General features: G+C 37.5%; 1 long non-coding RNA gene and 1 pseudogene across 1 annotated transcript; one reads left to right on the forward strand and one right to left on the reverse strand.

Annotated features, from left to right (window-relative positions):
• Positions 1 to 34,359: 34,359 nt before the first annotated feature.
• On the reverse strand, positions 34,360 to 41,944 carry LOC118976713 (male-enhanced antigen 1-like; annotated as a pseudogene).
• A 7,922-nt stretch (positions 41,945 to 49,866) lies between these two features.
• LOC118976893 (uncharacterized) lies at positions 49,867 to 56,905 on the forward strand. Its single transcript, XR_005064368.1, has 4 exons — positions 49,867 to 50,017; positions 55,342 to 55,396; positions 56,194 to 56,361; positions 56,868 to 56,905. It is a non-coding gene; the product is annotated as an uncharacterized LOC118976893 (long non-coding RNA).
• Positions 56,906 to 72,089: the final 15,184 nt, after the last annotated feature.

The following is a 72,089-nucleotide window of genomic DNA, read 5'->3' on the forward strand; positions in this document are numbered from 1 at the left end:
TACGTGTTTTAGTGGGAAACAAAGAAGTTTTAGTAAAGACCTCAGCCAGATATTATTTTTAAACAGAAGACATGCTAGGGTTTAAATATTAAATTTGAATTAGAAAAAAATAGATTTAACCCTGGCTGGTGTAGCTCAGTAGATTGAGCTCTGGCCTGTGAATCAAAGGGTTGCCAGTTCGATTCCCAGCCAGGGCACATGCCTGGGTTGCAGGCCAGTTCCCATCAGGGGACACACGAGAGGCAACCATACGTTGATGTTTCTCTCCCTCTCTCCTTCCCTTCTCCTCTAAAGATAAATAAAATCTTTAAAAAAAGATTTAACTGATACTAATCATAATACTAACAGTGTAATTCCTTAGAGAGAACAGGAAAAACAGGAAAGACATTAGTTATATTAGTTATAAAATTAAGAGAATGGGAATAAATAGGAAAGAATGTAATATCAAGACAAAAAAGACGTCAAATTCAAGAGCTAATATATTAATTAAAACAACAAATGTGAATGGGTTACATTTTACTATTAGAAGAAGACATATTGGCTCAAGACAAAGTTCAAATGTATGGTATTTTCAAGAGATGGTATACTACAGATGAGAAAGAAACTAAAATGAGATGATGACCACAGTATTTAAGGAAAGCATATAAATCAATAAAACAATGTTAATATTAAAAAGTATGTACAAGGAAAAAGCATAAATGAGACATACTCTCAATTCATGATATTCAAATATAAGCCAAAAAACTGGTTGATTTTTATAAATAACAAATTAAATATCATCATCTATAGAGTATTAAATCTTAAAAAATGTCTAAAAGAAGAAACTCAGAAAGGAAAGGTAACTAGGCAATTTTAAATATAAAAAACATTGTTAACCAATAACAAAAAAATATTTAATTTTGCTGCCAATAAAATGCAGTCAGCTTAATTATGGGACCTCGTAATGCTTATCAAACAGTCTCTCCCAAGCTGACAGATGGTAGTATAAATTTCATAACTTTTCTGAAAAGCAATTTTGTGGCATACATCAACATCACAAATCATTTGACCATGATATTCTTAGAAAGACGTATTTAAATTTGATAAGCATATGATTATCAAAAAGTCCATAAAGTTGAAAATGATCCAAATGTCTAACAATATAGGACTTTAAAAGAACAATCTGACAGTAACCAGAGGGGAGGTGGGAAGGGATAATGGGGGGAAGGGTTTTTAGGAACAACTATAAAGGACACATGGGCAAAACCAAGGGAGGGGGTGGAAGCAAGGAAGGGAGGTGGGGATGGCTGGGGTGAAGGGGCAGTGGTGGGGGCTAAGTGCAGACAACTGTATTTGAAATAAAATATTTTTTTAAATACCTAATACTAATAATAATGTCTAGTATGTATTTCATATGTACCATATTCCAGGCATTGTTTTATTCATGATACATACATAAAACCTCCTAATTAGAAGAACAACTCTATGAAGTAGGTGTGTTTTTATTCTTCATTTTCATATGTGGAAACTGAGGCAGTGAAAGGTTAATGAAGCTGTTCTAGTTTATATGCCAAAACGCGTAAAGTGGCCATTGAAGCTTAGGCAGTTTGGCTTTGAAGCTCAAGTTCACAACCTGTGTCCCATACAGTCTCTCAAATGAGAACAAGATTGTTATAGGGGAATTTGCACCCACAAAACATGATCCTTGCATGAGATTTTTTTAATAATATGAAAACATGTCTATGTTATTTGTAAGTCAAATAAAATTTTACTTTGCAATATCTATGAATACATAAATAAAATCAAGATAGGAATGATTTATACAAAAGGTCTTGCCAGAGAGGAAAGAAAATACTATTCATAGTGTTTTTATACACCATGAACTTTCCTACATTTCTAACCTAAACTTACTTTAATAAAAATAAACAATAATTATGGCAGTAAAAGATCAGTCTTTTGTAACATAAACTTCTATTATGTTTTACTTTTATCATATAATAATACTGATATTGAGCAGCCAAATAAACAGTACCAGAGTCTCCTAAAACAGTGCCTATAATATATACAGTGATTTGCTCTTATTGACAGTATTCTTCATCCATAAGTTTTATTTGTTTTGTTTTGTGAATTAAACACAAAACATTAATATTTTGTATTAAAACATGAAGTTCTTCATGTTGAAGCAATTCACAAAATTATAGGAGCAGGTACATTTAGTTGAATTTGTCCTAGTATATCCCCAAAGTAAAGCAGTCCAGAGTTCATATTAGTCAGCGATTCTAATCACAATGAGAGTAACCTCCCCGGGCTAGAGACTGCATCCATGGTGCTCCCTGGTGCCGAAGGAAGTGATGGAAATCAGGCAGCAGGATCAAATAATAATGCAATGTGGTGCTCTACTACCATTACAGAGGTGCTAATGTTGTAAATGTGCATATGATTGAAACAGAAGGATGCAAAATGGGCTTTTTAGGCAACATAATATTGTGAGGGGAGAACAGTCATTTAATTTAATGTTATTCTGATTTAAGAGAAAATAGTTCTGCCAATTCATTTCATTATATGTCAAGATTACTTTGTTTTTTATATCAATTTAATTATTTTATTTATTTTTGTATTTAATTATTGTTCAAGTACAGTTTTCTGTCTTTTATTCCCATCCCATCCCACCCCATCCCCCCAGTGCTCCCCACCTCCCTCCCATTTCTACCACTGTTAGTTTTTGTNATAATATTGTGAGGGGAGAACAGTCATTTAATTTAATGTTATTCTGATTTAAGAGAAAATAGTTCTGCCAATTCATTTCATTATATGTCAAGATTACTTTGTTTTTTATATCAATTTAATTATTTTATTTATTTTTTAATTTAATTATTGTTCAAGTACAGTTTTCTGTCTTTTATTCCCATCCCATCCCACCCCATCCCCCCAGTGCTCCCCACCTCCCTCCCATTTCTACCACTGTTAGTTTTTGTCCATGTGTCCTTTATACTTGTTCTTGTGAATTCTTCCCCATTTCCCCTGAAATTCCCTCCCCTCCCCCCTCTGGTCCCTGTCAGCCCATTCTCCATTTCAGTGTCTTTGGTTATATGTTGCTTGATTGTTTAGGTTCCTGTCAAAGGTGAGATCATATGGTATTGTAAAAAAATTTATGTCAGACTGGTGGCAACAAGTCAAGGTCTAAATTTAAATAACAAGCTAGCTAGAGCTGAATTGAAAGGGACAGAAGGTAGAATGAGGGAGTGGACACTGAAGTAATACATATATGTGTTTATATCTATATACACATATACATATATATATATTCATTTTTACAAGGAAAGAGAAACTTCAAAAATCTTGCTGAATTTATATATAACAAAGAAAAAATTCCAAGCCCCTTAGACATACCACAAGATTCATCTGCCTAAGGAAATAACACATCACAGTGTTTCTCCATCAGTGCACTTTCTCACATTTCACAGGTCAAGACATTCTTTAAACAGTCAGGTCATCAGTCTCTTTTCTTTTTCTCATCTCCCTTCCCCGCCACCTTTCCTCTGTGTCCTCAACTCCTCTCTGCTCCATTTTTCTCCTCCCATTTTTTTGTTTGTTTGTTTGTTTGTTTTAATTCAGTATTAAAGGAAGAAGAATGAAACCAGTGCTAATTATCCTCAAACTTCTAACATTTTCCTCGGCATTCACAGGATACACTGGTTTTGTACAACAAAAACAGGAACCTAATTTTTATTGACCTTCAAAACCAATACCAAAAAAATCAAACAAATAAGTGGCAGCAGAAATAAGCACTACAATAGAAAAGGAGAGGAAAACAAACCGGGGTGGCTATGTAAATAAATATTTAGAATTTGGGATGTGTCCATGAGACATAGGTAGATTTCAAAAGACACGTTTTTTGGAGGAATGTGTTATGACTACTTGAGGTGAGTGGGGGAAGAATAGGAGTATATTCGTCCTCTCTACAGATGAAATGCATTTATTACTTGGCACTCTGCCCACATTTGTACTATACTCTAGTTCTTAACCCAGAAAGAATTCATTGCCAGGGGTATTTTTCAACATGCAAGGTGGATTATGTCAGCCTCTGCTAAAAACCCGAGATGCGTCCTCCATTTTCTTCTGCTGGGGTTTAGATCTGTGATCATACCATCTAAAACAACGTATAACCCACTCTCAACTGCACAACCCGCAGCCCTTTTCTGGCTTCCTTCTCTGTACCAATCCCTCTTGCTAGAACATATTCTCAACAAAAAAATATTTATATCTGACAGTTTTCAAAGTAGAAAGACCCAAAATTTTCTACCCATATTCTTAGCACGCAGCACAGTGTCGAGCTAAACAATGAATTGATGTGGGACAGAACTAAAGATTGAAGGACACATGCATGCATTTGTTGACAATGCAGAAGTGAAGCAGGTGAACTTGTACAAAATCTAAATTTCATGTCGAAATTGCTCAGAAGTGAATACATTATTTTCCCTAAATTTCTAGAAAAGCAAGGTAAAAAAAAAAACAAAACATCATCAAATCCACCTCTTTCTGCAAAGCTTTACAACCTATTATTGCTAATCTGGCTATGAATGAATCACCCATTTCAGCAAGATATTTCACAACCTAAAAGGACCTCAGAGGGAGCATGCAAACAGCCCGGAACCCATCGCTCATCTAGCCATAGATTATCAGTTTGGATGACGGCTGAAGTTAATCACGTAAAGTTATCTGAAGCTTTTGGGGTCTTAGTTGTGTCTGTTTTTATTTTCAGAAAAATGTGCCTTCTCTTTGCCGTCTGACAGCATTATGTGTATAATAATAACTCCCTACCTACCTCTTCTACTGGCTCCAATATTAGGCATGTCCGTGTGGTCAGCCTTCAGATCTCCTGATGATGACATTGCCAGCACCCATCTTCAGACCACATATTATCAGGGTCTGTAATTTATACTTGTCAGAATAAAACAGAATAAACCCTTTTGGTTTACGTGCATTTACTTATTGGCTCTGAAGTGTATAAGTCTGAGTTCCTATCAGTCCTTTGTTGTCCTCGCTGACTTGTATTCTACTCTTTTTAAAAAATTATCCTTATGTTTATCCTCTCCTGTATGTGACCATTCTAATGTGTTTAGTGTGCTTGATTTTATTTTCATATGCTCTGGTAAATGCATATTATATAATTGGTGGGGTTTTCCTATATACTCTTTCAGTTCTTTTTGCTCCATGCAGCACTATGCTTTTCCTAATTAGAGGACATTCGGCCCTAACCAAAATGTCCATTATGGAGATATCAGTCCACATCAAAAGGAGCTTAAAATTTGATCCTGTTCAAAAGATCCATGCTTAGAAAGTGTCCCCAGGTTCAAATAACCAACCCAGAATGCTTATTTGTACATTTGGTTTACAGGATTAATACATTAAAAAACACTGTCATGTTTATTTGTTCCAAAATTGTGTTGAAGCTGTGCCAACAGTGGAGACCTACTAAAAAATATGTCTCTGGAATAACACATTCAAAATCAGCATGTTCCAAAGTAGCATACACTATTTGATAACATGATTCTAGTGAGTTCATTATTTTAACTAGTGATGAACTACAATCGCAGATTTTAAAATAATACTTAGTAAACGATCCCAACTGAATTATAAAATCCCGAACTTCTCTCTCTTTGACTCAACCACAATGAGTGAAGTTGAGATGCCAGTGATTACTCTGAGAAGGGAGTTACTATTACTAGTAAAAGTAGCATGCAACACATTATAAAGGGCTTCTTATGTCCTTGACCCTGATTTACTTAAATACTATTAACATCCATATATATATATTAGTATTAATAAGGACATAGATATTGTTATAGCATAGTAAAATGTATGCCCAATTTTAAGAACTTTATTTTTAGTCCTTTACATGTAAGAATTTTTAGATAGTTTATGTTTAAAATGTAAATAGCAGACTTTGTTTGATATTCAACATAGGTATTTATTATTTATGTAAATAATGCTTTAGGAAAAATTTACCTATAAGTCCTAGAATATATAATAGCAAGAAGTGTCAGAACTAAAAATTAAACATCATTTGTTTAAAACCCACGTCACAACTTCTCACAACACATAATGCATTTTGCCAGTAGCTTTTTTAGATGGATATAGTATCTCACTTGTTTTAAAGTCTTTCTTCCCTAAGTATACTCTGATGCATCGATTCACATTTTAAACTAATGGCAATAATTTTGCCCTAAATTCATTAAGAAAACACCTGTGTCAGAACGCTGGCTGGCATTCACTTTTTAAAAATAATCTACATGATAACTATGGAAAAAATGGTGCCTCTCATGACACAGATATAGGTCTCGTATTATGAAGTTAAATTCACCGTCCTTTCAGAGGCACAGCTTTATTTATACCCTGAACATTCAAAAGCATTTTGAAATCTGCGGATGGACTTGGGCGTTTATTTGACTCAGCATCAAACAAACAACCAGTCGAACACCACTAGGCATTCTGGGCCGCCAGTCTTTGCCTCTAAGGTGAAGTCTCGGTCAATAAAAGGCTCGTATTGGAAACTGTGAGTGACATGTAACTAAGGGGTGCAAAGTGTATGGCTGTGTTTTTGACACCATTCCTCCCACACAACTGTCAGCAAGTCTAAATTAACACTGGAAGTTTAGAGGCTTCAATGATAGATGAAGAAATTCTAGCCAAATCACAGAACTAAGGAAGGAATGAGCTCTGCAGTTTGTTCAGATGCTTATGTATTTGTGTTATCTTATTTGATTTTCTTTAACCATATTCCTATGTCGCTATAGACAGAGTTACGAAATTCATATTCTTCTCTCATATTTAATACCCTACACATTCCCCTAAGCAAAAGTTTCAAGTTGTTGGTGTCATAAAACATACATCCTTAGTGCTAAATCAGCATTTTTTGCAAATGAAAAGCAAAATACAACCAAGAAAAATGTACAGATTTTTAAAATACTATTAGAAAATATAATATTCACATTTTTCTATGACTCATTATAGATGTAACCTATAGGACTTCATTTCTTTTCACACCCTCTGTCCCCTTACTTTTCCTCTGGGATTCAGAAATCGAAGATGTGAGGAAATAATTACCAAGTTAATGTTAAGACTCAGCAAGAAACACTTATAAAAAATGAAAATCTAGTCTTACTTATATCATCTGGGGGACACAGTACCATACACATTCTACTGGTATTGAAGAACATATTTTTACTGAACCCTTTTTTTCCCTGAATGAAAAATGCTCTGACTCCCAGTTTGCTTTAGATAAGAAGTCAACAAGCTTTTTTAAGAAAGGGACAAATGGTAAATATTTTAGATTTGGGGGGGCCGTATTGTGAGTGCTGCAGCTATTCAATTTGGCCATTCATATGCAAAAGAAGCCACAGATGATATAAATAAATCAGTGTAGCTATATTTTGATAAAACTTCACAAAATGACACTAGAACTTGAATTTTGTATAATTTTAAGGTGTCACAAAATATTCTTTTTTGTTTTTTTAACAATAAAAATGTAAAAAAACATTTTTAGTTCATTGGGTTATACAAAAACAGGTAGATGACTGGATTTCGTCCATGAGCGACAGTTTGCTGTCCTCTATTTTAGGTGGTTATTTATACAAAGTGTACAATTATAAAGTGTCCATATTCACCAATTTTTATTCACTGATTGGTTAAGCACTGGATTGACCATTGCAAATAATAATAATGATAATAATATTCTATAATTTTCTTAATATTAAAAACTGTGAAATTCATATAACAGGTGAAATCACTACTCTCTGCCTTGATATCTATAGCTATAATAGGGGAAAATGATGCCTGAAACCTTTCTGTGCTTTTGTGAAGTCTTAAAAAATAAGAAAGGCAAAAACAACCTTCAGTTCCAGTCCTTTCAAAAGTCGCCTTTCAGTTGTCAGTAACTGTCAGTAACAATGTGCTTGGTCTGCTCCAAAGAGGCTTGTATTATATCAGTGATGAATGTTCTATTATAAAATAGTTTCTATTCATGATGAAGCATTTTCTGCTCCTCAAGGATGAAATAAACCAAGTGAAATTTGCACACATATTTGTGTGGTAACTGGCATTCTTGTAGTTGCTATAGCTTGCCTATTTATTTTTTACCCTCCAAAGATTCTCAGAGATTAGAGATAAAGATTCATACATTGTCTTTTTATATTTCACTTTCATTGAAATGTGTTTTAAAATAAGTATTTTTACCTACCTAGACCACAGCAAGCTGCTGTAGAGCAACTCTTATCAAAAACTTATCTAACATCCAAACATTGTAAAAAGAATTATAAAAGAGTCTTACAGGGATTCAGAGATTAAACACATTTTCAATGATCCATTATCTTCCACTGGAAGAGTATGACTGTAAGAGGAAACCTATTCAGTTCTAGGGGTAAGCAAGAGGGTGTTCAGCCAAACCACACTTACTCTAGTCAGTTATCACACATTATGAAGTATCAAAAGCCCAGAGGTTGGAGAAGTTTACCTCAGTAACTTTGAGTCAAATTTCTTAAAATCTCTCTGATTCATGTTCCATTTTCGGATCCTCAGCCCAAATTATGAATTGGAATACTAGACTGTTGGTTAATGGAACATTTTCTTTTCTGGGCATATTTGAAATTTTCATTTGTCAAAAACCTAAATCATTATTACTCACTTTATACGGAAAATAGCTAGTACGTCTAAAAAGAAATTTGTTAGATCTAGTAGGATTGGGAATTGCAGATCTTCAACTATAATGTTTAAATCTGGTATTTTTCCAGCATGATAAAAAATATTTGAATTATAAATGAGATGAAAGTGTAGTCGATGGGGTTGTGTTATTGATGTTTTCATTGAAAGGGGCTTTTGTCAAGTGTTTGGATTTTTTTTAATAGCGATCTTGTCTTCATAATGAACACTGATACATAGGAAAAACATAGTAATTAAGAGGTTTTAATCTAACGTATTCCAGTACATTGTTGAATTTGTTAAACAATTCATTTTAATGCTTAAGAAGAATTACATTCTTAGGCTGAAGGAGGGGTAGAAACAGGTCAGACTTTCCTACATAACTTTCTCATAAATTGAATTAAAAATTACAAGCCATAGATAAACTTAGCAATGATACCAGTCATTATTTCACCCTCATAGGAAATGAATATGATAGCAAGCACAAGACCCATATCATAAGGAGGCTCTTCCCTAAAATATAAAGCAGCCACAGAGACTGTCAAAGATCTAAATTCCGGTACAGTCACATGTAGTGCAGTACTGTGATGTATTGTGAGTACACGTTAAGGTAATTAAGTTTACTGGGAAAGTTAATGGTCACTGGAAAGGATTAGTTAGTTATTTGCCACATTCATTTTTCCTTTTTACTGGGCATGCATCTAGACTCATATTGCAGGCCTTATTCTATTTAGATATGACCACGTGACTGAACTCTGGCCAAGGGAATGTGAAAGGGTTTTACACGCACCACCCTAGCCTGGCCTTTCCTAACCACTCATGTAATATCCCCTCCTCTCTCTTTCCTCTACTCTCTCTTATTCCCTTCTGCCAACTGATATTGATGTCCCGGTTGACCTTCTAGCCACGTGTTAAACACAGCAGAGTCCTTGTTTTCAGATTTTGTATGACTGTGTGGAGCAAGGGGTTATCTTTCCCCACCCCCACCCCAATTGTACTTACAGTATGAGAAAAATGTACTTACATATAAGTCCATATAGGGGGGCTGTCCAGAAAAAGTCCAGCAATTGTTAATATAACAAGAACGGTTTATGTGACATCAATGTAACCTGACAGCCAAGGAGAGTGGACTGGGATGTGCATGTATAAACAATGACAACTTCGCTGTACTCGTCACTGGGAGCAGTAGATACTGTTGAGTGAGCATGTGTACTGTGTGGCTGTCACATTCAAAATGACTGAGCCAGTAGAGCAACGAATCTGCACCAAATTTTGCATTAAGCTTGAATATTCCCTCTGCAGAAACTATTCGGATGATTCAGAATGCCACAGCTATGGGCGACTGGTGACTGACAGCTTCAACATGACAGCATGCCTGATCATACATGATATTTTTGGCAAAACATCAAATCACCCAGGTGACTCAGTCCCCCCCTATAGCACAGAACTGATGCCTTGCAACTTCTGGCTTTTCCTCAAACTGAAATCACCTTTGAAAGGGAAGAGATTTCAGACCATCAGTGAGATTCAGGAAAATACACTGGGCAGCTGATGGCAGTTGGAGAACTGTGTGAGGTTCCAAAGTGCCTACTTTGAAGGGGACTGAGGTGATGGAGGTATCATTGGCCTATGCACACTGTTTCTCCTATCTTCTTCAATAAATGTCTCCATTTTTCATGTTACATGGCTGGGTACCTTCTAGACAGACTATATATACACACATATAGAGAGTCAAAACCTCAGTATTAGGAGTTATTGTTATAACAGCTAGTCACACTATCTTCACTAATACACTTAGACTCTGAGATTCAAGTACTGAGCTACCCAATACTGATTGTGTCGAGAGGATCAAAAACCTCCCAGAACTACAGTTTCTTCAACTACAAAAGAAAAATAGTAATACCTTCTCACAGGATGGTTATAGAAATTAAATAAAATACATGTGACAGTAACAAAATGCAGTAAACTATGCTCAATTGATATTAATTTTCTTTCATTAAAAAACAAATTAAATTAGAATTTTTGTGGCCTAGAATAAATTATTTCCATCTTTTTTTCTTAATTCTGTTTATGCTCATTTATAACAGTCATTTTAGCATTATTAATCTATATTGCAATATCATCAACAAGATAAATTGTTTTAAATCTATTTTTTACCTACAATTTTCAGAAACAATGAAAGTTCTTTGGCTAAAGAAAGTTGTATAATTACAGTTTAACTAGTAATCAATATAAATAAAATATTTCCTTCTCCATTTCAATAATACATCAATCATTCTTATCAAATATTAGCAGTTTTTGCTCATTGACAGAAATGTTGTATTTGAATACATTTTTTTCAGACTCTCCTTGATATTAGACTTACAAAAAGGAACTCAGAATTTTGATACAGAAATCTCAGTCTCTACAGCCAATATTGTAAATTAGATGGGGAAATGGCTTTTAAATGAAGAAATTGATGGATAACCAATTCTATCCATCAATTTATATAGCTCATAGATACATAAAATATGAGTGTTTTGGGGGGTGGGAGAAGAGAACAAGAACAATCCAAGGTCAGGGACTGCAAAAAGTGAGAGGAAAGATGAGATTTACCTTGTATGCCAGAATGTAAGAGAAACAATTTTCCACAATATTTTCCTCAGAGAAGTGTGAATTGCCTTATAAACTAGTCTTACAAAGTCTCTCATAAAAAAGAATAAAGTCATTGAGGATATACTCACTCTCTCAATTTTGAGCAACAAAGAACTGTTGGAAATATCACATTAGCAATTTAACACAGCTTAGTAAATACTATGAATATGAACTCACAGTCATTAATTTGGAATGAAACTGCCGATCGGTAGGGTCCTGGCAGAAAATAAATGACTCCATCAAAAATGGGTAATTTCATGGCAGTTTAATGAAGAGACTATTAAAATTTAGGAAGGGTTTAGGAAAATCACAACGACTTACGTATAAGTAGATAATAAATGTTCGTTCCTTTCTATAAGTGAAATGATGACCCTTACGTCATCAGTTTCAGTTTTGCCCACCTGACATTTACCTAGAATGATCTCCTTATTTTCTTTTGCTCAGTACTATTTTATTAGTCAAAGCTTTAAGTGGCAACTAGTAAAGGAACCACGCAGAGTGCCCACCTCATTGTCCTGTGAAAATGTGGTAACAGAAACCCCTTGGGGGATCCGAGAAGATTCGCTCTGACAGTGTCAGAAGGACACACACCCACGCTGCACAGTGAGAGATAAACGGGTGTTTTCCAGGAAATACAAAGCCCAAGGGAAGAGTGGCCCAAGGAATAAAGGCATAAAATAACATGTCACAAGCAGAATAAAAACTTTTCTCATATGTTTAGATATCATTTATATTTTGTTTTCTTGGAACTACAAGTATATCTTTTTCCCATTTTTATATATTTTATTGATTATGATATTACAGTTGTCCCATTTCCACCCCTTCATTCCCCTCCACCCTGCACACCCCCTCCCTCCACAATTCTCCCCTTTAGTTTATGTCCACGTGTCACAAGTTCTTTAGCTTCTACATTTCCCATACTATTCTTAACCTCCCCCTATTTTCTACCTACCATCTATGCTATACTTATTCTCTGTACCTTTTCCCCCTCTCTCCTCCTCCCACTCCCCTGTTGCTAACTTTCCATATGATCTCCTTGTCTGTGGTTCTGTTCCTGTTCCAGTCGTTTTCTTAGTTTGCTTTTGCTTTAGATGTGGTTGTTAATAACTGTGAGTTTGCTGTCTTTTTATTGTTTATGTTTTTTATCTTCCTTTTCTTAGATAAGTCCCTTTAACATTTCATATAATAATTGGGTTCTTGGCCTTGGTTTTCGTGGTTTATAAAGTGCTTTAATATATTTAGAATATTAGCTGTCTCTTAAATGCTGCAAATACCTTTTTTTGTTTTATAAATGAAAGCTCTCTGCAAAGTTACTAAAAAATACCACACACAGACTTTTCCTTTATAATTTCTAGGTTCTGTGTTTTGCATAAGAAGGAATTTCCCCGCTTCCATATAATTACTAACAAAATTTCCCAAGTATTTGTTTAGCTCTGCAGACAGCTGTAATTAAACTCACAATAAGCCTGTAAGGTTTTCATTAACATTCCAATTTTGCAGTCAAGAACCTGAGAGTGAGGGCTGTGGAGAAGCAGGCTCTGGGGTCACAGAGCTATTAAGTTATTGAGCTCAATGTGAAACCAAACTGACTCAGCGCCCTGGGAATTCAACTTGAGCCCTAATGAAAACCCAAAATGATTCCTGTAGGTGATTCCTGTCTTTCCCTTTTGAGAAGAGGGTGGCAGTCCTCCACCGGCAAGGGTTGCTTTAACGGGAAAACATCACTCGTTTGAGAAAGGAAGCTAGAAAAGTGCAACCAAATAACCAAAGGAGGCCATTAGCCTGTTACTTTAATAGGAAATTGGTTTTTGTTGATTTTAAAAAAGAGCCTAGGAATAACTAATGCATTAATTATGTCAACCAATACGTGTTGAACACTTGAGCAGCAAGCTATTTTCACTCTTAAGTAGTAAAGCAGACAGGCAAGTCCTTTGATCTCAAGAAGCTCACATTGGGATAATTCCTTATCACTACTCTATGCTGCTTTTTCTTTTATTTCCTCAGCTTTGTATTTAAAGGAGGCAACATGTCCCTTTCTTATGCGGTGTGTGTGTGTGTGTGTGTGTGTGTGTTTGTATTGGAGTTTCCGAAATAAAACCAAAGGAAGGGTTTTGTAATGATCATTTTCTAATAACCTGAAATTCTCTGCTGTGGATGCTGTGATGTGTGGCCCAGATTCTCTGCCAAATCGAGTTGTTTATTCCCTTAGCTCCAGATGCTGTGGACGAAGGACTTTCACCTGAGTCCTCTTCAGGTTTGATCCACCGCCGAGCCCGCCACCACACCGCCTCACCCAAAGGGTCCTGAGCTCACGGCTTCCCCATCCAGCAGTATGAGGCTCTGGTACCCGGGCCTCTCACTCACTGGGACAACTTTTGAAGTGCCGTGCCAGCTCCATGACTCGCCGTGGGGTTCGTCTGAGCCCCCTTTTTCAACAGCTTCGCACTTCACCTTCCTCCTGCCCAATCTTGCCTTCCTTGGCCTAGGCCTCTCCCCCAATAAACCTGCCGCACACAACTCTTAGGTGGATGTTTTCCCCTGGACCTGACCTGTGACACTTTTACTGCCCATTGTACAGGAGAAATGATCCTATTTTCTTCAATTTCCTTTATCTTCTGTTTTCAGTCTTTGCCTGAACAGCCCCGATCTGCCATTTTTAATGTCTGTTTTTGAAAACAAAGTCATACGTATGGACTTTTGGAAATTTTACTGGCAAGAGGAAAGTCACTTTTTCTTCACAAACATCATTCCATTTCACTTGTTTCACTGATTCTTTTCTAACAAAATGTAACTCAAACTGTTCACAACTCTTAAATCTCACAAAGTAAATGATAAGCATTGTGATACTAGGCTTTCCTGTACAATTTCAGTTGTAAATGTCAAGAATATTGTCCGGAGCCTAAACATGGCAGTTAAAGGTGAGGAAAATAAAAAACAACAAACTGAAATATTAAGTCACCCAAAAAGATGTTTAAGCAAATAGACCTTAAGTTTTTTATCTGAAAATTTTTTTCTAAAGGTCAATGATTGAACATCAGGTCTAACCTAACTAACTAAACTTACTACCTTCAAACTACATGATACTTTTAATATCTATCTTTATAATTATAATAATACTGTTTTAAAAGCAAACAATTAAAGCACATACTATGGGTTCTAGAGGATGTTCCATAATTAGTTTATTAGGCTCTTTTTTCCTAAACTACCAGGGAGATTGTTTCCAAGACCAAGTTTGTCAGCCTACAGTCTGAATGACTCCTGCCTTTATTGATCTGAACAATACTGAGTCCATCAATATGTCAGATCATCTTTCAAGCACTATGAAACAGTGGTCAATGAGGTCAGCAAAGTTCCTTCATATAAATGGTGGTCTAGATAAGACAATATAAATTCTATGTATTATGGGAGGCACTGTAAAAAATCTTGAGGTTCTCTGTTCTAAAATGTTGAACAGCTGAACAAATGTTTTGCCAACTGGCAATTGTAAGGCACTCTATAGCTCTTTAAATTAGAGATGGTAAAGCCCTGTGTACATTTAATAAGAACCTACTATGGGTCAGACCAAGTTTTCAGCTCCTCTTCTATCATATATTATTATCATTATTAAGCCTTTTTTTCAAACAGAGAGAATGTCTTTATCCTCTCTACTTATTTTCTATGTTTTTTATATATATATTTTATTGATTATACCATTAGAGTTGTTCTATTCCCCCCCTTCATTCCCCTCCACCCACACACTCCCTCCCCCACCATTCTCCCCCCTTAGTTTATAACCACGTGTCTAAAGTTCTTTAGATTCTATATTTCCCCCACTATTCTTGCCCTCCCCCTATCTATTTTCTATCTACTGTCTATGCTATTTTCTGTGCCTTCTCCCCTCTTCTCCCCCTCCCACTCCCCTGCTTCTAACCCTCCATGTGTTCTTCATTTCTATGGTTCCACTCCTGATCTAGCTGTCCTCTTGGTTTGCTTTTGTTTTAGGTGTGGTTGTTAATAACTGTGTGTTTGCTGTCCTTTCACTGTTCATATTTTTCATCTTCTTTTTCTTATATAAGTCCCTTTAGCATTTCACATAATAAGGGCTTGGTGATGATGAACTCCTTGAACTTGACCTTATCTGAGAAGCACTTTATCTGTCCTTCCATTCTAAATGAAAGTTTTGCTGGATAAAGCAATCTTGGCTGTAGGTCTTTGGATTTCATGACTTGGAATACTTCTTTCCAGCCCCTTCTTGCCTGTAAGGTCTCTTTTGAGAAATCCGCTGACAGTCTGATGGGTACTCCTTTGTAGGTGACTGTCCCCTTATCCCTTGCTGCTTCTAGGATTCTCTCCTTCATTTTGGTCTTGGCTAATGTAATTATGATGTGCCTTGGTGTGTTCCTTCTTGGGTCCAACTTCTTTGGCACTCTCTGAGCTTCCTGGATTTCCTGGAAGTCTATTTCCTTTGCCAGACTGGGGAAGTTCTCCTTTATTATTTGTTCAAATACGTTTTCCACTCGTGGCTGTTTCTTTCCCCCTTCTGGTACCCCTATAATCCGGATGTTGGAACGTTTAAAGATGTCCTGGAGGTTCCTAAGCCTCTCCTCATTTTTTTGAATTCTCATTTCTTCATTCCTTTCTGGTGGGATGTTTTGTTCTTCCTTCTGGTCCATTCCATTGATTTGAGTCCCAGTTTCCTTTCCATCACTATTGGTTTCCTGTGCATCTCCCTTCATTTCAATTAGTTTAGCCTTCATATGTTCCTCTAATTTGTGACTATGTTCCTCTAATTTGTGACTATAATCTACCAGTTCTGTGAGCATCCTGATAAATAGTGTCTTGAATTGTGCTTCTGAGAGGCTGGCAATTTCTCGGTCGCTTAGAGTTATTGGCTCTGGGACTTTGAGTTCTTCTTGCACCATCTTTTGAGCTGTTCGTGCCTGTTCCATAGCAGGATCAGAGCCCTAAAGTGTTCACTAGAACAGGGCAACTAAGTCGCTGGGCTGTGACATTGTATGTGGGGGCGGGGTCAAAGAGGGACAATGGCTTCCTGTCTGGCCGTCAGCCCTCCACCACTGGATTCGCCCCCTGGGGCCTGCGTGGTCTGTCTCACTGTGTGCGAATGTGTGCGAATGTGCGAATCTGCCCCACACCCCGACTGGTTCCGGGCTGCCTGCACGCCTAGGTCGGGGGATCTGTCCTGCCCGACCCAGGTCCAGTGCCGGCTCCGCCTCTCTTACCGTCCAGTTGAACGGTTCGTAGTTGTCGGACTTCCGTATAATTCTGTTTTCTGGTCTTTGGGTGTGTCCTAGTTCTCCAAACCTTTGTTGTGTTCAAACTTAGTTGTGGGAGAAGGCACAGTGTTTCCACCTATGCCTCCATCTTAGCGGAAGTCCTTTTCTATGTTTTTGTGATTATAAAAAACCACCAAGATATTTCTTCTAATCCAATTGTTTCAGTCACATTCTTTCTAAAAGAAGGGAGCTAGAAAATGTATATGGTCATTTATTCGACAAATATTTACTAAGCACCTGCGTTGGGTCAAACACTGTTCTAGATACAGGAACCAAGGTAATCAAATTGTCTGCCTTCATGGAGGTGTAGTCTACTCTGAAATGAAGAAAATCATTTCCCAGTGCTATTGCCAGGAAGAAATATCTCAGGAAGGTGTGCATGAGAAGGGTGTGAGATTGGATGGAGGGTATCGTGGAGTGGGGTTAAAGGTGAACGTTGTTTCATATTGGGGATCAGGAAAAGCTTCCTAAAGGCCTAAACAATGAAATGAGGGGAGGAGAAACTACTGCTTAGCTTTATCTTGTAAATAATCACCAACATGAAACACACGTGCATACTCACTCCTGTATATTTTACGGCAAACACGGCCCTTTTCGTGTGCCTTAGAAGACTTGGGTGTTCTCCTGTTGATGCATATGTACCTAGACTTAAATTTGACTGTGTGTGTGTATCTGTAACATTCAACCCTCCATATCAAATGCCTGCAATTGTAGGGATATTCTTTTTCAACTTCTTGAGCAGCACTGGGCACAAGAGTGCCTGAAATGGAAAGCAGCCCCAGAAGAAAAATGAACTCCTCCCCTCAAAAAAGAAAACATAGATCTGTAGAATTTGCCCAACCTACCAGGTTTTAGGAAAGATTGAGGTTCAGAGCCACAAATACAACAACATATTCCAATGGAGCACTCACTGTATTTCAAGGAAAAGTTTTGGGGACACTTCTGGCCCCCTCTCACACTTTAGGTCATGAATAACTACCTCCATTCAACTAATTAAATGAACATGCATCTATTGGATATAATGGGGCAATGTCTTTATCCATTTTCATTATCTATCCGAAGACCAACTAATTTTTCAGTATTTCAGGAAGGGCTTCATGAATAAATAGCAGACTTGAGAAAGCCAGAATTGCCCAGCTGTAACCCTTATTAAATTCCCTGACCTTTTTACCTTTCTAATTCTGTCTTCCTTTCCACCCACACCTCCCCCCATCGAAAACATCCAAAACACATTCTCCTGCCTAGAACTCTGCTTGCTGTTTCCAGGTCTCTTTCATTGTTTTTCAAGGAAAGGTCTGCGACTGTCTTAGTTTTTGTGGAACTTCCCCTTTTCAAAACCTCGATTGTACTATGAGTCACTATCTCACTACACATCGCATTAGAATTTATCAATGGGTTCTCTTTACTAATTTTCATTTTTGAATAGTAAAATATTTCCTTCCAAGAGTAGTCTATGTTCCAATACAGATCTCAATAAACATCTGTTACTTCAGGAACTGTTTGATCAACAGAACTAGTTTAAACTACATTATAGAAATCAGTGCAGTACTTCAGGCTTCCTATGATCCTACTCTCCCCACCTCTCTTATTATTATCTAAAAATAATGCATTGGCCAAACCTGGTCTATCCCCGGCATCAGCCATTTTCACACTTTGTCAAAAGTTCAGGGTGTGTAAACATTCACTCAGATATTAGAGAAGCAATGATGCAAATATGGGAGTTCTAGGGGCAAAAAGGAAGAGATTTTTGGAGAAAGAGACATATTTATTTCCCTTCAATTCAACAGATATCCTTGCTCTCAGGAGGAGTCCAGAATAACACTTTGTTGCAATTCTTTGTACTTTCTTCTTTTGATGGAGGATGGTCCTGGCAAAGCAGTTAACTCTATGTCATCAATATATTAAGGTAATGTAATAAACAATACAAGAAACCAACAACATAAAAGCAATCAAAGAAACAAGTTGTCTCTGCCCACAACTGGGATAAGGGACTGTCTTACTGAGTTCAGTTATTCCAGTGGTTTTGTTATTCTGTTTATTCTTCTCAGTCATCAGCTTCTGAGAAGAGCTTTTGATATCTTCCTTCCTTGCTTGATGTTCTGATGCCTGCTGCAATGTGGATTGTTTTTTTTTCTTTTGCTTTTTTTTTAAGTTTGACTCCACACAAAGTGAACATACCAGCGAGAAAATACAGTGAGTAATTAATCAACGGAAAGGATATTCATTAGGTAAACCTGCAAGGGGCTGAGGATAAGCAGAGAAAGAGCCTTTGAAGGATTCCAGAGTCTGATTCTGGTTGGTTTCCAATTTGTCCTTCTGCCCAATGAACTCCTTATGCTTCTTAAATAATGGGAGGGTAAAGGAATAAAAATATCTTCACAAGTAACAGTCTAAAAGCAGAACAATAAGAAATGTCATCATCCTCCATGGCAATATTCTGGGTGGGAAACTTTATCTAATAAAAAAAAACACTTTGGTGGATTAATGTACTGGGGTTTAAGAGAAAAAAATTCTGATCATTGCAAAATCAGTGAAGATGAAAAATGTGAGCAGGTAATTGAATAGGAAACATTTATATGGCATGGAAGCTGTGCTGGCAAAAAAATTATTATTAAAGTAACCTTTTATTTAATATATCACTACATATAAGATGTACTTTGTAAAAGCTCAGCTTGGAAGAACTTCCTTTTGAATTGTGTGGTTTTGGCAACTCTTTTTATGAAAGAATTTTATAACTGACACTGAGCATAGTTTAGGGTACATAAATTAAAATGAACTCCAGGGACCATATACGCAAGCATTTTGTAATATAAAGACTTTTCAATTAATTAAAGATATGGTCCTTATATACCTTCCTTATGAAAGGTCTTACCTTATTAATTTTTATATCTTATGTCAAACTAGGAATCTTTTATTCCTTAAAATGCAGAAAAAAATACCAATTGTTTTAAAATCTCAACTCACACCGGCAAGCAGTAGTATCATCGTCGCCACTCTGTTCCAGCATCTTCTGCTCCACCCGCCTCCCCGTCATTTGTTTTGGAAGCTGATTGCATCCCCATGCCCCCTACTTAGCTGCCGGTGGTTACTGTATTTATATTTACTGCTGATTTTTAAAATCTGTGTGAGAAATTTGAGGGTATGTAAATTCTTCACTGCTGTCTCAATTTGTCACCTTACTCAGATCTTGGTTATTTTTTTTAGTTATTCTCACTTCAGAATGAAGAGAAACTCTATTGACACTGTTCTGAAACACCATTCAGTTTCTTGTTAACCGCCATTATCATACAGAGATCTCAGACCCGTAACAATACCTGGAAAGACTGACCACGTGATTTTTCTCTTTACTGAATTTCATCCTGTAGTTACTATTTTTTAAAGATTTGATTTATTTTATTTTTAGAGAGAGGGGAAGGGAGGGAGAGAAAGAGGAAGAGAAGCATCAGTGTGTGGTTGTCTCTGGAGTGCCCCTGACTGGGGACCTGGCCTGCAACACAAGTATATGCCCTGACTGGGAATCAAACCAGTGACCCTTTGGTTTGCAGGCTGGCACTCAATCCACTGAGCCACATAAGCCTGTAGTTAATTGTTTTTTTCAAGGTGAGAGGTATTTCTTTTCCATACAGAAAAGAAATATTAGGTCTGCTTTTCAAAACAAATGAGTTTTAAGAAATAAGTAAAAATTAGTGCAAGTTCATTGAACTTAACAATAGAGTACCATAAAGATAACAGTATAAATGGAACTTGAAAGGAAGAAGCATGACAATGACACCAAAATAAACTCATTTGAAAAGCATTGTCTTCCTTTATAGCACTTAAAACAAGAGACTCAGACACAGAGGAAATAGAGAAAATGACTCAACTGGACAGGACTCTAAATCAGAAAGATCATAGAGGAGGTCGCAACAGTCAGGTTCAAACCAGAAACATAATTGAAGAGATGCTGAACCCAAGGGAACTGAACTTCTGTAGCTAATCCCTCCAGCTCAAGGTCAGGATGAGAGAGTGGAGCTCTGAGTCTGCTGATGAGGTCAAGAGAGGCTGGGGATGTGGCCCAGAGGACTCTATCCCCTGTAATTAAACAATGAACTCAAAAAGATGAAGTCCAAAGGTTAAAACCAAGTATGTGACAGGAAGTAGAATAACCTACCAAATAAAATAAGCCAAATCACAGAGGAAAATGTCACTCTTTTATTTTTTTCAAGTCAGGGCAATGGCTATTTTTTTTTAATGTTGCAATTCTTTCTGTCTTTTCTTGCAAGTTATCATGTGATGCTGCCTCACTGTATTATGGAAAAGTACCAGTTTTCAGAACTATTTTGAAGTATCAATTTAGAACTAGTAGGTACAGGTCAAGAATTGCCTAAATTTAACATCATAAATTATGTAACTGTGAAGTGTTTCTGGAAGAGAATGAGATTAATATTAATAACTGTCTGCATAGAATTCCTTTAATTTCATTAGGCACTCATGGACGTTAACTTAGATTTCTCTGCAACACTTCTCAAGATAATCATTCCAAGTCTATGAAGAGATGATACAGATATCTTTATTTTGTGAAATATTTAGTATTCTTTGTTAATGATGTTATAGTATCTAGTAAGTGGCCCTTAGTTGTTAAGACGTATCCAAACACATTATAGCTACCTTACTCCATAATCATTAATTGATTCTTATTAATACTGTAGAAATTTTAAAAATATTTAGAACTTTCTTCATTAAAATCTAGTTACCTATGTAGACTATAATATGTGACTAGTAAACTAAAGATAAAATGTATATAGTCTGGCATATATTTCTGCCTATCTTATTATATCCTTCCTGAAATATAGCTGGGAAGTGCCAAGTGTCATTTCTTTGTAGATGTGTGACTTCGTGTCAGAGTCCATGGAGAAAAACATTTTTAAGACTGACCACCTAGATCATTCGAAATGTTCTCCTTGGCATGGATTTCTGCTGTGGACGTTGAAAGTAAACAGAGAGGCTCTTAACTATATTGGACCCATTCTTTGTCACCCTTAGTCTTTACACATGCATTAGTAACGTGCATGAGTTCATATCATTAAAATATGGAGTCCATTTGCAGAGTTTGTCAGCTGATTCATTCAATATTTACATGATTATATGATATAAATACTATATTATCATTACTTTCTAAGGTCACTAATGAGTAATATTTTACTCATCCTTATACCTTCTATTTACAGTACAGGTTTTGGCATATGGTAGTACTCTAAATAAATACAGTATATAATCAATAAAAAGTACTCTGTATTTTAAACTAAAGGTAGCTAAACTGAAATGCAGAGACTCCGTTTGAGTAACTCATTCAAGAACACGCTGCCGCGCTGGACCCCAGCAGAAAGCCGGATCCTTATTTTCAACCACCTACCACCAGTGGTTCGGTTTGGGCTTCGGCATCTCATGAGCCCATACTCAAATCCTGACATGACCATTTCCACCCTATAGAACATTTTGGCCTATTTAATTGTATTTTTAAATTCTCGATTTTATAGCTATAAAATGGAGATGAAAGCAGTACCAAATGTATCTAATAACTGTGTCGATGAAATGAGGTGATACATGTCATGCACTTATTCCAATGCCAGTATAAGCTAAAAAAAATCCCCTTAAGAATTAGCTATTTTTATTCCACTATATTGGGCTGTCTTCTCATACAAGAGACTGCATTTGAGTTTCGGGAAAGAAAACCAAGTGAGAAAAGTTTGAAATATATTATAAGAAGCTGAAGACAAAAATAATGTTAAGTGACAAGCATGTTAACACTGAAATAAGTATAATACATTCTTATAAAGGTTAGGAGGAAAAGAAAAAGGAAATGCAAAGATAGGAACAGTATCAGTGAGTGGCACTCTGTATATTATAGCATGAGAATATTGAGTCAAAGCCAGAGAGGAGCTTAGAAATGAAGGTGAAATACTTAATGACATTGAACAAATTTTCACTTTTCTGAAACTAACATTTTTAGTTCCCCCTGGAATCAGGGATAAGATTTTCTGATAAAGTTTAACGATTCAGATATCAAACTCTAGAATCAAACGGCCTGGAGGTGAATCCTGTCCCTACCACTCACTAGCTGTATGACCTTGCGTAAGTTACTTAATTGCTCTGTGTATGAATTTCCCATCTGTAAAATGGGGATAATGATAATAATAATACCTGCTCAACATGTTTGCTACGAAGCTACAGTACATTTACATTCATAAAGTGGACATTGTTGCCACGACTTAGTACAGAAAGCAACAATGAACATTTATCAAATAAATAAGAGCATTTGTTCAATTTCCTTTAAACAACGAAAAAGCCCCAGATCAAGGCTTTCTGATAATTACCACAAAAATGTGCAACTCACGGCTTTAGTGGAAGTTAGTGGGTCATAGTCAACTGGGGCGAGGACTTTGGAACAGTTTTGAGAAAGAATGTAAATTAAACTCCATGAGGACAGGCATTAATACTGTCATGTGTATAGTTTTAGACTAGATGTTTGGCCTATTTTGCTAGCACATAACAGTTGCTCAAGAATGATGTATTGGATGAATGATTAACGCAAGAGTTTGCTTAATTCTATGTCAAATTACCTATAGATATAAAGAGTTTCAAGATCCTTCTCTCCCTTTAATAACATTTCTTCTTAGCTCATTCTTCTACCAGAGATTAGATGATAACAGAATTTATCTTCATGAGACACATGACTGATAGCAATCGAAGTTTTGCATCCCTAGTTGTGTCTACATGCTAGCTAGATATAATCCCTCTAACCAAAATATTTTTTTGAATAAACAGTTGTTCCATGAGAAATATATACTTATCAGTGAAAATTTCTTCAATTTCTCTCAGAAAATCATAAGGAAAAAATTTAGGCAAAAATGTTAGCCATATTCTAATATTAATGGCTAAATGTATAGATCACGCAGTTTGCATCAGGCACTATTCCATGTGTGGTTTCTTCATTCTCTTATCTTCCAAAAACTGCACACTGAAGACAAAAAGCAGGGGGTTATGTCATTTGGCCAAGACCAGGGAGCCAGTACTACGTGACAACAGAGAGATACAAATTCCCAGAGCTCCAGAGCTGCAAGTGACATGATAGGGCAGCCCCAAGTGCTTGCCTAGTAAAACATAATATTGGAAAGGCTATTCTTAATATCAAGATGAACTATTGAGCCCTGGCTGGTGTAGCTCAGTGGATTGAGCGCGGGCCTGCGAACCACACGATCACGGTCCGATTCCCAGTCAGGGCACATGCCTGGGTTGCAGGCCAGTTCCCAGCGGGGGACACACAAGAGGCAACCATACATTGATATTTCTCTCCTTCTCTCCTTCCCCTCCCCTCTAAAGATAAATAAATAAAATCCTTAAAAAAAAGGTGAACTATTGAAACATTCTAAGAGTGAATCAACCCAAACTTTAAGAAGAATCTGATGTAAACATTAGGAAAGCTAAACTCATATAATTGGCACTAAACGTATAATATAATTATTATTCCTACCCCTTGAATTAAATCTCTTATTTCTGGATGGTATGTGCATTTCTAAGAAGCATGATAATAGGTACACTGCAGTGTTAGGGTGCCTTTCCCACTAGACTTTCATTACACAGCAACCTGAACATAGGTGTGCTGGACCTTTGAAGCTGGTCTCATAGGTTCCTGCTCCTACTGCTGGGCCTTAGGCCATGGCAAACCTTCAGTAGTTTGATGCCTCCAGGGAAGACGTCAAATGACAATAACTGTCACTACTACTGTAACCTATTTTCATTTTTTAAAAGCAAAGCTGTGAAAATGTTCAGTCTTGGTTATAACAGTAACCTATGATAATATTTTTAAAACCTAAAATTAGCCCTGGCTGGTGTAGCTCAGTGGATTGAGTGGGGGTCTGCGAACCAAAAGATCATGGTTCGATTCCCAGTCAGGGCACGTGCCTGGGTTGCAGGCCAGTTTTCCCAGCAAGGGGATGCACAAGAGGCAACCATACATTGATATTTCTCTCCCTCTCTCCTTCCCTTCCCCTCTAAAGATAAATAAAATAAAATCTTAAAAAAAAAAACCCTGAAATTACAGGATAGCCATGACTTTGCCTTGTTTTCAGTGCACGTATACAATGTGGCATTATATTAAAAATAAGAAGTGTGAAGATTCAGGAAGTAACATGCATACAGTTAAAAGGCCCGAATTAGAGACTCATGATTTCCTTCTCTGAGGATATTTGTTGAACAAAAGTTTCACAGTTGTGAACGCTGTTTGCCTTTTCATGTGCTGACCCTCTTAAACCATGGAGCACACAATTATACATCATATCACAAAGGACAAATAATGTCCTTAGCAATGGCACAACATAAAACAGGTAGAAAATTGTTTAATTCATTTTTATAAGTAACTATCTCTTTAGCTTCTGAAGTGTGTGGTACTATATAACAATGATAATCTCTGTTATTTATGGCTTATCTTCTGCAGAGAATAAAGATTGGACTACAGATATGCATCAATATCTGTTTTATATCATTAAAAAGTGTTATGAGTATTATGAGTCATCGTAGAGGGAGCTGGTATTGATTGCTGAGATACCCCTCCATCACCACATCCTGATTTGGCAGAATAATGACAGAAAAATGTCACTGTGATCCAGAGGACAGTATGGGCGACAATGACATTATAGGCTCCTTAACGGGAAGATGACTTGATTAAAAAGGTTTTGTAAGTAGAATTGCAGTAAAAACATCAGAGAGCTTTCCTACCATCTCACATGACAAGCACCTGCTCTTTCAAGTAACCACCTAGCAGGTTGACAAAGGTCTATAAGTGTTAACTTCTTGCACCCTGAATTAAGTGGCTCTGTGCTATAAGATAATGAAATGGCAAAAATGCAGGGGTTACAGGTATTGTGTTTTGCCTTTCAGTGGTCAAATGTCTGTCCTATTTTGTGATGTCTAGAATCCTGTTAAACCACGAACATTAATAGCCCCCATGACAAGTGGATCATTTAAAATGTTAAGCATCAGTGACGAGCCAACTGTCTGATGACTGGAACATGGGAACAAGCTCATAGGGGGAAAAAAGCATTCTCTGTCGCAGGCCAGTAGTCATCCAGTGGGTACATAAATCACTTGATTTCAGCAATGTTAGCTCCTTCACATGTTCACTAGGCTGCCTCGAGGAAGAAAAACACAAAAAGCAGCAATCAGACTACTGTTCAAAGTGTTTGTCACCTAATTCAAGATACAAAGACAGGTGAAATAGCTTTAATAACTATTGTTGCAAGGGGAAATCCTAGAGTTTTATGAAGTTCCTCTACCACCTACTCATAAAAAGGAACCTGAGAGGGTACCATCTTCTCTATTGCCCTCTCTGCCATTTGTAAAGAATTGAGCTCCAGTTCTTTGAGATCAATGGTTCCCCAATCTCAGCACCTGCATAAAAATGCATGTGTCAGAACCCACCCCAAACCTCCTGAGCTAAAGACTCCAGGGTGGACTGGGCAATCTGCTCTTTAACAGCCCTCCAGGTGAGTCTGAAACATACTAAAATTCAGGAACCATGGTTCAAGAGTTGATCTCCTGGTAGAGAGCAACATCCAGTCCATTGCCCATTCATTGGTAAGCTCTAATATAAAAGTACACCAGAAAAGTGATTCTTGGAGACATAGTTCCTTGCTTGAGACAGGAATACCTGTGAGTTAAGATCACAACACAGAAGCCAGCCTCTCCTGCAAAAAGAAATATATGGTGGTTGGCAAAAGTAGGTTTACAATTGTGATGATGTAAAACACGGGGTTTATTTTTGTATTATTATTTATTTGTATTATGGCTGTAAACCTGCTTTTGCCCGCCCCTGCATGCACCAATGGGGTGGATGACTGCTTTAGTAACTAACAAACAATCCAGCTGCTCTTGTAAGAGACCCATCAACAGTGTTGGCTCAATACTCAGGAATCCTCTTTCTAGTAATCATCAGGAGTGTTCCATCTCAGGGTTTTAGACACTCAAGTTACTTATATCTTGTGGATATGACCTTGCCCTGAAAGAAACATGGACATTTGCACTTGTATCGGTTGGCAAGAACTTAGATGGGCACTCCTAGTTGAAAAAAAGGCGGGGTGGGGGAGTGCTGGGAATTGTAGTCCCTGAATGATCCATCAGTGGATTTTGAAAATAAAGGTAGGGCTAATGGGTTTAGGCAGATAAAAGGCAGTCCCATCTAAGGTTTTTAGAAACCAAATGACTTATACTAGTATACTATTAGATTCCATGTAAATTATTAAAATTAGGGACTTCGTTGAATAATGTTTAATATACCCCTATGAGGAAACCAAATGCAGATATTAAACAGTGCTTATAAATACTTTTTATGATATAATACATATCAATATGTTAGACAAAAGATGTTGAGTGAGTATACATTCATAAATATAGAATAATCCAAACTATCTAAAACTATGCAGAAAGGAACAAGGGAATGAATTCCATTGTTTGCTCCTCAAAATACATTTTTGAGCTCCTAAGCACCAAAAAGTGTGGTTATGTTTGAAGACATAATAATTAACAAGAAAAAACTCTGGATGCACAGGAATAGGATGTTGGTTGACAACAGTGAGGGAGAAACAAAAGCCTTTGAAACAAAAGCCCAGATAGACAGGTTAAAGGTGATTCTTTATTTCTTTTCTAATCTTTTGTATTTTTCACATTTTCTGTCATAAGCATGTCTTACTTTTATAGTCAATAACATAGTAAATGATTTTTCCCTTACAAAAGAAACATGCAAATAGAGTTTCATAAAATTTAACTACTGTACTAAAGAATGAGGGAGAGAAAAATAAAGATTATAGGAGAGAAACTTTTAAACTAAAATTACTTCTAAGATGTGGGCTTGAGCCAATATAGGCTTACCAAAGGCTTTTTCACCTTATATATCTACAATCTTAAGTAATCATAACTGAGCATGTTGTCAGGCCTCTCAAAATTCATTCTGAAAATCAAATAAAGATGTGCTCATGTGCCTATCTATTGTATCTATTCAAAGAGAGACAAATAAGTGAATTCTTCAAAAGGAATCTTTAAGCATAAGTGGGTTTAACATAGCAAAGCCCTCACTTAGAAGTCAAATTATTTTATTTTTGTTTGCTGGCTAACTGGTTGTTTTCCTCACTGTTGTTGCTAATTTGTGTGAACCTTGAAAATTTTGAGCTTAAATATTTCTATCTAAAAAGAAAATGAATAAAAGAGAAATTCTCAGACTTGTGAATGCTCTAAAATTAATCAAGATGGTGTATAAAGATTTAAGTCTGTTACCCAGGAAATAATTGAATAACCTATTTTTTAATAATTTTATAACAATTGATTTAATATTTAAATTTATAAAATGAATAGTTAGAACCAATTCCACATTTTATTAACTTAAATCCATGTTATATCAGTTTGTTCTCCCATGTAATAGGCTTAAAGAATTTCTCACACTAATTTTTAAATAAAGCCAAAATATTACTAAGGAATATAATTCTACTACTCAAATAAGATACCAAAAACTGCATCTAAATTATAAAGCCACATAGTCAAGTCAAAAAATAATAATAATTGGAAAGGAAATTATCTGAATATCTTAAGTAGTAGCAGGCACATTAGTGTTTTTGCTGAGAAACCTTTGATGTAGGTTGACTCAGCTCGTCTGTGCATTTTCTCACCTGGAATTCCATTTAATGCACTCAGAGAGATGCTGTTGGAGGCATCTGCAGTGAGCATTCAGGAAGACACACAATTATCTCACTGAGCACTGATGCTGGGTATTAACCAAAATCTAATTTGAAGCTCCGAATAAAAAAATCTACATGTGGTCGCTTCATTTGGCTTGAGCTTCTAACAGAATGGTAGCCGAGTACCAGGAGTGACAGGGTATATGAAGTGAGTTCAGGTGAGGGGAGCAGAAACGACCAGAGTAGACAGAGCTGCGAAAAATATTTTCAACTTTCAATATCCTGTTGATTAAAAGGTCACAGACACCACCAGATTTCAAGAAGGCAGTGAAATAGACTCCACCTGTTTAAAGCACGTGATTGCAGCTGCCTTTAGGAAATAGAATCTGCCACCATCTACAAGGGACTAGTCTCACAGGAAGCACCTTCTCAGTTTTGGTGGGACTGAACATAGCTACGTGTTTATTTTCTCCTTCAGATTACAGTTTCCTGGAGCTCAGTTCATCATTTTCCTAATATCTGGAACAGCTAGTACAGGGATGAGAATATATGCATGTTCATTTCTGGTACTGAGCTGAAGAACGATACCACACCATCAACTGGAATGATGAAGGTGATTAATAATTTTGCAGGAAGCTAACAAATCATCTGACCTTATGAGCATAATGACCTAAAGAGATGACTAGAATCAAAATTGTAATGTCTCTCATCGGTAAAATGTTATTAAACTGGGGTTGAGTCTGCTATTTCTTAACAAAGAAACGTTGGTTGTCCTTTGGGAAATTACGAAAGTTCATATAATATAAGAAATAGAATATCTTTAAGGCAACGTTAAGTAAATACTGCTCAGATACTCAATTAATTTAGGAAATAAATCGATGGGTTCATATTCTGAACCACCTTAAATTTGTTGTTGCCGGATGATAGATGTTGGATGTTAGTAAGGGTAGGTTAAGGTCACTGGTATTAGCAAGATGTGTACCATTGGCCATCTACTAAACAGAATTATTTGAATAAAATCCTGATTGAAGGGTGAGCAAGGTAAGAGGTATAAGAGTGAAAACAATAATTCATTCAAATCTTTTTTAATAATTACCTATGAAGGGGAGTAGAGAAATCAGGGAATGAATGAAGAGGGAAGTAGGGTAAAGAAGACTTTTTATTTTTGACTTGGTGATATTAGGTGTATTTCTATAATACTGGGATTAATCCAGAGAATAAATTGATGGTGAAAGTTAGAAAGAAGATAACTTCTGGGCCTAAGTTCCTGAGAAACATGGAAGAAATTCTACCCAGTAAACAAGAAGGGGACATGTCTTGAGATCATGCAGGGATATTTAATTAATTATAGTGATAATTAAGTATGTGGACTGATGGGTAGCTCAGAAGATGGGCATTCTCATTTGACTGTATCTACCTTCTCAATGAAGCCAGGCCATTAAGCGGGTTGAAGACAAAGAGTAATACTTTTCCTCAAGAGTAGGGAAACACAAATTCAAGAAAACAGCATAAAATTTGTATGGTGACAGTCAGTTAATGATCAAGGTACTTTTCTCTTTTTTTTCCTCTTCTTCCTGATCACAGAACTACACTCTACTTTTCAGACTGTTTTTTAAAAGATGTTAGCTATAAACTGAGCTCTATTTAAAGGCACATGAGCACAAAGAACATGTGCTATTTTCAAACAAGACATCTAAGAAACAGAAAGTTTCTTCCCCTAGATCACCAGTAGAAGACAGTTATCCCTTGACCTGACCAGAAGATTCACCTTGGTCAGTTGTGTCAAAGAGAAAGAAGTAAATGTCTGCTGAGTCATTGTACATTTGGGGTCTATTTGTCCTACAACCTATTCTACTCCAACACGTTGGATTGGCTGTCATTGTTGAGGGCAGCTTTGGTATTTGTGATCATAACTTTAAAGTGAGTTCACCCTGGTTGCAGGGTAGTATGATTTTTCCAAGAATCTTAAAGCAGAGAATAATTAGACAATAAAGAATTCCAATGGTTGAAAAACTGTTAGATTGGGAGTACTGGAGAAAGTAGACAGGATTAATAAACTATAATAGTCATGGACTGAGGTTTTATCAATTGCAAGGTCTAGAGTAAGATCATAGGATTCAGTAGCTAGACAGGGTGCAGGTAAATATTGTCAGGACCCAAGAGATCATAGAACTGAAATCTCTTCACTTGGATAAAAGAAAGAACAAATGGAAATACTGCAAAGATGAGTGGAGGCACTCGGCCTTTCTTATACCCAATTGGATTTGAAGTGTGATCAGACACAAACATTTATCTTCATTCTCCTTGTCAGTCTCCCATCCCATAGCCATTTCCATCACAGGACATTTTCAATTTGGTAATTCAGAAGGAAATATCATGGATTCACTCTTCAAAGCTGCTCAATTTGCATTTTTCTTCCATTGTTCTTAATGATTTTGCTGAAAAGATCTAAACTGTCAGATCCTAACAGAAATACACAACAATGTAGTCAGAGAATTCTGTTTTTCTTCCCCTGAAAAATAAAACCTTTATTTCACATTTGCATTTTCCCCAGTCTGTTTGCTGTAAAAACCTGAAGCTAAATAAACACAAAGCCAGCCTGTTGCTTCTTCCTGAGAGCACTGTCTCCAATCATTGCTAGAGCACCTGTTTCACACTTTGACAAGTGCACGCACTTTCTTTTTTCTCTTCACATTTCTCGGGTAAAAATAATGAATAAATTACAGAGGGATGACATATGTGTTGATAATCAAGATGAAACTCAAATGAAGTGGAAGAGGCTGTATTTCTTTGCAGAGTTGTAAATTGCTTTTTTTTCCCTTTGTATTGACATGCCTTAGAAACCAAAAATACCGCCACATGGGAAAATTAGCAGAATTGCTCAAACAGAAATTATTTGTCACTGATAAGATATATATCACTGATAATAAGATATATAAACAGATTTCCTTTTTGATATCATGTAACATATTTGCTCACAATCTGGATACCCCAGGAAAGAGATCTAGATCCTTGTAATTCTAAGAAGCTTGAATGGTAGTGTATCTAATAGAGTAGTCCTCCCTTATCTGTGGTTTTACTTTCTTCAGTTACAGTTACTCACGGTCAACTCTGGTCTGAAAATACTTAATAAAAATTCCTCAAATAAACAACCCATAAGTTTTACATTAGGTGTCATTCTGAATAGTGTGATAAAATCTCACTCTGCCCTACTTCATTCTGCCAGAGACATGAGTCACCCCCCTGTCCAGAGTGTCCACACCATATATGCTACCCATTAATCGCTTATCAGCCATCTAGATGATCAGAATGACTCTCAAAGCATCACAGTGCTCGCTTTCTAATTAACTATTATTTTACTTAATAATGCATGTCTATGCCCTGCCTGGTGTAGCTCAGTGGATTGAGCGCAGGCCTGCGAACCACGCGATCGCAGTTCGATTCCCAGTCAGGGCACATGCCTGGGTTGCAGGCCAGTTCTCAGCAGGGGACTCATGAGAGGCAACCATACATTGATATTTCTCTCCTTCTCTCCTTCCCTTCCTCTCTAAAGATAAATAAATAAAATCTTTTAAAAAATAATAATAATGCATGTCTATATTACTTTTATAATTACCCTATTTTATTAGTCATTGTTATCAGTGTCTTACTGTACCTAATTTAGGAATTAAACTTTATCATATCATGAGTATGTATCTATAGAAAAAACATACCTATGCAGAGAGTTTAGTACTATCCTCAATTTCAGGCATGTCCTGAAGATCACAGAAGCTATCCCCCCCTAATAAGCGAGGACTACTGTACATCACAGTTGTGTTTGAAAGTAATCACTAAATCTCAATTGGAGTTTGCAAATGTCTAGTTGAAGAGAGAAAACTTTATTTAATTCCAAGGATATAAACACCCAAGAGAAAAAGGTCCACATTGGGTATCAGGAAACTTCAGTTTCATCCCCAAAATACCCCTTCAACTTCCCAATGAAAATGTCCATTTTCCATATTGTAGGCTCTGCAATCACTATATTCAGGAATCCCATCGGTATAAAACAGAAGTTTGAATTGACTAGCAGAGGTAACTGATGCTAGCCCAGTGACTAAGACTTGCAGAAGAATTTCATTTGTTTTCATTGTGTTCGAAAAAATGGAAACTGACTGGTTTTATACAATGCCTAGCACTTCTGATTTTCTAACGCCTGGATACTGTCATCTATTTGGAGTTTAGAGGTGTTCAGTTTGTAGAGACCTGGAATACATGAACACTTTGTGCCCTTAGAGTTCAAAATTCCATGTCTATTGTTTCCATTTGTTTTCAGATTGCAAATATCCTGATCATTTTCACTTTTCCACCACCACCACACTTCTAAATATGAAAACAGAGAAAGATGTTCAGAACCTACCAAGTCTACCTGATTCATTCTAGAAAGTTCAAATTTGCTGGGAATTTATTTCCTAATTATGAAAAAAATAAAACAATACATATGGCAAATCCCAGAAGGGACAATTCTATTTACATATTAAAGCATAACAAACCTATGGCGTGTGTGCTTTGTATGGGCTCATTATGTATAGTAACCTTTGCCAATTGTCCTACAAATCTTTACAGATCCACTAAGGAAAAATAAACCCTTGCCATGTACCTGCAATTTCACATCAATGTGCATGAACATTTTCTTTATCAATACAGTTGCATGAGACAGCCAAGCTAACTATAAAGAGTTAGAGTTTCAATTTGCATATGCAAATATGTGTTAAAGGTTAGAGTTGCCTGGCATGGAAAAAATATGTCCCTGTAGACTTGAATTTGAGAAGGAAGTTTCTAAAGTAGCAAATGGGTGGAGGGTGGGGCACATAAATGCAGACAACTGTACTTGAACAATAAAATAATTTAAAAAATAAAGTAGCAAGTAGGAGCAATGATAGTAATGAAGAAATTTCTCTTTTCATAGAAAATCGACATATCTGGTATGTGGAAAATTGCTACTTCATAAATACATTATGCAGTCTGCACCATATTGGCTGTTTTACTATAACTATTAAGATGCAATTAAGTGAAGATTTGACATGAAGAAATGAATACAATCATTGATCCAAAATACAAATTGAATCTTATTTTTGAATCTATATGAAAATTTAGTTTTACTTTTTAATGTAAAGTTATCTTTCTTTGTAAATAAAATATGAAAATACTAGATTAACTCAAATGTGAAAATGTTTTATATATTTTGCATTAGATTGCTTAAAAGTTCCAAATTTAATTCTTTCAAAAGTAAATTTGTCTTGGTATAATGTTTTCTCCTTAAGCGAATTTCTGTTTCTTCATTTAATATTTAAGAATGTATCATTTTATTATTAGATGTAAGCTTCATCAATACATTATCAAATGTAGTATTCATACTAAAATAAAACTATAATAAATATTCTGAGTTATTTTAGAGAAGTATTTAATCTGGTTATTGTCTATGTAGCATTGCTTATGGAATCTTAAAATACATATTTCAAAGTATCGGGACTATACGACAATTTATGCCACTAATGCCATTTATGGCATGTCACGTTTCTGGAAGCACACTCTGAGTTTATTGCTCAAGAAGTATATTAGGAAGTGGTATGGAGATCATTACTGAGGAAGGAAGGGGAGGAAGCAGGGTAGGGGAGAGAGAGAAAACCCAATGGCCTCCCCCACCCCAATGGGAAGATCAGGGCTGAAATGTTTCTTCACAGCCATCCTACATTGATTCAAACTGGCCAGCTCTTTTTAGCTCCGCCTTTAGCATACATGAAATATAGGCTTCAGGAAGAGGAGGATGGCCTCGCAAGTCTCTGGAGGCTATCCCAAATGAGGTGAAAGTTGAACACTTTTTGCTGACCACACTCCCAGCACCCGGGGCAACAAGAGCCTGATCAGTGGCTCTCCATGGTTTGTTTTGGTTTTGGTTTTGGTTGGTTTTATTTGTTTGGGGATGTGTACACAGGATGCTTTATTCTCCAGAGTGATACATGCTCTGGTGGGTTGGGCTTGGGCCAACATCCCCAGATGCACAGAACTAAATAAAGTGGATCTCTGAGAAGAAGTCTGATTTGATGAGGGAAGGGAGATGGGGAGGATAGAGATGGGCATTACAACCAGGGATGTGTTAAGTCCTATGCTGGTTCCAGTCTGGAATGCTGGCAGGTAAGGCAGCTCTCAAGATGGTCACTTCCAGGCAGGGGATACCTGCCAGACTTGGAGAGCCTTCTGTACCACATCTTTCCACCTGGAATCTGACATCTGCCAAGCCCAGGCAGGAGCCCCTGGCTCAAGCAGACTTATACCAGTCTTTGTCCTTTTCATCAGTTGTACATATTCTGGGCTCATGAGAACAGAGCTGTGGTTGCTCAGTGCTGCAGCCCCCCCCTAGTCTTCATCATCTCTCTGAAATGGTGGGTATGGCAGTGAAGCCCCAGGGCCTGGACCCAATCCTGGATATCGACAACTACATTTTCTCCATCCCCCGCTGGTGTCAGTTCGGGATTTTGGTTCATCAGGGGCTGGTAGGAGTAGCCAACCAGGCCCACCCTGGTTTTCTTTCGTTCTTCTTCAGGCTCTTTGGTGCTCCAATCCCCAGTACCTTCTGTAGGGCCCTGGTGCAGCCCTAGTTCCTCAGTCTGACTGGGGAAGGTACACTCAGAGCCCATGGTGTCTCCCCCTAGAATTGTGGTCATCCAGGCAGGGGCTTCACTCCCCTCTCCATGTCTACTGCGGTCCACCTCTTGTGCTAATCTACCTGTCTACCAGACTCAAGACACCGTCATAGCAGTCACAGTAATTGATGAAGACATGGATGATAAATGATACAAGATGTTGACTGACAGAATTTGAGTCACATGTCCCTTGAGTACGTCACACATGCACAAGGGGTATGACGAATAAGTTCCTACTCTAGGTACACCAACAATCTAGTAGTTTATACAGGTATGGAGAGACAAAATAATAGTGTGAAAATTAATTGAAAACATGCACTGTTTAGTGGAAAGAATGCCTAATGTTCAGAGGTTGGAAGGCTGGACTTGCTTGCTTAGCGGAGTGTATGGAGAGTTTGCTTTATAGGGTAGGTTTTATGTTATTAGTGTCTGCAAGGAACAGAAAAATTTACCTTGGACCTCTTTATTGCAAGTGAGAAGCAAAAGCTAACAAGACTGGAAGACGGAAAAAGTTTAGAAGAACAGGTTAAAAGCATTAACCTCAGAAATAAAACCCTGCTTAATGAGCTCAAGGAGGCTGCTGAGGTTTTTGTTTTTTCACTGTTACATCTCTAACAATGAAAGGGATTCCTAGAACCTCACACACAGATCAGGAACTGTTTGTACAATAAAGAGCTCTTTGTGGGTAAGGACTCCCCTAACAATAGTCCTGCAAGGTCCTAACACCCACCTTATAGAATTACTATGTGGGTTAACTGCTGTAACAGCGAGAGCTGAAACTGCAAAGGTTTCAAAAATTTGGGGTTTTTTCCTTCTATATAGGAGAAAAAGTTGGCAATCCAGAGCTGGCGGTGTGGTGCCATCCTCCTCAACATGAGGATTTCATCTCTGGGTTCAAGGCACTGAGCCTGCTCTAGCCGTTTCCCTGTAAGTGAAGGAAGAGAGTGCAGAGCGAGCACTTCCTCCCTGAAGTGTCTGCACCAGACGTCGCTTGCACCACTCCAGCCACACTCACTGGCCAGGACTTAGCTCCTGTCTTCCCCTATCTAGAAGGAAGGCTGGGGAATGTGTTTTCTAGCTGGGTGATCATGCCCTCAGCTCACACTATGTGGGTATGACACTGTTAACTAGAACTGTGAAGGGTGGATACTGAGAGAAAATATCAAACTTTGGTGTCATACATTAGATAGTTACTTCTTTTTATTTTATTCCAAGCTGTCATTTTTTTTTTGCACTCGCCATACCAGTATCTCCTTCTTAATCGCTTCACTGAATTTTTCTCTACATTAAAGGTTGGAATTTTCCAGAATCAGGTCCTTGGCCCTCCTTTATCTTGCATATCAATATATAATTTAGCTATGCTGAAAAAGTGTGGAATAATTCCCACAATGTCACACACCATCTTATTTACAAGTCTCAGATGCACAGTGTCTCTGTATGTATTCTCTATACTCAGGACCTGTTCTCTTTTCCTGCCGCTTGGACCTATCCCTAAATATCCAACCACCAACTCAACATCTCCAATTAGATATTTAATAGGTATTTCAAATCTAACATGGTGAAAATAAAGCTACGGATTCCTACCCCTCTAAAAACCTGCTCCCAACTCCCCACATTCTTTTCAAGCTGAATAAACTGCATCCTACAAACCCAGTTGCTCAGATTAATAAATTAAGATCATTCTTGATCCTTGTCTTTTCAATCCAATATCCCAAACAATAGTTTTAAAAATAAACAGCTTTATCTCTAAATTATACCCTGAATCTGACCATTTTTCATCTCTATTGCTTCAACTCCCATCTAAGTCACCATCACTTCTAACCTATAAATAATCCATCTTTGCTGAGGCTCCCATTTCCAGTTCCCCTTATTGGCTGTACACCCTCCACATAGCAGCCAAAGTAATTTTTTAAAGTTTAAATCAGGTCATTGTTCTCTTTTATTTGAAAAACTCTAATAGCTTTTCATTGCTCTTTGAATAAAATCTACATATATCTCTCTCCATTGCCCAAATCAGTAGTGGTAGTCAAAATATTTATCACCAGGGCACAGCATGAATACTAATGAGCAGACTATGCCCAGGTCAGAGCTGAAGCAAAACCCCAGAGGCTGGCTGCTCTAGATCTCATCTTCCTTCCAGTTCTTGATGAGAACTACGTGATCCCAGCAATGAGCTGAAGTCATTAAGTATGCATTCTGAGAGCTCCACTCATTGCCTATTTAAGCAATCAAGCAATAAACAGTTCAAAGTTTTAACCACCAGTACTTCTCAGTATGTACCCATGAATAGTAGCCCCAATGTATGAAATTCCCTAAGGCCGGCAATCAATATATATCTTCCTCTTCAATTTCCCCTGTACCCATACTACCCCTTATTCAACCAATGCATCTATATTAGCAATTTTTCTGTCTCTTGAACATATGAAGTTTCTTCCAATATCAAAACCTTCCATTTTCCATTCCCTTGTTCCAAAAAATATTTCCCTGTATCTTCATATGCCTGTTTCCTTCTCATCATTCAGACCTCCAATCACATGTCACCTCTTCAGAGAGCTCTTCTCAGACCACATTAGCTACAATGTCTCTATGTGTCACTTTCCTCTTTGTAGCATTTATCGGCATCTAATTTCACTGTCTATTTATACCCTAATAGAAGCTCATGGTTTATATTTCCCCTATAGCAGGTATGTATTTAATGATTGACTTTCCTTTTTTAAAGATTTCATTTATTTATTTTTAGACAGAGAAGAAGGGAGGGAGAAAGAGGAGAGAAACATCAATGTGTGGTTGCCTCTTGTGCACCCCCTCCTGGGGGCCTGGCCCTCGATCCAGACATGTACCCTGACTGGGAATGGAACCAGCAACCCTTTGATTCACAGGCCAGTGCTCAGTCTGCTAAGCCACGCCAGCCAAGACTAATGATTGCCTTTCTCAATACTCTTTTTCTACTCTGCGTATATCCTTTGCTAACTTTCAAATCCAGGTTATTTGGTGTCACCTATTAATCAGAAATAAATGTTTGCACAATAGTTGTTGATGTCAAAACAGCTCTTTATTTTCTAACATCACTTCTTATGTTTCACTTTTAGCCTCATCTCTTCAATTTTCTTGATCTTTTCCACCAAACTGACGTTTATCAAAATCTGTACTGAAAACCAGCTATTTTTGACTAATTAGAAGAAGTGAGACAACATAGTCTATTCTCAACCTAAAATTTCAGCTTTTTATATCATTTATTTATTTAGGAAAATTTTATTGAACTCTGCTTGGAACCAGTACTCTACTAGGTGATAGAGATCAGAGATGAATGAAGAAATAACCCTTGCCCTGAAGAAACTCACCATGCAATGGAAGTAAACATAGTCAGTTCCACCTGGAAACAGGCATGGCCAGTTCCAGGGTCCAAGCTTGCATGTAAGACACTAGGAAAATCACCAAGAGCAGCAAGGAGTGAATGTTTTCAATAACAACTCATTGATTCTCACAGGTCAGGAGTCACCCGAAGATGGCAAAGCACCAGAATAACACGTCTGTTGAAAACTTTCCTAGAGTTGGACAGAATTGTAACTGGAATCCTGCAATGTTTTCTTCCAAGCTCTCAAAGATTCTTTTGTTAGAGGAAAAATATATATAAATCTCTGCAAAATGAAACTACACATTTCTAAGGGTTGCTGATTTAAACTCTGAAGGCATTCCTTTTTAGGGCCAGCTCTGTGAGAGGAGTTTGATGCTATAATTTGGGATTTTACCTTTCATATATATTTCTATCTCTTCTTCTATCATAAATAGATTTACTCACCCCTTGTTACCATTATCAAATCCAATAGTGTAATTTGAAAGACATATATTCTTTAATATTGCAAACACAGGGCATGGAAGGAACTCAATTCTCCTGACTCCAATTTTCTCTTCGAGATCAGAGTCCCACTGCAAGACAATGAGGGACCTGAGCTAGAGGGCAAACGGGTAACTCTAAGGACTGGGCCCCCGAAAACTACCCGATCCGATCATTTTTCATTCTGCCCTCTCAGAATTGTGAAATCCCTTCTCCTTGTCACTGCCACCTTGCTACTTTTGTTTTACACGTCTTTGCAGATTGTCACTTGATCACACCCTACTGCACCCTTCAAACCTGCCAATTAGCAAAAACATCTAAATCTGCATGGAAATGGGTCTTGTAAATTAAGTAGTGGGGCGAAACACAAATTTGACATATTATGTTGATTCTGAACTCTATTTGAGTTCAGAGTTACCACTTTTTTGTAAAGCTTGCATTTTTTTGGTCTATTTCTATTCTCCTCTCAAGTGAATGTAATATATTTGAAAGGTGTCAAAATAGGAGCAGACTTACATTCTTTATTTAGGTCATGGAGCAGATACAGCATCAGTGGCAACAGGAAAGTATCTCAGAGTCACTTAAATAAATGTTTGCACACCCGGGGTCCCTCCTAGAGACATGGCATGATCCTTCACAAATATTCTAATCTCTATGTCTATAATACGCTATAAAACAAACAGCAGATCCATAAATAAGCTAAATCTGAAAGAGAAAAAATCAACGAAAGGAGAGTAGAAGAATGTGTATTGAGCATCACTGATTTCACCAATGAAAAGTTATTTCTGTCATCTGATATACTAATTAAAAAGCCTATTTGGACTGATCAGAAATAAACCTAATGTGTGCATGTGTGTATATATTTATGTATATATACATGTGTGTATACATATATACATATGCATATATATGCATGCATTATACATATATCCCATCATAGTAATAAACAATATCATCTTGGAGTTATATGTATATATTATTAAGGGAAATCATAGTTCTTCATGTTCATACAAACAATGGCAACAACCCAAACCACCTAGTCCCAAAAAGGATACTTTTGGGTCTCCAAGTATTGATGGAATTTCCCAATGAAAGAAACTGCCTGTTTTTAAAATATTTTTGAGGTTTAATTTAGACTGAATAAGAGGAGTTGTTCCTGTGTTAAATTTTCCTTGGAGAGTCAATTCACATTGACCAAGCTTATCTCCCTCTTTTCGGATAAATTCCTTAGGAGTGCTAAATAAAGGAAACGCGAGCATCTGCATTGTTAAGCAAAGCCCGTGAGGCAGAACAGTCCCCTGTCGCCCTTGTAAAAACAGCAAGGCTAGTATGATTAGTGCCAGTCCATGCGTGAGTAACTCTAATGTTCTGGATCTAAGAAATAAAAACATTTCTATTCACAAACTCAGGCTGGGTTTGTGAATAAAAATATTTCATATGCCTTGACAGATGTGAGATTTTGGAGTGAACTTACCAGTGTAAAAGGAACCAATCAGATTTCCAAGAGTTGCGTCTACGATAAAATTTAGAGAAAAGCCCTGCCTCTAGGCCACAAACAACATTTTTGGCAAGAATTTCATCATGATGCTCAAGTTCAAGACAGAACTGTAATAGAGAAGTACTATTATTTACTATTTTCCTAGAAGTTATCACTATAACAAGCAAGAAAACTAAATTAAATATAGAAACATTGGGACAGCAAACATCAAAATTATGATTTATATTAGGAATCAGATTCCCTAACAGAAACAAAATGAACCATAAATGAACAAATATAACAGTCAAATAAACTATCTTTAAGCAATGCAATGACTATCCTAGACAGAAAAAGTACAACTGGCCGTAAAAAACAGGAGAGTTGCCAAACACTAACCAAAAAGAAGTAATCAAAAGAAATAAGACGATTCAATTAGGCAACTGTTTTCAAAAATAATCTTAGAAGACTCAATAGATTTAACTATGCTAAAATAACCTCACAGGTAACACAGAATCTGGACAGTCGAATAAATAACTTTCCGAGTGTTCCATAATCGGGATAAGGTCATTTGGATTCTGTCCTTTGGGCTGCCCACGCATATGGATGTGAGTTTGTAAAACCGCAATTTTTCTGTGGCCAGAAAATCCTATGTACCTTGTCAACAAAAAGAAAACATTTTGGAGAGTGTCATAGTTCTATGAGAAAAGTTAATGTAACTAATAGGAGGATAAGAGATTTGTTTTCAATAGGGGTAATAATAGTTTAAAAGGTGAAAGATTTACACAATCTGAAGAGGAACCGGAGTGTAGGTAATATTATTTTAAATCAACACACCTCTTTTATTATTAACAACTGACCAAGGAAAGATCTGTCATACTATAAAACCCTTTTAAAAAGTGAAGAGATGAGAATTCATTCTTTCTGCAGTTCTTTCCTAGCTACAGCACAATCAAGTCCATAGTGAAACAATGTAATGCAGAGAAATAAACGACTACTTTTACCAATATCCTTACTTTTCCATATTATTTTCCTACATATGAATCTATGTAAAAACACAATCAGGTTGACAATATAGAGAGAAAAAAGTTACCATGAGTCCCAAGTGTATATAAATACATGTAGTCAGTCTTATTTCAGTGTCTTTGAAGACAAAATAACACTGTACCCTCAATAATTACAATAAAAATTTTGTCAAATATTGTCCATGTCCAGAATATGTAGCAATACACATTTGTTATTGAATGCTTATATTCTTTCTTTATAATATTCTCATTAAACCTTGATTAAATCAAGAATATAGTATTAGGCACATGGTACACAGTTCATAATTGTTTGTAGAACTTGAATTTGAAGCAGGATTTAGGTTAATGACCTGTAACTCTAATTGATTCCCTTGTCTGGCAACAAGAAGTTTGTTTGTTTTTTTTTCCCCTTTCTTTTCATTCCATGACCCCTGAGGTGTTCTGGATGGTTGGAGATGAGATCGAGACAACATAAACATTTTCTTTGGGCAAGGCTTTCTCAACATCCCTGTTTGGGGATAATAGCGCATGAGTTTTAATTAAGTGTGTAGTCTTACCATCTGTAAGCATCTGGAGTCTCATTCTGTTTGTTACAAGGCTAAAGCCAAGTGCACCGGGTCCAACTCTTCTGAAAGTACAGGCCATGTAGACCGAATACCAGGGTAACAACCCGCAGTTCACTTTTCCCCCGTAAAGTCACTTTTCACTGCACAGAAACTTCATAAGTCTATGTATCTGTTTTTTCCCTTTAATAACATGTCAAATTTGATATTTTTTATTTTTAGCCAAATAATTTTAAAGTACAATTTGCTGAGATCATTATCTACATGACTGATAAAACAAAAGCATTGTTTTATTTACAAATAGGAGAACCACACAAAAGCTATTACCATAAAATTCATTCTATAGTTTGCTATTTTTAAAAAGAAAGAGGACTGATTTTACCAACATTTTCAAACTGAGAGAATATTTTGAACAAATAAAGCAGTGACTAACATTTTTAAGGTACCAAAAAAATCACATCAAACAAAAAAATCATATCAACTGTTTCTAAATCATCCAAAGTCTGTGATCTTAAAAGTACAAAAACCCCATTGTCATAATATAATTTAATTATCAGTGATACTTGCCATAGATGGTTGAATACATATTGAATTTAGACTTCTAACTATTGTCAAAAATATTGATCAAATAACTTGCATTTCTGAAATTGGCAACAATGCAATATTGTTGAAAAACATAATCTCTAGACTTAAATGCTAGCACCAAAGTAATTTCAATAGACTGTACATACTTTCAGTTAGAAACATTTTTAGCAGTTTATAAACTAGGAGCCTTTTGTCAGTTAAAGAGCAATTTACATTTTAAAAGATTATAAATTACTCTCTTGGTGTTAAAAAACACTTTTTATTATAAATATAACATATGTTTTTTTGCCCTGGCTGGTGTAGGTCAGTGGATTGAGTGCAGGCCTGGGAACCAAACAACCGCAGTTTGATTCCCAGTCAGGGCACATGCCTGGGTTGCAGACCGGTTCCCAGCAGGAGACGCACAAGAAGCAACCATATATTGCTATTTCTCTCTCTCTCTCTCCTTCCCTTCCCCTCTAAAGATAAATAAATAAAATCTTTAAAAAAAGTATATGATATGTTTTAGTTATGTACTGCTATGTATCAAACTACCTTTTCCAAAACTTGGTTTAACAGCTATTTTTTTCATATGCCATCATTTTGAGGGACAGGATTTTGCCTAGGAATTAGCTGAATGATTCCTTTTGATGTGACATCAGCTAGGTGATTAGATGATAGCAGACAGATGGTCCGTTCCAGATGACCTAAGGCAGCTTTGCTCATGCATTTAGCCTCACTGGTGATACCTAGAAAACAGCCAGCCAGACGACCTACCCATGGCTTCCCCTGGTGGTTTGGGTTGCCTCACAGCATGGCACCCCGGGGTCATGGGAGGTATGTGAGGTCTCAGGACTCCAACAGATTGTTTTCCGAAAGGCTCGAGCAAAGCTGCAGGGCTTTTTATCATCTAGCCTTAACAAGTCTCAGAATGTCATATATTCGGCATTTTGTTGATTAGACAAATTACTAAGAGTAGCCCAAACTCAAGAGTAGACATACACACTGTCCCTCAAAAGGAGTAACAAAGCATTTGCATCCATTTGTAATCTGGCATAATATACAGAAAAAAGTGCACCTCACAGGAATGCACAAATTGACACACTTCTACATACCGACCACACCCAAACAACCCACACCCAGGTTAAGAGTCAGAATATTGCCAGTTCTCCAGAGTCCTGCTGCGTTTCCTCCTTTTCGGTTATAAGCCATTCCCTCAACAATAACCTCTATCTTAACTCCTAAACACATAATTTGGTTATTCTGGTTGGTATAAAGGGAGTCACACGGACATCTTCTTTTGGATCTAGCTTTGTGTTCAAGTTTATGTCTGTGAAAACCCCTACATATTGTGTAGTTTCAGTATTCATTTTCATTGCCTATTGTATTCTATTGTGAAAATATAACAAATTTTATTTATCCATTCTACTGTAGAGGACTATATATATATATATACACACATATATACATATGTACATACATATGTATATATGTATATATATAAATATACACACACACATATATATATGCATATATATTCCTGGTTTGGGCTATTACTTAAAACTACAGAAGTCTTCTCATTTGCAGACTTTTTTTTAATACAAACTGGGACTTTTCTACAATATCATATGAAACAATGAATTTTATAATATAGAATAAAAGTGAACATCATTTTCATAATTTTTTGCTTGCATATTCTCAGTACCTATTTCTAGTATATGATGTCAAAATCTACAACATCCCAAATAAATGATTTTTAAGAAGGAAAGCATTCTTTTCCCCAAAAAAGCTACTTTGAGATATTACCATTTTTAATCACTGGGCAAAAATACCTACATGTTTATTCAGGATTTCTTTGATTTTAGACAAAAGATATCCAAGATCAGAAACTATTCATTATGAGCTTATTACCATTATGTTTTTCACAATCAAAACATAGTTATTATGACAAATGTCAGCACTTGTCATGTCTACCCCATTCTCTCCTGCCTATGGTTTATGTTGACTCCACTTCTTTAATAGATCTATTTTTTAGTTAAATCTAAAGAGTAAATTACAAGGGTCACAAAAGATATAAAAAAGATAAACCATGGGAGAGAGTTTTCATGGAACAAAATGGCTGGATTTCGGCTAGAATGATTCCTCATGGTTGCCAGTGTACATGAGAGGGACCGAAAGCAAAGAGGAAAATTGTTGTGATGGTTCATTACTCTTCTCTGGACACGCCACCCTTTAAGACAAATTCTTACGACAAGGCTAGAATTTTCAAAATGTTAGAGACAAAGCTATGGCAATAATTCTCAATTAAATAAACAACTTCATTATTAAAAAGACACTTTTATATAATTAGTGCCACATCACAAACCCTAAAGCAACTAGTGGGAGCAAACTCACGGTGGAGCTCAGTGATCTGCTCACACACGCACGAGCTCTGACCCTCAGCCACATGCATAGCTGTTTCCTGGATTATGCTACATTTCTGAGGTCAGAATCGCAGAAGCATTACTAGAAATGTCTGTGTGTGTGTTTAATATTTTTAGACATATTTCAGAGTCTCTGGCAAGTCAAAAATGTAGCTAAGTGTTTACCCTGTATGTCTCATCTTTATTAAATTAATAAAATTGGGCAAATGGGTATTTTCTTTTATGTTAAAACAATACATTGGACCCTCTTCCCCTTGTCCTCATAACTTTTTGTTTAGTTTATCACTCTATTCCCATGGATTTGCAAAGTTGGAAGTCAGTAATGCTAAAACAAAAGAAGCAATTTGCAATGATGGATTATTTTTACAAGATAAATTTCAACACAGTATAAATCAATTTCTGCTAATGTTACAACTTTTTACTTTTCGCCATTTAGTAAACAAATGACAGCCTATATTCTACTCTTTCCATTCACACCATCAACTTGCATATTATTGGAGATTTCTGTATGTATTATGAAAAGGACAAAGTTTCTGGAAAGACGGGTTAGGGACAAAATTCATCCCCAACACTTAATAGCTGGTTCCTCTTGAGTAGTATTCTAAACCTGTTTGTATCACACTTTTCTTCATTGTGAAATAAAGATGATCAACACTTGTAGATAGATAGTGCTTAGCAAGTTACCAAAAGAAGCAATGTGTAGAAAAATCTCCTAAAAGAAAGATTACTGGCACCCATCTGTAGTCAACACTTGGTGCCAGGTCAAATTTTGCCCTAAAACACTTCTTCATTGATAAATCTAGAAAATACTGTATCCATTTTTAAAAACCCCAGCAGCAACACTGCCTCTACAAAGTTTCTTGACCTCAGTCCTTTCCTGTATAATTGACAATTCTCTATTCTTCATTTTTACCTATTAGAGTACCTTAAAAATGCATCACACTTTTGTCTCTTTATTCTTATAATCTATCTTCCTTTCAACTTTTTAGGTGAGCATAGGAATATTTCTATTCTTATGGGATTCCTATGATAGGGTTCAACTACAGGTTCTTAACAAATACTTGGGGCCCTGGCTGGTGTAGCTCAGTGGACTGAGTGCGGGCCTGCGAACCAGATGGTCGCAGTTCAATTCCCAGTCAGGACACCTGCCTGGGTTGCAGGCCAGTTCCCAGCAGGGGCCAGTTCCAAGCAGGGGATGCACAAGAAGCAACCATACATTGATGTTTCTCTTCCTCTCTCCTTCCCTTCCCCTCTAAAGATAAGAAAAAAGTTTTAATTTTAAAAAAAAACAACAAATACTTGGAAGAATGAAGAATGGAATGAATGCACAGTATCAGAGTTCAAAGCTGCAAAATAGGAGCCTGGGTAAATATGCAACTAAGGGAAGCTCAGGACAGAAGGAACCAGCTTATCAACTGTTCTACAGACCAGTAGTTGAATGTGGCTACACTTACATGATTTCGGTAAAAAATACTGCTAATATCTAAAACTGTATTTCCATTTTGTAGGTCATGCTTGAGGGGGTATGTGCATACACCTGTGTATAAAAATAATGTGACGATATTACTTAATTTAATAACCTTTCTATTCTAAGAAAATAAATAAGAGATAACACATTACTAAGAATTTCCAGTAGGATTATTTTAATGGCTTCCCTCAATAATAAGACTTTAGATTTGTGGTCAATAAAATGCTGTAAGCAGTTTAGATTTCTCTCATACATTTCCTTGGAGAAAATTATGGTCCTATATCTCCATACAAAAAGAGGGATTGTGTAGTAACTGCAACAGTATTTACAAAAGTTGGGTTTTTTCCTGAAGACACAAGTGAATGTCAATGCTGATATACAATGAGATGTGACCCCAGGACCAAATTATAGCCAATGGAATGTGGGGTGAAGTCATGGGGCAGACTTCCAGGGCAGACCCNAGGTCAAATTTTGCCCTAAAACACATCTTCATTGATAAATCTAGAAAATACTGTATCCATTTTTAAAAACCCCAGCAGCAATACTGCCTCTACAAAGTTCCTTGACCTCAATCCTTTCCTGTATAATTGACAATTCTCTATTCTTCATTTTTACCTATTAGAGCACCTTAAAATTGCATCACACTTCTGTCTCTTTATTCTTATAATCTATCTTCCTTTCAACTTTTTAGGTGAGCATAGGAATATTTCTATTCTTATGGGATTCCTGTGATAGGGCTCAACTACAGGTTTTTAACAAATACTTGGGGCCCTGGCTGGTAGCTCAGTGGATTGAGCGTGGGCCTGCGAACCAGACGATTGCGGTTCGATTCCCAGTCAGGGCACATGCCTGGGTTGCAGGCCACTTCCCGGCAGGGGCCAGTTCCAAGCAGGGGATGCACAAGAAACAACCATACATTGATGTTTCTCTTCCTCTCTCCTTCCCTTCCCCTCTAAAGATAAGAAAAAAGTTTTAATTTAAAAAAAAAACAACAGATACTTGGAAGAATGAAGAATGGAATGAATGCACAGTATCAGAGTTCAAAGCTGCAAAATAGGAGCTTGGGTAAATATGCAACTAAGGGAAGCTCAGGACAGAAGGAACCAGCTTATCAACTGTTCTACAGACCAGTAGTTGAATGTGGCTACACTTACATGATTTCAGTAAAAAATACTGCTAATATCTAAAACTGTATTTCCATTTTGTAGGTCATGCTTGAGGGGGGGTGTGCATACACCTGTGTATAAAAACAATGGGACAATATTACTTAATTTAATAACCTTTCTATTCTAAGAAAATAAATAAGAGATAACACATTACTAAGAATTTCCAGTAGGATTATTTTAATGGCTTCCCTCAATAATAAGACTTTAGATTTGTGGTCAATAAAATGCTGTAAGCAGTTTAGATTTCTCTCATACATTTCCTTGGAGAAAATTATGGTCCTATATCTCCATACAAAAAGAGGGATTGTGTAGTAACTGCAACAGTATTTACAAAAGTTGGGTTTTTTCCTGAAGACACAAGTGAATGTCAATGCTGATATACAATGAGATGTGACCCCAGGACCAAATTATAGCCAATGGAATGTGGGGTGAAGTCATGGGGCAGACTTCCAGGGCAGACCCACAGGATACTTCCTGTGTGGTCCTTGGTTTCTCCCACCAGCTGTACAAGATCTGGGGTGTTATGGGGCTACAAGGCAGAAGACTGCAAGAGATCTTGCTGACCAAAAACACAGTTTGAATCATTACGTGATTGAGAAATAAAGTTCCGTTTCATTCGGCTACTGAGACGTAGTCATTTTATTATAGTAATTAGCTTACCCTAATTCAATAATATTCTGTTAATCATTTTAACTAATTAACTTTTTAAAAATTAACTCTACATTAGTATAGAAGTTTTCCCTTTTCATTAAGAATAAGCTTCAAATATGTACCAAAAACAAAAGATTTGTACAATAAAACCACCTACTATCACCTAGTTTCAACAATGATTAACATTATGTTATATTTGCTCTGTAATTTCTCTATCTATAGAGACACAGATATAGATATCTTTTTATTTTTAAATTTAAATGTAATCTATAGATATAGTGCTTTGTCTCATAATACCTCAGCTGCATCTCCCAAGATAGAAAAATAATGATGATGACTTATAGAAAACCATTCCACATGGCATGGGGAATGCAGCCCGGCCCCTTGTTTCGGAAAACTGATAGGGAGCTTGGTCAGCAAATGGGACCCAAGCCCAGAGATAGGTTTTCCCACAGGGAATCAGGCCTGCATTGTACCTAGGCTGCTTTGAGGCTTGCTTTTAGCTAAAGCTTCCTCACCCTGATTGAGGTAGCAAATGTTTACTGCATATCTTTAAAGTAACTTCCTAAAATCTATGCTAAACCTCCCAAGAAGAGTGTAACCAGTTCGACCACTTTTTCCTTTGCATTTGCAAATATCCTTCTTCTTTGATGTAATTAGCAACATCCTCTCCTTTGTTTTCTGTAAAGGTAACCACCTAAAGAGAATCTTTGCATAGTAAATGGGGACCATCCTTGGTGTGAGGTGCCTAGAAAAGCAATAAAAGCTTGCCTGGGCAGGGGTCAGGGGCCTCTCCCACTCAGAGAGTGGCCACGCTGCATCTTTTTCTCCACAGGACTTCTGTAACCTGTGTGGATTTGTTCATCGCATCCACAGCACATGAACCCCCGCATCAATGACTTTGAAAGTATCAGCCAGTATATAATCTACACTCAAATCCTTAGTTATTTCAAAATTTGCATTTTATAGCTGCTTTTGATCAATCATGATCCTAGTCAGGATTCTGCAGGTAGTTATTATCTCTTTAATCTCTTAAACCAGAAGAACACCACCTCCCCCTGCTTCTTTGTCATTATCTTTCTCCTAGATTAGTTTTCTGTTGTATTATTGTAATAAATTACCATAAAGTGCATGGTTTTAAACAACACAGATTTATTCTTTACCAGTTCTGGAGATCTGAAGTGTAAAATGAATCTTATGAGACTAAAAATCAAGATGTCATCAGGGTGGCTTCATAAGACAGTCTATGAAACAAGCCACTCATTACACCTTCCACTTCTAGAGGCTGCCAGCATGCCTGTAGCTCCTGACTACCTCCCTGTGCTCCCGTAACCACATGACCTTTTTCTCTACTGCAGTCAAATCTCCCTCTGTATCCATCCATCTTTTACGGCATCAACACGTTCATTGACCGCTCAGATAAACCAGGAAAATCTGTCTGCGTCTTAAGAGCCTTAACCGCATGCGCAGACTTTTTTACCATATAAAGTAGTGTTGCTGGTGGAAGTCAGCCTCCTTCAAGGGATCATGAGAAACGCCTTTCATGGGCCCATAAGTGGGAGATTGTATCATAGCCAGATTTTGGGGGGATGGAAATAGGAGGTTGTCCCTGTGCCCCAGCTCTCTCCATTCTGCCATGGAAAAAGCCCAACCACTGTCATCAGCAAGGCCAAAACAAAGACCAGAGTCCAGAGTTTCTGTTTCATATTAAAGCTTGGTCCTTTGGAACCCAGGCAGCTGCTAAGTGGTGTCAGTCCCCATCCAGGCTGCTTAGCGTTGCTCCTGGCTGTACTGATGTACCACAGGCCTGGAGCCTGTGTTTCCAGCCCCTGTCACTGCTAGACCCTCATGATTGCTATGGAGAAGACATGCAAACAAATGGGGTCAGTATGTGTTCCTGAGTAAGAGAGTTTCTTTGTTAAACTGGGTTATATCATCATGGGCTTGGATGGACCAGGTACTCTTTTGAAATAACCAATCAACTTCCCAAGCTTTTATATGGGTCCACCCCCTTGCCAATTTATTCCTTTCCCAGGTTAGACTGACAGATATCTATGGCCAAGCACCTCTTTCTTTGCCATTTCAATTCATACTGGGCATACGTCTATTTCCCCCCACAGTCCGAGTGAGCGGACCAGGGAGATTGAAAAGCTGATCCTTCCTCCCCGTACAGGGGAAACAGGTTGGGAGGGTCATTGTTAATCCTCTCTGCAGAGTTGTAATCTCCTGGGAAGTGTGTGAAGAGGTAACTTCCTGGTAAAGCAAGTTTATGCTCTCCAGTTGATTATGCTTAATACTGTCTGATTCCCTTTGCTTTCTTTCTTTGTTAATATTGAGCTAACTACCTACAGTAAAAGTAACATTCACCGTTTTTGAGAATTAAGATTCTTTTTTAATCTCTGGACATCCTGGAAAGCCATTTTCAGCCTATACAATGTGTATTATATAGATTCTTTGAAGAGACCAGGCCAGTTGTCTTTCAGAATGTCCTACATTCTGGATTTGCCTAATTATTATTTCACTATGTCATTTTACTTATTATTTTATGTCCTGTGTTTTTTTTAAGATTTTATTTATTTATTTATCTTTAGAGGGGAAGGAGAGAGGGAGAGAAACATCAATGTATGGTTGCCTTTCGTGCGTCCCCTGCTGGGATTTGGCCTGCAGGGAACCGGCCTGCAACCCAGGCATGTGCCCTGACTGGGAATCGAACTGCGATCCTCTGGTTCCCAGGCCCGCGCTCAATCCACTGAACTACACCAGCCAGGGCCATGTCCTGTGTTTTTTATACAATAGAGATTAGCTATGAAGACTTCACGAGAGCTAGACTAAAGACTTTTAGCAAAACTAATTTATAGGAAATGCTGTGAACTTCTGGTTATATCACATTGGAGGGCAAGGACTGTGTGTTCTGCATCCGTGACACTTTGATGACAGTGTTAAGGCAGTCACTCTCAGACATCTCTGGTATAATTTTCCTTTTGAAATCATCAAGACATATTTGGGGATTATATTTGGATACTCTGTGAGCATCCTATTTCTTAATGTTTTATCTAATAACTTTAGTGAACTTTGATAATCCTACTGTCTCACTTTTTTACTTCCATCTCCTGCAGATCTCTTAAAACTTTGCAAATCTCTTCTTTCTTCTATGACAGATGTGGTTCAATGAGTATAATTTAATCTTTCTTTGATATAGAAAATCTCATAAGCTCGGGGGTCCTCTTCTGAGCATTAGTTTTTTTCAACCACTAATACAGTAACAAAGAAGAAAACTCAGCTAATTTAAGAGGTCCTGTTACAAGAATCCTGATTTTAAGAGCTTTGAAACAATGACCCTTTTCTATCTCTTATGATGATTTCAAAACAAATAGTCTTTGGACAGAAGCCATAAATAGTAATGACATCATAGGTATATCAAAAGAGATCCTGACCTTGTCTTCTGTTCTTTATATTATAATAGAAGGTTATCACATTTGGAAAGTTGGGGTATTCTGATATCCAGCCACATGTTTTATGTTGGCTGGAATGACATTGCCCTGATGTGGAAGATTCTCGCTGAGGAGCTTATCAGACTCATTTCCCTGGAAGGAAATGCTTACGGCCAGATGGAGCTCACTGAGAATGTGGTCATGATCACCTTTCTATTTTGTTCTCATTCTCAAAAAATTACAATCCTCTTGTCAGCAGAGAACTGATTGAATTTTTCCAGGAAATGTTATTTGATTGAGCCCTGGTGTCAGAGTCTATTGTGCCCATCCCCCAAACTAACCCCATGACTGATGATTAAACGACTCTGTTGCCAGAGTAAGTCACACTGCCTAGAGCAACTGCACACAAGATGCTGGCCAGCTGTTTCCTTTCTCCACTAAATACTGACTGCAAAAAAGAGAAAAATTGTTAGGATCAGGGCTTTGGGTTAGACCAGAGTAGCTTCCTGACTGAAATGTATAACCAAGGCAACCTCTGTGATTTTATTTCCTGACTATAGTCATGAGAAAGTGATAGCCAGATCATCAAATACACCAAAATAAGATGGAGGAAAAGACTGATCCTTTTGAGTTCAAATATTTTAGGTTGTATAATTTTCCTACGAGAAAATTACCCCATACCAGAGAGTAAATTAATGTTTAATTTTATTTGATATTGGTTTTTGTCTTCTTTCACTACAGAAGGACCATCTACTTAACTGTATGGAGTTGACAGGGAAAAATATATCATTTCAAAATCTCTGAAAGGAGCTAAAGAGAAGGAGATTTTTCAGAAAAAAAAGACTGGCAATATTCATGATATTTGGGTTTATGGCCTTGAAATATAAAAGTTGTTCTATCTCAGAAGGAAGAGCATCATCGTGGAGTCAGGAAATGTGGTGTATGTCGGTCCTCAATGTACCAGGGGCTGGAATGATCCTGGCGCAATGCCCCTGCTGGCAGCTTGAGCTCTGGCAAGCCTGTGCCCCTGCCTAAAAGAACCTCACCACATGAAGCTCTTCTCCATGGGCTCAGTCTAGGACAGGCTTCAGGATCTGGTGGCTCTACCTGTGATATTTGGAAATGATCAGGGATATTCCAAGAAATAAGTCCCTAAGCACATGATGGAGTAGAAGCAGAGGACCCAACCTCCACTTTTGGGCTCTGATCCTGAAGTCCTCTGTCTGGGCAGAGGGACAGCAATGGTCCTCCAGCCCAGTGTTCCTGACCCTCAGCTGTCCCCTGGGGGAGCCTGTTCAAATATACTGCTGGAATGCAGAGTCAGGAAAATTTTCATTTTCCAAAAGCTCCCTAGCTGATCACTCTGTTGCCAGCACAGAGACCACACTTTCCCATCTACTGGCTTCTTTCGCCATCTGTAGCTTCTTTCGCCATCAGAAAGACTCGGCGTTGGCTCTTTCAGTGAGTAACCCATTTCCCGTGACAGACAGGAACATTCCTTTAAGCAGTGCATGACCAGCTCTACTGACCCTCTTAGCCAGGAGGGCCTCCCTGCCTTCCTCTCTGTGACCACAGAAAAGGGAACACATCATAACTCAGAGCCCTGCAAACTACCAACCTTTCTACTTGGTATAGCATGAGGTTGAGACACAATTTGTTCCTGAATAATTGGTCATCATTCAGGATGCACATTTCTGGCACCAGTGGTCATTCCGTGGATCATGGAAAACACTTCCTAAGTGACTTGCTAAGACTAGCATTGGTGAGTTGTCTTTTATCAAAGCAAAATAGGCCCGAGTTAGTCCTAACTCCCCCACTGGGGTCCTCAATGCAAAAGCAAGACTATAGAATGAATGCAGGCCGGGTTAGAGTCCTAGAAAAGGGACTCTTTCCTTTTCTGGGACTCTACACACGTAGGTGTCTTACACGTCCCTGATCTGGGTTACGTATTTCTGTGGCACATAATTAGCGGTACTCAAAATTGGGTACAATGATACCTAATTTCATAAAAATATGCCATCCCTTCATTTTTATTCGTTCATTAAGACAACATATTCTTGCTGTTCATAAGATTAAGAAGTAGGAAAGGGGACTAAGAAGAAAGACACGGACTTTGGTTGTCACAGTTCCATGCGATTAGGTGGGGAAGGCAGATACTAAGTATTACTAACGTAAGTAATTACTAAGTACCCTTTATTAGAGCATGCTATATAGGAGGCAAAAAGAGCATGTTATATAGGAGGTAAAGTTTGAGCAGTACATGTTATACATGTATTCAACATCCATTCAACAGATCCATTGATCCCCCACTCTGTGAAGGACACATGAAGCCATCTGTCAGGCCTTCTAGAACAGTGCGGTCCAAAAGAACTTTCTGCAATGGCAGAAATTGCCTATAGCTTCTGCCCGAGTCCAGTATGCAGCTTCTAACCACATGTGGCTCTTGAGTGCTAGAAATATTGTTAGTGTGACTAAGGAACTCTTTTTATTTGCTTATAAAATTTTTTTAAAAGTCACATGTGGCTAGGAACTACACAACTGAACACCCCTTGCACTCTCTAGGCTAACCCAAGGAAAATACATCATTTTGTAGGGAAAAGAAATTAAGATAGAGGGTTTATTGAGAACCTGAAAAGTTTGGACAACAGATGGAAACCTGATAAGGCAGAAAGCCACACATTTAGTTCATACTCAACACATTTCCAGCTTTTTTATTGTAACCTTCTGCTTCCTCACTGTGTTGTTCACTTTTTACATAGGCAACGTATTGATGCCAAGACCCTGCTCTTTCTTGCCAATTTGTCTGCCTCTCTGACTACTTGCCCCAGGAGCTTATTTATGGCTTGCCCCCAAAGTGTTCATTATTCATCATTTTTTTTGCCTTTGGAACTATTCAAGTCTATATTGGTCCTCTTTTGGCTTCGATGTATACTTAAATTCACATTCATTCTAAATTTTCTTCCTCAAATTCATGTACCAGAAAAATAGGCACACATTTGATTCAATATTGACCACCCTAACGATATTTTTACACTATTAAAATGTTTTGATTTTTAAAGCATACCCATACTTATTATGTAAACAACCCAGTGAAGTCTGTCGGGTGAGTTAGCCAATATCACACAGCCTATTTATATTTATTTGTGCCATTGCTTAGTGTGGGTCCTTCATGAGAATGCAAGCTTAGTAAGGACAAAGGCTTTGTCCATGCATTAATATCTCCTCACTGTCTAGCCCTGTCTTGCCTAGAGAAGATGCTCAGTGAATATTTTTTTGGATACATAATTCACCGAAGATCTGACCTCCTGTAACACAGACCATCATCGATCATATTTTCTAAGTCTTTGTGAAAGGGGTTTGTATTATCTTTTAGTTCTGTATTGTGAATTCCATGTAAGTTATTGCACAAAGTTGCCAGCTTTCAACTCTTTTCCCAATAAGGGAACAACAGTGGTGTGTCTGGCACACAATCACTCACTCATTCATGTTTGAAAATGCACTTGAGAACCTCTCACTGCTAGCCACACTGGAACAATAATGGAGGGAGAATACAGAATGAGACACTAGGGTGCCAGCTGGTACCAATGCGATGTACATTCTGTCCTGGCAAATTGCATTTGAATCAAAATGCAATTAAAATTGAGCTTGTCATCTTTAGATATTTTTTGGAAAAAGATTCTGTCAGAATAATTCTACTTGTATTCACTCCAAATTAAGGGCATTAATGAAACAAAAATAAAAATGACAAAAGTGAGTGCTAACTTTATGTTTTGCAGGATGGAGACGGGAGCAGTTTCAGTGAGGTTAGCATTCAGGCAAGCCTGAGCCCAGGTATGTGTCAGTCCATCAGTTAAATCCAGGAGAAACAAATCAGGTCCCTCTTCCTTCGTGTTAAAATTTGGCATTGCTTTGCAATAGCGATTCATTCCAGTATGTGGGAGATGGGTCACCCAAAAATGATCACTGGCCTCAGAAAACCAAAGCAAAGCAGAGGGGAGGGTGGGAAAGCTGCCTGCACGGTGCCTGCTATCCATCACCACCATGGACAGAGAAGAGGTGGCCCTTTAATAGAACCTGGCTAATTTCTTTAGAAATTTCTCATTAGGCCAGCCCTTCCTTAGCTGCTTCTCCATTAAAATGTGATAAATGAATTCTGCCATTGCCAATTCCAGCCTGTCCTTCTTTCCCTTAATGAAATGAAGACACGTCATGCTGGCAAGCACTCAGGACGGAGATAATTATTCACAGGATGTTGGAAGTGCTACAGTTCCCCAGCCTCTCTCGTCCTCACCTATGCTAGAGATGAGACCTTCAGAAGCCTGGAAGGTGTTTGCCTGGGGATTCATTTTCATTTTACCCAGGAAAAATATTCTATGAGTCTGCACACTGTCTCATGACTTTTTATACATTTACCTATCTCAGATAAGTGTGTTTGTGTGAGAGAGGATACAAGTTTGATACTTGCGTGTACTGATTTTAAATATAAATCATTTGAATTTAATATTGTCTTAAAGTAGATTTTTTAAAAATTGTACTTAGTGGTTTTTTTTAATTTAAGCATCATGTTTATTATCTAAAAAGAAAAAATATGGTGCTGCCATACTTTAAACGTTCGTTTCCCCTTTAAGATAACTTCTAAACCTGGATAGCCACAGCATGCTGACCCTGACAATGTAATTCATTATTTTAAGATTTCTGACACTGCTGACTTCCCTTCACTACCTTTTACTGGTATCATTCATTTGATTGAAAATTACATTTCCTATTACTTGATACATCTCTGCCATTGGGCAAAGGTAACAGATTTGTTCTCATCATTTCAAAGTCTTTAGTCTTTCATGTTTCTCTTTTCTCCTTTTTTCACAAAAATACACAATTGAACCTACTGTTGTAAACGGATCTGAAATTCATGTATTCTTAAATGGAAATGGGTGCCATTTTAAAATACTCCCTCTAGAAAAGAAATTTGCTAGTTGCCAGAGAAGAAGTCTTTAATTTTTTTGAGGTTAAACAATCTATAAATATGTACAAACAGGTTTTTCTGTATTGTTCACTCTTGTTTCTCTCTTGCAGGGCTTCCCAGGCAGCCACTGTCTCTACGTGAACCATGTGCAGGTCTCACAGGCTGCTCCCATCCTACACAACAGCATGAAAATGGATGGGTACCACAACAGCGTCAGGAGAAATTGAACACTCCAAATTTTAGGGAGCTCATCACAGAGCAAAAGCATTTACAAAGTAATATTTTTTCTCTTGGCTTGTGTATTCCAGTTATTTATTAATGAGTTTATCATATTTGTAGGCATTTTCTCTTTGTTCCTGAAGAAGACAAACAACTCAATTTTTTGATAAGGTAACTAAGCCCAGTCTTAGTTTCTCAAATTAATAAAGCTACTTGTCTAGCAAAAATATCAGATTTATTGTCATTTTTAAATAATTTTTTTATTTAAGTCTTGTTCAAGTACAGCTTTCTGTCTTATATTCCCAACCCTCCCTGCCCCCCGCCCCATGCTCCCCGCCTCCCTCCCATTTCCGCCCCCCCACCCTTAGTTATTGTCCATGAACAAGTATAAAGGACACATGGTCATTTTTAATCTTGTCTTCAAAATTGTCATTTTTGTCTCTACCTCCATTGGAAGTAGGCAGGGAATGTTACTTCCAGACTATATATTCAGAAACTGAGAAACAGAGAGGTCAGTTTCCCACCTGGCTGGTGAGTCTCAGAGTAAAATGAGACTCTCCTCTCAGTTCCTTCAGGATTGGCCAGAAGCTTATTGCTAGAATTCACATCTTGATTTCTCTGTACTTTATTTACAAATCTAAAATCACTAAGTAGTGCCAAAAACACACAAAGAATGAAAGGGAGATTAAGAGGTTAGATGAGAATTGATAACGCAGTAAGCAGACATTTTCTTGATTGTTTCTGCTGCTTTGTTTGGAAAATTGAACACATATGCAAAAATCCTTAACTGTGGACAATTGAAAAGCCACATAAAGACCTCAGGCCATCATTTTTCTTGTCACTTGGTCCTTTAATAACAGTAATCATTATAATTAATATCAAAGACGATGTTAGCACAATACAATTATTGAGTAATTACTACTGACCTGTCACTGTGCTAACAATTTTACATGCATTATCTCATTTTATTCGAAGAATTAGGCTACTTGCTGTGAAGTAACTTGCCCAGAGTCACACAGAGCTCAACTCTGGCAGCGCCAGGTCTCTCTGACTTCCCAAATTGAGTTCTGAACTGCTTGACACCGAGTGCGTGTGTCGAGTTCTTCTTCTGACTGATGCTGCATTGCCTCGTTTATATTTCAGCTCTTAACCTCCTGCCCGAAGAGCCTGTGTTCCTTCAGCGACCCTCTAATAAACTGAGATTCACTCTAAAGATTTCTCAGCAAGAGAGGGCTGTTTAAGATAAAATATATCTTAGAATTTAAAAGACTCTTCTGGTAGCACAGGGCTCTTTCAAATCTGAAGTGCCCACCCCCACGCATGCCATACGCCACAGCCAGCTTAGCTGGGAACTGGTGAGAGCTCAAGCTACAGGACAAACAGCTCTCTCAATGTTGTGCGGGAGCACAGCACCAGCTGGCTGATCTACATGTCTGAAAAAAAAACAGAGCAGGAAAGAAAGAAAAGGAAAAATGACATTTTTTAAAAAATGATCAGCAAGCCAGACAAAAGATAAATGACAAGGTCGAAGAACAAAGGGCAGGTACCAAGATTAAAATGCACAGAAACAACCGGCAAACTCTCACAGACTGCGTGAGAAGTGCTTTGCATGGAAGTAGTCCTAATCCACACTCTATTCGAAAACGAGCACCATTGATTGCGAGCTGAGTATTTGATTTAATTGCACCAAAGGAGCAGTGAATCAGGTCTGTATGATTGCCTGCTTCTATGATGCCCATATCTGTCACATAGTATAGGAAAGACGTTTTGCCTATGCCTAAAAGCCTGGGGCCCCAGATTTAGAGCGTTTTTCAATGAATTTGAACCACTAGGAGCCAAAAGCTCAGGTCCGGAATGCTCTCCTCTCCCCCTCTTCCCCTCCACGGGTGCCTTTTGTGAGATAGGCCTGGGCTACATTCTAACCTCTGACCTAACAAAGGTGCTTCCTCTTTCTTTTTTATTTTTTTTTAATCTCTAGCTGACTTTTTTCTTCAATCATTGCAAGAAATCCTGAGGCTTGGTCTCCTGGAAATTCCTTTCCTTGGTGGCAGGCATTCCGTGCCGAGGAGTCTCTGTGGGTCCTAGAGTTGCTGTGCCTCCCTTCGCCCTTCACTTACTCCGTCCTGGCAATGTGCACACCGGGGCCTTGTCTCCAGTCCAGCCTCTTCCTGTTTTCTCTTCCTGCTACTTCCTTTGTTACCCACTTTCGTATCAGTCTGCTGTCGTTCTTTCACTGGCCTTATCCTAGTTTAATTGTTTTGAATCTATCTTCACATCATGACCCTGACATTACCTGGTTTCTTTACTGGTGTATGTCAGCATTTAGCATGTTACCTGATGCATAGGAGGCTCCCTACGTTTCTGTAGAGTACATCTTCTGATTATTTATCAGTTGACAATGAGTTGAAGACTGTACCCTTTTAGACCTGCCTATTCTTTAGGGCAAATTAGAAATATTGTATGGTAGGGTCTTGTGAGGGATAGATAAGTGTTAGGAATTTTGCTTATTGAACAGCATCATATAAACATGTGGTAAATAGCAGTTGTAAAATAGTTAATTTTTAAACAATCCTTAAATTTTCACATACTGAACCTTACCAAATCAAAATCTGGCTCATGCATAAAACACCCTCAGCATGGCCAGGGTGGAGAGGAACTAACATTGGATGACAACCAACATTTGCAAACATTTATTTTCACAACCACACTGTAAGGTAGCTAACTTTATCCAAGTTCTAAGATTTAAGGGAAGAAACACTGAGAGATTCTGAGAGTAAATTGGCTTGTGGTAGATCAAACAAACAAAAATGGCAAACCTGAGTTTTAACCCCATTTGGACTATGAGACTATAAAGTCCCCCAAAAGAATTTCTGTCGCACTTTATTGCCTGTATTGGATCAAAAAGCAGACTTCTGTATTTATGACCCATCCAAGATATTTTGGGTTGTGGCTCAAAAGACAGTATTGCCACCCATATTCAGGGCTAATTTACGCACTGCCATTTGTAGCCATATTGTTCTTGAGTAAGAATGTAAATTGATGCAATACATCAGCCAGAAGCAGGTCTTCCTTTACCAGCTGATTCAATGACTTGTCACATTTTCAAACTCCTCTGGGTGTCATGAACAGGGGCGGATGAGCACTTTATTTAAAAATATGAGGGAGGTTGCTATTTCTGTGACATCACAAGATTATAGTTTACTGGTGGATAATACTGACTTTCCCTAATATTATGGCAACTAGAAGTGACTACATTTATATATATATAGGAAATTGAAGTATCTAAGACTTACACTTAGGGGGAATAATTTGGCATGCGAGTAGGAATGGTAGTGGATCATTTTAGAGACACATCAGAGCTATTAGCCTCATGAGATATGGCCTTCACCACAATCACAAACACATTTAGACCATTAGTATGAGGGGGGAAATGCGACATTTTTCTTCACTAATGCTTTTAACTCTGATTCACAATGCCCACCCATTTTTCCTCCCAGGTCACCCTCCAAAGAATGTCTGACTACAGTCTATTCCCACTTCTAGAAAGAAAACAGTATCCTCATTTTTAGAATGTATTCCTTTAAGGTATGGTTTCTTTCTTTAAGGGAATAAAATAAATAGCACTTAATTGTGTTGATATTTGTTATTTGTGAGAAACATAGAGAACAGTTTCAAAAGTGAGGATTAAATAAGTAATGAAAATAATTTTAGGAATTAAATGGAAAGAAAAAATGGGAACCATGCATTAAACTCTCTGTTCTTCCAAATATCATATACATTAAAAAAAGTTATACAAGAGTAATAAATCAAGAAGTGGAGGGTTTTTTTCTTATTGATACAACAGGACAATTTTAGTTCAATGGTTTAGGGTTATACAGTTTGCTAAGACCAAGCACTTGAATTCTAATCCCACCTCAATCTCCAACAAGCCCTAAGACTTTGGACAAATCATATACTGTCTCTAGGACTTAGCTCTCTCATCTGCCTAATTAAAGAACAGTAAATTGATCAAAGTCTTCCTGCCATCACATAATGTTATCATTTGACAGTTACTAGTATAGGTTTTTTAGTCATTGAAAATATGGAAAAAACACTTCAATAAATATATTGAATGCATACTTTTGCCAAATACCATGAAAATTCAGAGATAAAAAATAGTGAAGTTCATTAGCAATTCCCCATCCCAGTCTCAAATCTAAGAACTTTGCATTGCTGTAGGTAAAACCCAAGATGTGGGAATATGTAGTAATTTTTTTTTCTTTCTTCATACTATTAGTACTGGCTACTAAAGCTGCAATACAATCTACAGTTGATCACATGGTTTTTTTTTCACTCTAAATAATATTGCATATCCAATTTTAGACCTCCTATCTTTACTCATTGCATTGATTTGGGGGGTTTATTTATATAGAGGCACATTGGGTTTTAGAAGACTTCTTTAAATGAAAAAAATAAAAACTGGTTCCTGGGATTCAAAATAACAAGAAGTTTGCAAAGTTACCGTTTATATGCTAAAGGGTTTGGCAATCTGATATTTTTTACCTAAACTGGATTCCCTTTAAATTTTCAAATCCTTTTAAAAAGGAGAAAATGTAGTAACTGCCATTCTGCATTTGGATTTATCAAATCAAATTATCTTATTCGAGATAACATCTTAATGGAACATTGTCAGAGGATTCATGTCTCCTGCCTGAAAAACAAATGGTTCTCCTGTTGGGCAGCAACAGGAAATAGCCCCTGATGAGGCTCCAATCTATGGACATTATGTCTAGGGGTAAAACTACTGGGGGCTGAAGGATCTTCCGCATGCTGAAGTTTTCTCCAGCACAGCTATGGCGAGTTTAGGTGTGTGACTTACAGTGCGCAGTACTGAATCTCCAAGTACAAGTAAATGACTTGCACAAAATGCTACACACGTGAGCAAGAATAAGCATTGCTGTTAAAACCCCACCCAAACCACAAACACAGATAGCCAAGGAAGCCCACTGATAGTAAAGAGAACAATAAAAAATGTATTATGCTGACATTGAAGACCCTGAATTCAACTTCTATGGACGCTGCTTTCTCTTCTCCTCAAAATAAATTTTAAAAAATCAGCTGAACCCTATTGCTTAACATTTGTGGTTTAACTTAGATCTCTTACTGAGTATTTCATACATTCCAAGAGTTGGACAAAGCCAAATAAGAAAAGTATACCCTTCCCATGTCTCAGCTCTTGTGCTTATTAACTGAGTGAAGTTGGGCAGAGATCATTTACCACTTTGAGATTCCTCATCTGTAACATTTGGATAATCAGGCAATCATCACGTTAACTACTTCAGCTAGCTGTTAACTGGAAAAAAATATAATTATGTATGTGGAAATTTTTTGTAAGCTGTAAAGCCATACTTAAATGTTAATTGCTAAAAAGAGACTCTCTCATTAAAAAGCATAGCAAGTTTTAGGGTTGTTTTTTTTTTTTACTTTCTATTTTAAGTGTCAAGTAGAATACTTAGTACCAAATCTATGCTTTCTCAATTAATGGATTTTTAGTGGACATCCAAAATGGTAGAATTAAAGCAGGAAGAGGTGGGGAAAAAGTTTGGAATAGTTTAGTATTCGGATGATACTAAAGAGCTAGGTTAAAAAATATTCATAGTTTAATGTTTTCTGTGTGTATGAACAATTGAGCTTTGGTTGGACAAGTTTAAAGGGAAAACAGGTTGAAGAATTCAGAAGTAGGAAGGGAACTATGGAGATTCTGGAGAGTTTAGAGTGGCTGAAGGAGTAACAGGAAGGTAAAGGTGAATGGAGATTTGGGGAAGAGGGAGAGGGGCTTTCCAAGTTCCTTTAAGACCCTAGAACAATACTTAGAAAAGAAAGAATTGCATGATTGATGCAATGTTGAGGAAAGTCGGGGACTTTATATGTTACAACAAGGAGAATGGTAGAGCATGACTAAGCAGTTCTGATGGAGACCCTAATTCTCATCCACGTCAACGAAAAGGTATCCCATATCTAGAACAATACTGAGATGACAGTAAAAACCAATTCTAGAGAACTCAAAGCATAGATATGGATATCATTTTATGGCATGAAGGACAAGCCTTGTTCTCCTCCCAAGTATGTATCTGTCTCTGAAGACCACCCACTACCAGGGAGACTCAAGCTTAGCAGCAGCAATGACAGTAACCAGAGTTGGGAAGACACATGGTGCTGGCGCCCTGAGGAAGCTGCGGCTCAACAAGGTGACTGCCTGTCCAAGGCAGGTTCTTGAAAAGTGTATTGGCAGACGAGGTAAGAATGAGAACATTTTTGAAAGTCCAAGTTTCCTATATGGAAAAATGACTGTTTTTTTTTTAAGGCACAGAACCAACTGCATCATATCTAAACCACTATGTTCCTGCTTCACAGATCTTCTACCCTGATCAGAAAACAAAACTACTAAACAGACTCGTAAAAGTTGTATCTTACTCAGTATATTTAAACAAAACTTACCACTTCTGTTTGTCAACACAACCAGAATCATCTTGTGCCACCTTAACACCCTCTGCCATCTCTTTAACTTTATTTTTATTGTTGGCACTATTCCTTTGCCCCTTTACCACCTCCACCCAGACCCCGCCCACTGCCTTCCCTCTGGCCATCACCACACTGCTGTCTGTGTCTACCGGTTAGGCATATCTGTTCTTTGGCTAATCCCTGCACCTTCTTTCATCCAGAGCCCCCATTCCCTTACCTTGTTTTTATCTGAGCTCTGTAGAAGGTGTTCTGTCACCTCTGTCCTTTATCATGACAAAATTCCTTATGATCTCCCATGAACAACCCATTGCCCAATTTCCTTAGAGTGGTTCACACTGCTGCAAATCTCCTTACTAACCCTCATCTTATTCAGTTACACTGCTAATCTCCATTCTACCACTGACTTACTAATTTTATGACCTTTGGAAAGTTACTTTACCACCATAAGTCTCAGCTTGCTGACAAGTAATTTGAAGATCCCTTCTTTCATTAAATTCATAAATCTAAAAAATATTTGTTGGTTTCCTACAGCAGTAAACAAAACAGACAAATTCCCTAGCCCTCATGAAGTTTCCATCACAGTGGAAGATACACTTGGCAATACAAATAAAACATGGAAATAATCTGGATAGTATTCATCACATCAAAACAAAATAATGGAACACATTCTAGAAGTATCGGGGAAGGTTTTTACTCATTCAAGTAAATATGTGAGAGTGTGATTATATATCCGATATCTTGGGAAAAGCATGTCAGGCATAAGGAAGAACAAATGCACAAGCCCCGAGGGAGGAGCCTACTGCAGTAGATGCAGAATGAAAAGGGCAGGAAAGCAACTGCAGGTGAGGACAGAGAGGCAGCAAGAGTCAGAGCACGTAGGAGCCCAGTCCTCACCAATATACACCATGGCGAGGACTCTGCATTTACTGAGATGAGATGCTATTAGAAGGCTTTGATGCAACTTCAAAAAAAAAATCTCTATGATTGCTAGTTTGAAGGAGGGTAGGGGCATAAGGAAGAAGGAGGCCGATGCAATATTCTGCAGTGTGGTGATGGAGACCTGGGTAAAGGGTAATTTAGGGGAAGTGATAAAGAGTGGTCAGTTACTGGATACATGTGGAAAGTTGAACTGACAAGGCTGAATGAAGGAGCAGATGTGGATACAAAAGAAAAGGAATAGTGAAGGACAATAAATTTTGGTTTTGAGCAACTATAACAATAAAATTGTAATTAAATGAAATGGGGAATATTGTGAGAATAGCACAGTTAGGAGAAAATTTGGGAGTTCCTCAGAAATCAAAATTAATCTGTCAAGTAGTAAGTCTAATATATGAGTCTGGAGATCACGGGGGAGGTCAGGGCTACATGTACAATTTTAGGGTCATCGACATATTTAAAACCACAAGAGTGCATGAGACCACTAAGAGAATGGATTAAAAAGAAGTGAAAAGATTCAAGAATTTATGCCTGTGCCCATCCAACACCCAGACGTGAAGACACTGTAATATCACTTAAAAATAAAATATAGAACAGCGAAAGAGAATGGGTCAAAACTAGGATTAAATGAGATTATACTGCTGTTTCTTTCATCATTTATAAATGTTTATTGTATTAATTCAAATTAAACTATGATGAGTGAAGGATACATATTATACTCTCCAGAGCAATCACAAAAATAAATATAATACAAAAACAATAATAATACAGATAAAGGTCATTGGAGGAGACAAAATGAATGTTAAAAACTACTCAATTAATTCAAATACACAGAAAAAGAAGAAACAGAGATAGAACGGATACATAAACAAATAGTGAGATGGTAGACTCAAAAAGTTAGCCAAATTAGTAATTACACTAGGTATATATAAACTAAAAGTCCAATTAAAAGATAACTTATCAGGCAAGATAAAAATAAAAGAACAAAATATGTTGTTTATAAAAGAGAAACTTTAAATGTAGGAACACATAAAGGTGTAAAAGAAGAGAAGGTAGAAGAAAGTCAGTGGGCCTGTGTTAACATAAGATAGAGGGACCTCATCACAAGAAACAGTCTCTCTCATTCTTGCTCATGAGGTTTCAAAAGCACATTCATCTTGGAAAACTGTGAACTTCTTATACACTTAGGCATTCAGCTACCCAGTAATTCATCAAACCCACTCCTACATGTCTATTGTGATATCAATAAAAATGTATTTCCATAGAAAGACTTCTCCAGGAATGCCTCACAGCTGCTCCCAATGCAGACAACAGTTGAGCTGCATGCAGAAAACAATTCAAATGCAAAGAAGAGAAAGCATACAATGTATATTAGACTAACAATGAAGATGAACTACTAGTAAATGCACCAACACGTATAGATCTCAAAAATATTAAGTTGAGCAGACGAAGTCAGAGACTAAGGATTATATACTGTGTGCTCTATTCATATAGAGGTCAAAAACAGGCAAATCTATCATTATGAAAATCAATACAGCCGTTGCTTCAGTATCATATGAGAAATTCTCAAGGTGAAGGAAATATGCCTCAATTAGGTAATGGTTATATGGTATATATATTTTTCAAAATGCATTCAGCTGTACACTTAGATTTATCTTTTCTGAATAAAGGTATGTCTAGAAGTAAAGTCTTGGAAAATGTATATAGATGGAGAAAAATTAGCCAAGAAATTTAGAGGAACTAGTCAATTAAGCAGTAGGTTATCATAATCAGAAGATTATGATGGGCCAGGAACCTAGTAAAGAAAGAATTTCAAGATAGATCTATATTCAGAATAGGTCACAGAAAACAATAATATACTATGACAAATACTGGGGACTGTGGGCTGATCTTTTGCTATAGCACAGTCAATGGAAATCATTGATGACTGAGACAAGCCATTTGGGTATAATGATGGCCTCCATTATTTAGCAAAAGTTCAAAAAATGAATTAGAAAATAAGTACAGAGCTTTAAGGAGTTGCCGTAGACTCAGAAAAGAGACTCGAGTCAGGTACAGGATAAAAAAAATTGGCAAAAAGAAAAGTTTCTTTTCTCATAAGAAGGATGACTAGCACAGAGCTCTGCTGATGAAAGTGATGCAATAGAAAGAGAAAAACTGATAATAAAACAAATACTGAAGAGACTTTTGAGTCATGTCCTTGACTCAAGGAAGACTTTTGAGTCATGTCCTTGACTCAAGTAAGCAAGGGTAAAATTTAGAAAAATCACATACCTGTGTCTGTGTCAGGTTAAATATAACAATGAATTTTGCTTAACATAATATCCAAACACATATTTCGCTAAGTATAAGCTATTTCATTAAAAGTTAGTAATCTGTCATAGGCCATTCCTTCCTTGATATTTGGGGACCCTCAGCTTTGCATTCAAGACTACAATGTGCTCATTTTTTAATCTTTAGAGTCACACATTATATTTTGTTGTTTGTGTTTTTTCTTCTTAATTGACATAACGATTTACTAATTTCTTCTATGACATCAGACACAGAGCTTGGCCACATTAAGCCTGCAGTAAATGCTTGGGGAATGAATAAGTCACTGCCTTTGGCCTCTCTCCATGCTCTAAAAGTCTCCAAATCCCGCTGCTAGTCATGCTAGTCCTCATGAACAACCCGGAGCAGTTTCAGTGCCCTGGTACTTCCCAAACTATGATTCCCAGATCAGCTGCAGTAGCATCTCTGAGGAGACTGCTAGAACTACACATTTTTGACCTGGCACCAACCCTACCAACTCAGAAACTCTAGGTGTGTGATCTAGTGAGCTGTAGCTGTGTAAGCCCTCCAAGTGATTCTGACACATGGTAAAGTTGGAGATGTTTTGGTAAAGTATAAGATGTTTTGTGGACTTTTAATTCCTCAAGCTTGGAAGATGCAAAGAAACATGTGATTACTCTTTGACCATCAAACAGTGACTTTAGTAATATTGGTGTTACCCTTTCCATAGACACATTTTTTCTATGATCAGAAATATAATATCATACATTTCTTTCTCCTATGTTCTTCACATTTGTCTTTAGTTCTAAGTCAAAACGTGCATTAAAATGTTAGAAGTCTTTTGTCATTCTTGGGGAGTGAGGGAAGGTGATTACTCTGCTTCCAAAGACATAGAAAGAATCTTTCCTAAATAAAACTTCTTGCCTTTAAAGAGATAAAAGAAGTGATACTGATGTTGATGGACTTTATAATGAATTCAATTCTGAGAATTCTCCTTTGTCCTGGAAGAATTGAGAATGTAACCCCTGACCTTATCATTGGGGAGCCTGAAAAGGACCAGAGATAAGAAAGTGTAATATATAGAAGAAACTCTGACCCTTAAAATGGTTCCTCCTCCTGTAATTGGGGTATGACCTTGTGCAGGTTGTTTAACCTTTCTGAGTTTGTTTCCACATATAAAAAATAAATAACCTGGAGACTTCCACCAAGATGAAGGCATAGGTGGAAACATTGTGCCTTCTCCTACAACCAAGTTTGAATACAACAAAGGTTTAGTAAACAAAGACACAGCCAAAACACAGAAAACTGAACTATACGGAAGTCCTACAACAACGAACCATTCAGCTGGGACCAATTAAGAGGGGCAGAGTCAGCAGCGAGCAGGGACAGGCAGGAAAGATCCCCTGACCCCAGGCGCCCAGGCAGCCGGGGTAGCATCAGGCGGACCCAGTGAGGGTGCGGGGCGGTGGGCTGACCAAAGTCGCACATTCAAGCGCAGTGGGATGGACCGCGCGGGTCCAGCCGCGGGAGGCAGCAGAGGGGACCAACATTGCTTTCCTTTGACCCTGCCCCCACATACAGCATCACACCCAATGACTGAGTTGCCCAACCCTGGTGAACACCTAGGGCTCTGCTCCTCATACGTAACAGGCACAAACAGTCCAAAAGATGGCTCAAGAAGAACTCAAAGCCCCAGAGCCAATAACTCTAAGTAAAAAAGAAATAGCAAACCTCTCAGATGCACAGTTCAACATACTGGTGATCAGGATGCTCACAGAACTGATTGATTTTAGTCACAAATTAGAGGAACATATGAAGGCTAAACTAATTGAACTGAGGGGAAATGCACAGGAAACCAATAGTGATGGAAAGAAAACTGGGACTCAAATCAATGGAATGGACCAGAAGGAAGGAAGAAATGACCAAACAGAAAAAAGTGAAGCTACCAGAATTCAAAAAAAAGAGGAGAGGCTTAGGAACCTCCAGGACATCTTTAAATGTTCCAACATCCAGATTATAGGAGTACCAGAAGGGAAAAGAAACAGCCACGAGTGGAAACTTTATTTAAACAAATAATAAAGGAGAACTTCCCCAGTCTTGCAAAGGAAATAGACTTCCAGGAAATCCAGGAAGCTCAGAGAGTCCCAAAGAAGTTGGACCCAAGAAGGAACACACCAAGGCACATCATAATGACATTAGCCAAGATTAAAATGAAGGAGAGAATCCTAGAAGCAGCAAGAGATAAGGAGACAGTCACCTACAAGGGAGTTCCCATCAGACTGTCAGCGGATTTCTCAAAAGAGACCTCACGGGCAAGAAGGGGCTGGAAAGAAGTATTCCAAGTCATGAAATCCAAAGACCTGCATCCAAGATTGCTCTATCCAGCAAAGCTTTCCTTTAGAATGGAAGGGCAGATAAAGTGCTTCTCAGATAAGGTCAAGTTCAAGGAGTTCATCATCACCAAGCCCTTATTATATGAAATGTTAAAGGGACTTCTCTAAGAAAAAGAAGATTAAAAAATATGAACAGTGAAAGGACAGCAAACTCACAGTATTAACAACCACACCTAAAACAAAAGCAAACCAAGAGGACAGCTAGATCAGGAGTGGAACCATAGAAATGAAGAACACATGGAGGGTTAGAAACAGGGGGGTGGGAGGGGAAGAAGGGGGGAGAAGGCACAGAAAATAGCATAGATGGTAGGTAGAAAATAGATAGGGGGGAGGGCAAGAATAGCAGGGGAAATATAGAATCTAAAGAACTTGAGACACGTGGTTATAAACTAAAGGGAGGGGAATGGTGGGGGAGGGATGTGCAGGGTGGAGGGGAATGAAGGGGTGGAATAGAACGGTAATGGTATAATCAATAAAATATATTTTAAAAAAATTAAAAAAGAAAGTAAATAAATAAGCTCGATTACTTGGTGTTTAACAAATGAGGATATGAGTTATAAAAATTGAATTTTCATTGTTTCTTTCTACCTCGTTCTTTGCAGATATGCTGTGGTGCCACTGTAGAATGGGTGGCTTCTTCACCCAGGCTGAGAATCCCTAGATCCTATGTTTTTAAAGGCCCTCAGCTCTGAGATCTCATATAACTGTTGCATAGCTAAGAAAACCCAGACCAAATGATGATAGCCATGGCTGTGATGATCTGTAATAATAATTTCAATTTCAACACATTTTTCAATTCCTACTATCTCTATTGGAACAAACACATACTTTGCAAAAATATAGACAAGAAATACAATTTTTAAATAAACAAAAGTTATTTGCAATCAGAACTGAGCAGAACACCATAAAATTACAAATATCATCAACAACAAAATTATACAGCTGAGAACTTGGTTTTGTGAATTACAGCATGAAATGGCAATCATCACTAATGGTAGGGGAAGAATAAATTGCACTTTTATCAGTTTTATATTGTTGCATAACAAATTATCACAAACTTGAAACCATATCCATTCTTTATTTTATAGTTTTGTAGGTCAGGAGTGCAGGTGAACTCCACCAGGTCCTCTGCTTTACGGAGCTGAAATCAGGCTGTTGACTGTACTGAATTCTTATCTGTTGGACTGGGGAGAGAAGCCATTTAGAAGTTTCTCCAGCTGTTGGTATAATCCAGGTTTTGGGACTTTTTGTTTTTGTAGTTTTCGAATTGAGGACCCCATTTCCTTGCTGGCAATAAGCCTTAACCCACTCACTGCTCCAAGAGGCCACTAGCATTCCTTGTCATGTGGCCCCATCTGTCTTCAAAGCCAACAACAGGATCACATCACTCTAGAACTTTATATCTCTGATTTTACCTCCTGCCACAAACTAGCAAAAATACACTGCTTATAAAGGGCACCTGTGATTAGTTTGGGTCCACCTTTTTTCTACATTTGATAATATAATAAAGGGAGTGATAAGCATCATATCATCATATTCACAGGTTTCATCTGTCCTCAGAGGAAAAGGTTACTGAGGGTCATTCTTGGAATTCCGTCTACCATACCAGCCCTTGTGAGTGAAGAACAAGCCCTATTCTAAAACCTGCAAAGATAGTTTGAGGAGAGATAATACCACGATGAATGAAAGAAGAGAGGAAGCACTGTGGGATACAAATGGGAGTGGACAGGGGCACTCTAAGAACAAGCTTAAAATGACATCTCATCTTCCATGCATGAGCTTTGCTCCTCCTGTTTCCAGGTGGCCAGCCTTCCAATGTCCTTCACTCTTATCCTCTCAAAGGCCAAAGGGAAAGATCTATTACTGTGACACATGCCAAATCATAATGTGCCAAGGTGTTATTTTTATGACTATTTCCAACCTCATCTCAAATCATGACATGATAATCTCTCCCATGTTCTATTGCTGGAATTTTGAAATAAACTAGAGGAGGTAGACAGGGTACCTGCAGGTACCACTAAAATTGAAGCAAAAAGGGGGTCGTCAAGATGCTTATGCATAAGGGTAGCTCTAAACATGAATTGGTATGAAGCCTTTTCCCACTTGGCAAACTACTTGAGCTTTCTGTTTCTGTAGGTATATATTAAATTGAAACGTTTGGATGGGTATCTAAGTATACTCTTAATTGCTTCTAAGAGCTCTCAACCAATCAGACAGAAATGTCAGGTTGTACTTGGAGAGGCACAGAATGAGAGTCACAGGGCTAAAGTTTAGGGAAAATGGACTTTTTGTGACTCCCAGACTCACTCTTCTGGGCAACGAGCTCATTTCAACATTAGTGAGTCCTAGAATTCATCACCTTCCAAATGCTAAAATAAAATCAGGGAAATGTCATCAAGTTGTTAACCATTATTATCTATTAAAGTAGCACTACCGAAGATGGGGAAATCACCTAATAAAGCCAATCTTTCTTCTTTATATCACCTAGAACTGTCAGGACTCCAATAAATTATAATGGACCCAACTTAAAACCAGTGACCTGTATATTATACACTGAAAATCCCTCTTATCTCAGCAAGTAACCAACACCTAAGAAAGGCTTGACAATTAGGTTGAGAGAATGTCAAGGTTAAAAGTTTCTCAAAGCCTCTGAAGTCTACCTTTCAAGTTTGAAACCACTTGAGTATTCTGTTTATTGACTTTTGCCAAATGTACTTTCCTATTTCTTTTAAAAAAATGTATTTTACAAAGAGCTCTTACAGAGAGTGTACCACCACAATGATCTAAGGCTAAACGATTTATAAAAAAGAAGAAAATTGGGGGGAAATAAATAAAACTTTTTAGCAAACATTCAAGTGTCCCCAGGTTAAAGAGTAAAATATCTGGCAAGTTTCCTCTACAAGGCCCAATTTCTTTAGCTAAAATATGGATAATAATAATTCTCACAAATGATTATACTAAAAATTACATTAAAATGAGACACTATATTTAAAGTACCTTGAAATAACACATAGTGAATAAATCAAAGATATTATTCATGGTACTGTTTTATACAATGTTCATTAACATATTCTACAAATATTTAGTGTGAAGCTACTTTTTACAGACAAAAAGGTAGACAGTGACAGTTTAATAACAAATAAAACAAACTGTCTTCACCATCAAGGAATTTTCAGTAGAGGTGATTGAACAAGCAATTACCATACAGAATTATTTGATAGATGCATAAAACAGAGATACC

Source organism: Sturnira hondurensis, unplaced genomic scaffold (genome assembly GCF_014824575.4).
Source record: "Sturnira hondurensis isolate 20B ecotype Veracruz unplaced genomic scaffold, ASM1482457v3 Scaffold0021143, whole genome shotgun sequence".
Taxonomy (NCBI): Eukaryota; Metazoa; Chordata; class Mammalia; order Chiroptera; family Phyllostomidae; genus Sturnira; species Sturnira hondurensis.